The 72,089-nt window shown below is 37.1% G+C and overlaps 4 protein-coding genes across 6 annotated transcripts; 2 read left to right on the top strand and 2 right to left on the bottom strand.

Moving 5' to 3' along the window:
* Positions 1-37,714: 37,714 nt before the first annotated feature.
* Positions 37,715-47,123, bottom strand: LOC127127481 (RNA polymerase II C-terminal domain phosphatase-like 2). 3 transcript variants are annotated; one of them, XM_051056673.1, is made up of 17 exons: positions 46,565-47,123; positions 45,999-46,466; positions 44,556-44,766; positions 44,140-44,297; positions 43,975-44,045; positions 43,791-43,896; positions 43,568-43,654; positions 42,927-43,068; positions 42,475-42,827; positions 42,319-42,376; positions 41,205-41,335; positions 41,071-41,124; positions 40,428-40,524; positions 39,591-39,751; positions 39,164-39,213; positions 38,782-38,858; positions 37,715-38,345 (listed from the first exon to the last, which is right to left on the bottom strand). In XM_051056673.1, the coding sequence occupies exons 1-16, from the start codon at positions 46,835-46,837 to the stop codon at positions 38,831-38,833; spliced, it is 2,448 nt and encodes an 815-aa protein (XP_050912630.1). In that variant the 5' UTR covers positions 46,838-47,123; the 3' UTR covers positions 37,715-38,345; positions 38,782-38,830. The 3 variants fall into 3 exon arrangements, 2 of the variants coding, with proteins under 2 accessions (XP_050912630.1, XP_050912629.1); XM_051056672.1 differs by lacking the exon at positions 39,164-39,213; XR_007805355.1 differs by lacking the exons at positions 37,715-38,345; positions 39,164-39,213 and having other exon boundaries at positions 39,372-39,751.
* A 10,969-nt stretch (positions 47,124-58,092) lies between these two features.
* LOC127127480 (uncharacterized) lies at positions 58,093-60,197 on the bottom strand. Its single transcript, XM_051056671.1, has 2 exons — positions 59,317-60,197; positions 58,093-59,160 (listed from the first exon to the last, which is right to left on the bottom strand). The coding sequence occupies exons 1-2, from the start codon at positions 60,130-60,132 to the stop codon at positions 58,315-58,317; spliced, it is 1,662 nt and encodes a 553-aa protein (XP_050912628.1). The 5' UTR covers positions 60,133-60,197; the 3' UTR covers positions 58,093-58,314.
* Positions 60,198-67,228: 7,031 nt separating this feature from the next.
* On the top strand, positions 67,229-68,033 carry LOC127131130 (NADP-dependent malic enzyme). Its single transcript, XM_051060066.1, has one exon. The coding sequence runs from the start codon at positions 67,272-67,274 to the stop codon at positions 68,031-68,033; it is 762 nt and encodes a 253-aa protein (XP_050916023.1). The 5' UTR covers positions 67,229-67,271.
* Positions 68,034-68,810: 777 nt separating this feature from the next.
* Positions 68,811-70,175, top strand: LOC127131129 (probable LRR receptor-like serine/threonine-protein kinase At4g36180). The gene has a single exon (XM_051060064.1). It carries the CDS (start codon positions 68,811-68,813, stop codon positions 70,173-70,175), a length of 1,365 nt encoding a protein of 454 aa, XP_050916021.1.
* The last annotated feature ends 1,914 nt before the right edge of the window (positions 70,176-72,089 follow it).

Below are 72,089 nucleotides of genomic sequence, written 5' to 3'. Positions count from 1 at the left end.
CTCCCTCAATCAGTCTTGAAGAATGATCAAAATCTGAAATGGTCTCAAAGGGTAATGACACTCTCCCATTCAGACATCCGGTGGTGTTCTAACCTCAGAGAAAATGTTATCATCATCGACCGTTGTGGAGAATTCCCTAATGTACCCCTCATGGGGATAAGAGGAGGTATTACTTATAATCCTGCCTTAGCCCTACGTCAGTTTGGGTATGCCCGAAAAGATGGTCCACATGAAATGATTATTCAAGGTACAGTGTTCGACTATGACAATGACCCTCAAAATCTCCGTCAAAAGTTTGTACGAGCTTGGGGCATGGTGAAAAGAAGCAATTTAGGCAAGAAAAATTCTATTCCTATGGAGCCTTATCTCAGATGGGTCCGCGCCAGAGCTCGTGAACTTGTCATGCCATATCTTGCAGTCGGACCATTGATTGTTGAATCGGAGGTCGAAGGAGGTACTTCCCAGATCATTTCTTACCCAGATATGCCTACTGATGCTGAGGAATTGAAAAGATCCTGGACCCAGTTGAGAGAGGAGAGAGATACTTTCGAAGCTCAGTTCAATGCAGAAAGGAAGAAAGTATTAGAGCTCACCAGTCAGCTTAATGAGGAACGAAGACTCAATGCATATCTTCGCCCAAAAAGAAGTCGCCCCTGGGAGATTTGAGATGTCATTGTATTTTACTATTATTCCTTTTGTAATGAACATTGATTAAAAAAGTAGCAATAAACATTTCTCTCTTGTTGGTGATTTATGCAAAGTTAAATTCCAAAAGTCCTTGAAAACATTTCATGCATTGCATCACATAACATAACATGGCATAACAGGTATTCTAAAGGACCATATTCTCACGGTCTGCCTCTTAAACAGAAAAATGGATCTCGAGCAAACTGTCAAAGATCTCCAGACTCAGAATGCTCAGTTCAAGGAGATGATGCTAAGCTTATCCAAGGGGCAGGAGGAACTGAAGGCTCTTTTGGCCGAAAAGAAGAAGGACAAGAAAGTTGTGAGCTTCATTAACCCGGGCAGAAGGCGTAAAGGACAGGCTACGGGAATCAAATTTGGAATCCCGAATGGTCCAGAAGAGGGGGCGGAAATTGATTCAGAGGAGGAGAATCCTGATTTCTCTAACCCTGAGGATGAAGATGAAGAGTATGAAAATGAACAGTACTCTCCAAGAGATGATAAGTACAAACTGCTGGAAGAACGCATGCTAGCCATGGAGGGTCAGAAGACACCTGGTCTGGATTTCGAAAGTCTGGGTCTGGTCTCCGATGTGACCATTCCCCGCAAATTCAAAATCCCCACTTTCACTAAGTATGATGGTGCGTCTTGTCCTCAGATGCATCTAAGGGCCTATGTGAGAAAGATTCAGCCGCATACCACTGATAAGAAACTGTGGATCCACTTCTTCCAAGAAAGTCTGTCTGGCACTCAGTTGGAATGGTATTATCAGCTCGAGAGCTCTGACATCCGCACCTGGACTGATTTAGCAACGGCTTTCTATAAGCAGTATCAGTACAATTCTGAATTAGCACCTACTCGGCTACAGTTGCAGAACATGGCCATGGGATCTAAAGAAAGCTTCAAAGAGTATGCTCAGAAATGGAGAGATTTGGCTGGCAGAGTCAAGCCCCCTATGACTGACCGAGAATTAGTAGACCTGTTCATGGGTACCCTGACTGGCCCATTCTACAGCCACCTACTGGGGAGTTCTTCATCAGGTTTCACTGAACTTATACTGACAGGCGAACGGGTGGAGAGCGGCATTCGGAGTGGGAAGTTACAGGCAGCTACTTCTACAAGCAGCAAAAAGTCCTACCATGGGAAGAATGAATCGAATGCGGTGTATGGTCAGAAGAATCCTAATAAGAAAAATGGTGACCACGCCGTTGGAGCAGTGACGATCGCAGCACCGCCATCTCAGAACTTCCAACAAAGACAAGACAGACCAAGAAGGCAGTTCACCAGGATCAATATGACCTTGGCACAGGCACTGCAGGGAATGCTAAAGGCAAATTTGATCACCCTCAGAGATCCTCCTACAAATCCCAACACTTCCTCTTCTCGTTATAATCCCAATGCCAGGTGTGCGTATCACTCCGATAGCCCCGGGCACGATACAAACGATTGCTGGCCATTGAAGAATAAGATTCAGGATATGATCGAAGCTGGAGAAATTGAGTTCGAGCCTCCGGAAACTCCTAATGTCATCACCGCTCCTATGCCTAATCATGACAAAGCTGTTAATGCTCTCGATGACGGTTCTCTCATCACTACTGTAGCGGACTTAACATCTCCTCTCCCGATCATAAAGAGGAATTTATTGCAAGCTGGTTTATTTCCAGGTTGTACTGAAGATTGCAATCTCTGCATACTCCGGCCCAAGGACTGTCTGAAGTTGAAGAATGGTATCCAACGACTGATGGACGATCGTATAATCCTCTTTGAAAGGGTTTCTAAGGCAGAAAACCCTATTGAAGAGATATCTGTGATTGCGAGGTCCAAAATTCCAGTGAAGATTACTGCTCCCAGAATACCTGTAAAGATTATTGCTGAGCCCAGAATAGCTCCCCTGATCATTACTGCACCTGGCCCGATCCCGTATTCCTCAAGCAAAGCTATTCCGTGGAATTATGGAGGTGATGTTTACATCCATGGTGTAAAGCAAGTTGGCAATTCTGCTAATCCTAATGACATTGTTGGGACTAGTAAAGTTACTCGAAGCGGAAGGATCTTCTCTCCAGAGATCTCACCTCCGGTTCCCGAAAACCGAGGAAAAGGACCAGTCAACCCTTCTCAGTCAGAGACACCGATCGAAGCTACTACTGAAGATGTTGCCAAACGAGAAATGGAAGAAATGCTGAAAATCATCCGCAAGAGTGATTTCGATGTGGTAGAACAGTTGGGGCATACTCCTTCCAAAATCTCGATGTTGTCCTTGTTGTTATCCTCTGAATCTCATGCCCATGCTTTGATGAAATTCCTGAAGACTGCCCATGTACCTCAAGAGACCTCCGCCGATCAGTTCGAAAACTATGTTGCTAACCTGACTGTTGACGACGGCCTAGGTTTTTCCAATGCTGACCTGACACCAGCAGGAAAAGACCACAACAAGGCCCTGCATATTTCTATTGAGTGTAAGGGAATCACTTTGGCTCATGTGTTGATTGATAATGGCTCTTCCTTGAATGTGCTACCGCAAGTCGTGCTCGATAAACTTGGCTGTAAAGGCATTGAATTGAAGCCTAGTGATATTGTGGTACGTGCTTACGATGGTGCGAAGAGTGTTGTCCATGGCGAAGTAGTCCTCCCTATCAAGATAGGACCTCAAGTCTTCAATACTACCTTCCATGTAATGAACATTCGTCCTGCCTATTCCTGCTTACTGGGACGCCCTTGGATTCATGGGGCAGGTGCTGTAGCTTCGTCTCTCCATCAAAAGTTGAGATATCCGATAGAGGGTAAGATTGTCACTGTGTGTGGGGAAGAAGAATACATTGTCAATAGTGTGCATACCTTCAGATACGTTGAGATGGATGGTGAATTCTTCGAGACTCCAACTCAGTCATTTGAAGTGGTTTCTCCGCCCGATCCTGTCCTTAAGCCAACTCCCTGTGAGCCCAAGGTTATTCGTGCTCCTCCTGTTATGATTTCTCTGAAAGATGCTCAAGCTGTGGTCGAAGGTGGTGGTTGTACTGGCTGGGGTCAACTGATCAACGTACCGTACAAGTCTGACAAAGCTGGTCTGGGATTCAACTCTGAAAAGATGGTCAAAGATCAAATCAATGCTGTAGAAGATGCTGACAGTGATGGCGACCTGGATGATTGGATCTACCCAACAATTGGCGACGGACTCAATAATTGGAAGGCTGAAGACACTATCCCGATTTCCTTTAGTCAGGAGTAATTGTTATTGTCCGTTTAGTATTGCAAATCTTTATTTTTCAATTGAACCTCTTAAAGCATTGTGTCTACGCCCGGGGCACAATAGCTAATTTGTTAAGGGTTTTGTCATTTCATAAGCATATTCATATTCAATAAATCAATGGACTTTTTCGCATTCAAATTTGCGCTCTTTATTTTTTCCTGCCGTCTTTCGAACAAACTATGCTTTCTTACACACACTCACGTAACAAATTGCAGATCCGTATCCACTCTGGATCCTATTGATAATAATTCCGCTACTGTTCATTATGACTTTGAAAATCCGATCTACCAAGCCGAAGATGGAAGTGAGGAAAGGATTATACAGCCGCATGAAGAGTCCCTCGAAATCGTAAACCTGGGTACTAAGGTAGACAGAAAAGAAGTCAAAATAGGAGCAGACTTGGAAAGTGGTGTGAAAGTAAGGTTGATCCAGATGTTGCACGACTATGTGGAGGTTTTTGCTTGGTCTTATGAAGACATGCCCGGGTTGGATACTAATATAGTGGTGCATCGGCTGCCTACGAAGGAAGACTGCCGTCCTGTCAAGCAAAAGGTTCGCCGCATGCGTCCCGAAATGTCTGAGAAAATCAAAGCCGAGGTTATGAAACAATTCAATGCCGGTTTCCTAGCCGTTACTTCTTATCCTCAATGGGTTGCTAATGTGGTGCCTGTGCCAAAGAAGGATGGTAAGGTGCGAATGTGCGTAGATTACCGAGACCTGAATAAAGCAAGTCCCAAAGACGACTTTCCGCTCCCGCACATTGATGTTCTGGTAGATAACACCGCTCAACACAAAGTATTCTCATTCATGGATGGATTCTCGGGTTACAACCAGATTAAGATGGCGCCTGAGGACATGGAGAAGACTACGTTTGTGACGCAATGGGGCACGTTCTGTTATAAAGTAATGCCATTTGGTCTAAAGAACGCTGGGGCAACGTACCAGCGTGCTATGGTGGTTTTGTTCCATGATATGATTCATCATGAGATAGAAGTATATGTGGACGACATGATAGCTAGATCTCATGCTGAAGAAGAACATCTCGATCACTTATACAAACTGTTCGAGAGGTTGAAGAAGTACAAGTTGAGATTGAATCCAAACAAATGCACTTTTGGAGTGAGATCCGGTAAACTCTTGGGCTTTATTGTCAGCGGTAAAGGAATCGAGGTTGACCCGGCTAAAGTGAAGGCTATTCAAGAAATGCCAGTTCCCCGTACGGAGAAAGAAGTCAGAGGTTTCTTGGGACGCTTGAACTACATTGCTCGATTTATCTCCCACTTGACCGCTACTTGCAAACCCATCTTCAAGCTACTGAGGAAAAATCAAAAGATGATATGGAATGAGGAATGTCAAGAAGCTTTTGACAAAATCAAGAAATATCTCCAGGAACCTCCGATTCTGATACCACCAGTTGAAGGAAGACCTCTAATCATGTATTTGACCGTGTTAGAAAATTCAATGGGGTGCGTATTGGGGCAACATGACGAGTCTGGTCGAAAAGAGCATGCCATATACTACCTGAGCAAAAAGTTTACCGACTGTGAAACAAGATACTCACTGCTCGAGAGAACTTGCTGTGCTTTGGCCTGGGCTGCTCGCCGACTAAGACAGTATATGTTGAATCAGACCACTTTGTTGATTTCTAGGATGGATCCCATCAAATACATGTTCGAGAAGCCTGCCCTCTCCGGAAGAATAGCGAGATGGCAGATGATCTTAACAGAGTACGATATCCAGTACACTACCCAGAAAGCAATCAAAGGAAGCGTGCTAGCTGATCATTTGGCTCATCAAGCGGTGGACGATTACCAATCTATGAATTTTGAGTTCCCAGATGAGGATGTCATGCTTGTTACTGATAATGGAAAACCTAAACCAGATGAAGGACCCGAATGGGGATCCCGATGGACTATGGTCTTTGATGGATCTTCTAATGCATTGGGCCATGGTGTTGGGGTTGTACTCATTTCTCCCGGAGGTTACCATACACCTCTCACGGCTAGACTATGTTTCCATTGTACCAATAATATGGCTGAGTATGAAGCATGCATTTTTGGACTCAAAGCTGCTATAGATTGGCGAATCAAGTTTTTGAGTGTGTACGGAGATTCGGCCTTGGTAATCAGTCAGATCAACGGGGAATGGGATACTAAACATCCAAATCTCATCCCTTACCGAGAACGGGTGATGACATTAATCCCATACTTCGAAGAGATTACATTCGAACACATTCCACGAGAAGAGAATCAGTTGGCAGACGCACTGGCTACCATGTCATCTATGTTCAGAGTCAGATGGGACGGTGAAGCTCCTAGGATCACTATTGAACGATTGGATGAACCAGCACACTGTTATGAACTTAACACTGAGGAGGTACAGGAGAAACCTTGGTTCCACGACGTAAAAAGATATTTAGAAGCTCAGGAATACCCTGAAGGGGCATCCATCAAGGACAGAAAATTCCTGAGGAAGTTCTCCGCTAAATTCTTTCTGAGTAACGGAGTGTTATACAAACGTAATCATGATTCGACTCTGCTTCGCTGTGTGGATAAAAAGGAAGCAGAAAGGATTATGGAAGACATGCATGACGGTATTTTTGGGACTCATTCTAATGGACATACAATGGCCAAGAAGATTCTGAGATCAGGGTATTATTGGTCTACCATGGAAGCGGATTGCCACCGTCACTCCAGAACCTGTCACAAGTGTCAGATCTATGCGGACAAAGTACATGTGCCTCCTGCTCCATTGAACGTGTTGACAGCTCCTTGGCCATTTGCAATGTGGGGCATCGATATGATCGGAGAGATTAAACCTACGGCTTCCAATGGACATCGCTTCATTCTCGTCGCTATTGATTACTTCACAAAGTGGGTAGAGGCGGCCTCATTCGCTTCTGTCACCAAGAATGTGGTGGCACGGTTCATCAAGAATAGTCTTATTTGTCGATATGGCATCCCTGAAAGAATTATCACTGATAATGGTACTAATTTGAACAACAAGATGATTACTGAACTCTGCACGCAGTTCAAAATTAAGCATCACAACTCTTCCCCGTACCGGCCAAAGATGAATGGCGCCGTAGAAGCTGCTAATAAGAATATCAAGAAGATCATATAAAAGATGACGGTAACATACAAAGACTGGCATGAGATGTTACCGTTTGCCCTTCACGGTTATCGCACTTCAGTACGCACTTCGACAGGGGCAACTCCTTTCTCTTTAGTCTATGGAATGGAAGCCGTTTTACCAGTGGAAGTTCAGATTCCCTCCCTAAGGATCATGAAAGAGGCGGGCTTAGATGAAGATGAATGGATTCAGACACGACTCGATCAGATAAACTTGATCGATGAGAAGAGACTTGCGGCTGTTTGTCATGGACAGATATATCAGAAGCGCATGACCCAGGCATTTAACAAAAGAGTCAAGAGACAGGTGTATCAAACTGGCGACTTGGTGATCAAGCGTATCATTCTACCCCAAGGTGATCCCAGAGGCAAATGGACTCCCACATACGAAGGGCCATTTGTAGTTAAGAAGGTATTCTCTGGTGGAGCCATGATACTTGCTACAATGGATGGTGAAGACTTCCCACATCCCGTGAACGCGGACATAGTTAAAAAATACTACGCATAAAAGAGACCCGCTAGATCGACGTATCTAGGCAAAAGTAAGGGCATCCCGGCGAACCAAAAGGGTTCGGGCAAAAATTAGGGATATATAAAAAAAAATGTACACCCGGCAAGTCGAAAACCTGAAAAGGCGGCTTGGGCAAAAAAGGGTATCCTGGTGGACTGAAAACCTGAAAAGGCGGTCCAGGCAAAAATTAGGGATTAAAGCGTATGACTATGTCCCGTTCTCAGTCAACTTTCATCCAAGTTCGAGGGACTGACCAAGCCAATCACTTCTATCCGACAGCAAGGGATGAGATGCTCGAAGACATAATGACAGTAGTAGGCTTGAAATCAATAGGACTTCTTCCACATAGCTTTCTCTTTGTTTTCGACAATTTCCTCTTACCAGGATTTCTGTCTCCTTGTACACAAATTGCCTGTTTATAGGCCTCCTTTCAAAATCAATACAACCTTCTTGCAAAAAAGATTTTTGTTTTTTACTTTTTCCGTCTTGTTTGCGTAAACGTCCATTGATTTAATTTGAATTAATATGTGCATTTGAATATGATCAATGTTTATCAAAAATACGTACATAGAATAGCAATAGCAGTTACTACAAGACTTTGGGATCGAGGATAAGGTCTAATCATGCTCCCGATGAGCCCACTACCAATTCTCTTCCCCCAGCCAGCCTGTTCTTCCCCAGAAGAAGTGGGCAGTATTCCCCGGCACAGCCAGCTATCCCCCAACAGAGGTTGGCACCATCAGACAGATTGATCCTCTCCTCCATCCCCCGCCAGGCTCTGTTGAATATTGCCGCCATCAGACCAAATCAACAACCCCCTGCCGCGAAAGGGTCATCATTACAAGTATCTCCAATCAGTAGATGGGGATTTATTTTCCCCAGTAGAGTCTCCAAGCAGAATTTCTCATACGCATAACTCATTCCTTACATCATTTCACATCATACGCATGCATACAACATTCGCATTTATTTTCGAAAGCATAAAACATCTCATGCATCATGACATGGCATAAAGCTAACCTTTCTTTGCGGGTTAATTATCCTCCTGATATAGTCAAAGTAAAAGGCTCATCCAGGCAGACGCCTTTATCAATCACAGACAAGACTCAGATACATATTCCAGATGCAATTCACGGGAACATTCATTCAGACAGACACCTCTATCAATTATGTACAAGATCCAGATATGTATCTCAGATACAATTCCCGGGACATTCATTCTGACTACAGTTCAGTATCCTCCTAACGATGGCATCTTTAAGCCCATCCCAGACATTTATTGCAAGTACAACATGTACAGATATTATCAGATACAGCCTAACATACGGTTCGTTCTGATTCAGCCCAACATATGATTCCTTCAACTATTTCAAGACGGTCTAATGTACGACCCAATTAAGACCTTTGTCTCCTCAGATGCTACCTAGTGTACGGTACATTTCTGAAGTGTAGTCTGATGTACGACTACCCCCTTTTTATCATCAGATTCGGCCTAATGGACGGCTCATTCTGCTCTGATACGGTCTAATGTACGACCCAATTAAGACCTTTGTCTCCTCAGATGCTACCTAGTGTACGGTACATTTCTGAAGTGTAGTCTGATGTACGACTACCCCCTTTTTATCATCAGATTCGGCCTAATGGACGGCTCATTCTGCTCTGATACGGTCTAATGTACGACCCAATTAAGACCTTTGTCTCCTCAGATGCTACCTAGTGTACGGTACATTTCTGAAGTGTAGTCTGATGTACGACTACCCCCTTTTTATCATCAGATTCGGCCTAATGGACGGCTCATTCTGCTCTGATACGGTCTAATGTACGACCCAATTAAGACCTTTGTCTCCTCAGATGCTACCTAGTGTACGGTACATTTCTGAAGTGTAGTCTGATGTACGACTACCCCCTTTTTATCATCAGATTCGGCCTAATGGACGGCTCATTCTGCTCTGATACGGTCTAATGTACGACCCAATTAAGACCTTTGTCTCCTCAGATGCTACCTAGTGTACGGTACATTTCTGAAGTGTAGTCTAGTGTACGACTACCCCCTTTTATCATCAGATTCGGCCTAATGGACGGCTCATTCTGCTCTGATACGGTCTAATGTACGACCCAATTAAGACCTTTGTCTCCTCAGATGCTACCTAGTGTACGGTACATTTCTGAAGTGTAGTCTAGTGTACGACTACCCCCTTTTATCATCAGATTCGGCCTAATGGACGGCTCATTCTGCTCTGATACGGTCTAATGTACGACCCAATTAAGACCTTTGTCTCCTCAGATGCTACCTAGTGTACGGTACATTTCTGAAATGTAGTCTAGTGTACGACTACCCCCTTTTATCATCAGATTCAGCCTAATGGACGGCTCATCCTGCAACTCCAATACAGTCTATCATAAGACCCATTTGGATCTTCAACTCAGATACAATCTAGCGTACGATCCGTTCTGATTTTTCATCCTCAGCAAAGTCATCTGCCTAATGGATAGCCCACTCTGGTCTTCAGACACGGTCTAATGTACGATCCATTCTGATCCCTTATCCCCAGCAGTATAGCATACTCTGACTCCCCGACGAAGTCAACAGCATAATGGAGGGTTCACTATACGATCTAGCGTATGACCCGGTATGACACCCATGTCTTCAGATATCGTCTAACGTACGACACAGTCTGAAGCTCCCATCATCAAACTTCCTGGATGGCATCTTTAAGCCCATCTCCATCAAGACCAATTGACAAGCGCAAATTTTCGGGGCATTCTAGTGTTCAATAATCTTTCACCTCCAGACCACGAACGACACATACCATTCTACTCTCTCGGTTCAAGAATATTGAACAGGGGCAGCTGTCATACCCCAAAATTTGCCCATTAATATTTCAAGACATTTCAGGGCACTCCGACTCACTTTATGACACTTAAAGGAACAAAGACCCAGCTCGCGAATGACCCAAATTGGCCTACTCGCTACACGCTCACCTAGTGATAATATGAAAGTGGTTTATTTGGAAGCGGAGGAAAAGGGGTGCAAAAAGAAAGAAAACGAACCAAACAGCAAAGCCCAACCCAAAGTACAAGAACACGGGTGTGGCATCTGTGACGAGCGTCACAGAGGCTGTGACGAGCGTCACGCCTACCCCTGTGACGGGCGTCACACAGGGTGTGACGAACGTCACACCGTTCCCCTACTTTTTGGGCGCAGATAATGCTTCGGAGACTTGAAGGTCCGTTGGGCCCTAGATCCACGCGCGCGTTGAAGACCTTTTTTGGCAGCAGGCATGACCTAATGACAACAATATAAATAGCCACCTTGAAAACCTAAAAAGGGGGCTTTTTCCGAGATTCTTTTTCCTTTGCCGTTTTCGCCTTTGCATTTTTTTTCTTCTTTTCCAGCAGCTTAGGCATTGTGTTTTACAAGTGCTACGCTATTTCTTTTGCAATTCCGGATTCCCTTTTGGGTATTTAGTTAATTCTTTTCGTACAATAGTTTCTACAACGGAAACTATTGTGTGCCTTTTTACCGAATCTAATCTTACGGCGGCAGCAAGGTCACCTCCGCTCAATTCTATCCGATCGGCCAATTCAAGGTTGCGACTCAATCGCAAACAGGTTTGCGTTACTATTATCGCTTTATGTTCCTAATTCACATGTGATATCATAATTGAGATTCATAAATATATTTGAGGCTTTGCATGTAACTTAAGTATGCCTGGATACTTTGAATTGTTGTAATGGATGTCGCTGTTCTTCGTCCTATTGTTGTAACCATGCTTTGTTTACCCATTACTTTGGTGCAACTCTCGATTGCACCCTGATTTGGTATTCTAACCCGTTTGCTGAATTTTGCAAAGGTTCATATGTCCCGGGAAAAGATTGCTGTTTAGGTCTCCCACTTTATTTGTGGGATACCCTTGTGGAGACTCACCCTAAGTGGTCTAATTAATTTTAATGTGTTCATTTTAATGTCTTAATTTTAATGTATTAATTTTAATGTATTAACTGTAATGCATTGATTTTAGTATGGACTTAATTACTTAATTGACTTTAAAATATGACCTTTAAATAAGTGATCTTGGACCTCTCTTTGCTGCCTTACGGTATTACGGTATAACGGTCATGTCCCGCGAATATGGGGATACCCTTAGCAAAGACCCTTCGATTAAATCATCATAAAATAAATCATGGTCCCTCGGATGTTGCCTTCGAAAATACGATTTTGTCCCTCGATGTCCCTTCGGAGTAGCCTACGGTTAAATGATGATCGTCCCTTCGAATGCTAAGGTATCCTTACAACTGTTGCCTTCAATGACCTATCGATGACCCTACGATGACCCTTCTACATCCCCAGGATAAAACTACTTACTTCTCAATAGTAAGGACAGTTTTACCCTCATAAGGACGGGAAATGCCCGGAAAGACCTCGGACAGGTATAACCTTAATTGCCCATTCATAACATAAAAAAAATATACTTTTCGCACCTCACACCTTTCAAACGTCTTCTTTTGGAAAATCACCACTTAGCATACATCCGTACTAGGATCATTGCCGAGTTATATTTTTCTAAACTATTTTCTAAATTAAACGAGATAACCACTTTGTATACATTCATGCAAGAATCATTACAAAGTTAAATTCTCATTTTCAAAACATTTTTCATACATTTCCCAACCACTTTTTCAAACAAAGAAAACATAAATGATTGAGCAATTAAGAGCCCATGGATAACCATGGATACGAAGGGTGCCTAACACCTTCCCTTTGTATAAAGTACCTCCCGAACCTAAGAATCTAAATTAAGGTCTTTCCTGTTCTTTTCCGCCTTTCCTTATGGGATAAAAGAAAAGTCGGTGGCGACTCTTGCTAACCGCGACATTGCGACTACAAATACAAAAAGTCCAGTTCACCGTATGACAGGCCCATTTGATGTGAATCAGGAAAACAACATGATTTGATTCAAACAAGGTTGATTTTGTTCGGATATTGTTTTCGTCATAACTTGAGTTTTGTGACTCCGTTTGAGGCACGATTTGAAGTTTTGGGAAGCTAACGTGTAAAACTAACATATGGCAAGGTCTTGGAAGGTTAAATATGTATAGGAGAACCTAGATGAAATTTTTCCATATGGTTTTTATAAGATGAGTTAATTGTTGAGTCGTCTAACATGATTCAGAGTCGAATCGGTGAGTAGTGTTGAGTAAGGAAATGGCAATGTATTGATGAATATTGGTGAGTAATGGTGTGTCATAAATATATATATATATATATATATATATATATATATATATATATATATATATATATATATATATATATATATATATATATATATATATATATATATATATATATATATATATTATCTTGAGTTATAATTATATGTTGTGTTGAATTATGGTAAGATAGATGGTTAAGAGAGGAACTGTTGGTGATAATTTTTTACATTTACATTGTTGTGGTATTTCATGCATCGTGTATATCGAAGATATGTATGCGGACTTCGGTCCATAAGTGATGATTGGTGAGTGGATTAATCAGTAAAGAACTTTGATATCCAATATTGGTAAGGGTGTTGATCAATAATATAACTATGACATCCAAAATTTGTGAGTAGATTGGTACCCCGTGCGTTGGTGATGAGGAGATAAGTGTATTGCATACACATCTACACTTATGATTGACAATTTTTGTGAATAATGTATATGCTAATGATTGAGAGTGTTATCCTTTACTGTTTTATATACCGCTAAATTTTTTGAATGTATTCTCACCCCCTGGTTGTTTCGTTTGTGGCGTTCTGTACACTTGTGGTACATATATTCAGGTAGAGGAGCACTAGCTGATGTTGAGCTGAAAGATGGCGTAAAGGTCTTTTTCATTATTTTGCTGTTTTTTGAGTCGTTTAGTTTTTTGAGTTTCGCTCTGATATGTAACATTGGGATGGACAATTTGTTTCTGATTTTTTTTGTTATGAGTTTGAAACCTTTTACCTTAATGAAATGATGTATTACTCTGTTGCGTTAATATATGTTTGGTTTAGATAGATGTATGTCGAGAATGTATAACTCCTTATTTGAGTAATTTATTTGCGTTATTTTATAATTAAAAAGTTGGGGTTTTAGGGTTTTACATTGCTCGGCCAAATTCGAGGATTCCCAATCTTCAGCTTCCCTCATCGGCCAATAGTTCTTTCTTCATAGTTGATATATGGTTGGGGCCTACTTAATAGAGATTTTAGGTTATATGCTTCTTTGTGCACCAACTTGGTAGAACAAGATTTGGTTCTACATCTATACCTTGAGTTTTAATGATAACAATAGTGTATTTGTGTGAGAACAATTTTAATACCCTAATGGTTTGTTATTGTGTAGATTTAACAACCAGTTATGATTCTGATCATATGATGTGCAACATCATCAGTTTCTGAACTTTGCGTTCCAAATCCGCTTTTGCGCCTACTATTAGAAGTTCTGAAAGACGTCAATATTGTTGCTGCAATGTTCTTTCTGCTTCTATGTTATATCACCCATCAGAAGCTTCTGAGGAGACACGATGTTGTTGCTGCAATATTCTCTCAGTTCTTACTTCTGGACGTGACTCTGATAACCAAACTTATGAAGAATGGAAAGCTTCTGAAGTTGTGTTATGAAGCTGAAGATTCTGAAGATCTCAAGACAGACAATTGAAGTTATCAAGGTTCTGACTGAGGATTCTGAAGATTCTAAAGATACTGAAGACCTCAAGCCATACTACTGACACTATCAAGGTTCTGACCCAAGGCTCTGAAGTTTCTGAATCCAACTCACTACTTCTTCATTTCATGCTTCAATCCTCTTTCATCAGAAGCCAATGAATTTGAAGATAAGATCAAAATGGGAATATGATCAAATAATACATGGTATAAATCGAACAACCTTTCCACCACCTGATTTCATGGGCAAGGACAGTATTATACATCACACCTGTCATTGGTTTTGTGGGCGAAAGGAAAGTATGCAGTATCATTCGTTTCCCACAGTGGACAGGAACTCAAGAAGCTTTCCCTATTTTTCCCTCCAACGGTCACATGCTTATGCTATATAAGCATGCATTAGAGACTTGAAGAAAACGCTGGAAATACACACACTTTTGACAAGCTACATTTATTTGTGAAAAGTTATCGTTCTTTGTATTCAATTTCCTTTAAGTGTTTGATTTTTCATTTGTGTAAATCTGCTTATATAGAGACATCTTGTAACACACAAAAAATATTCTTCAAACTATTTATTTGATTCCTTAAGGAGGTTATCCTTGAGAAGACAAAGAAAGTTGTTCTTTGTGAGTCCTTGAGGATACTAAGGTTTAATTGGATCCTTGAGAAGACAAAGAAGGTTATTCTTTGTGTTTATTGTAATTTGTTAATTATAATGGATTAATTCCTTGTGTATAAGGCGAAATCACCTTGGCGGGTGGACTGGATTAGCTTTGAGTTCAAGCGAACCAGAATAAAAATCATTGTGTTTTTATCTCTTTATTATTAACTTGTTAGTGGTGTTTTTATTTTGGAAAAAGTTTTTTTCTTGTAAAACCCAATTCAGACCCCCATTTATTGTGTTTTTCACACCTTCACAACTTCTCTCAAAAGGTGTTGTCAGGTCTGGGTCCCTTCTCAAAAATCTAGCACTTTAGACTTTCATTCGTTCCCTCTACGGTTATTACCACTTTGGTGAATCGTTCGATGTATGTGCATAGAGTTTCATTCTTAGCTTGGCTCACTTTGCTAAGGGAGATCATACATTATTACAAATAACACATGTCATGTCAAACACAAAATAAATTTCACCTCAGTTACAATGCCGAGGTAATAAAGGGTGACATAAAAAGTGGGAGTTTTACCCCTCGGTTTAAAAATAACCGAGGGGTTTATTTAAATGGTCATAGGTTCGAACCCTAACGATAACTTATTTATATTTTCCAAACTAGCAACATATACCTCTCGGTTTATTAACATTGTTTACACATTACATTGTTTACACAGAATATTAATAAATTAATTTATTTACAAACTACATTGTTTACACAGAATATTAATAAATTAATTTATTTACAAACTACATTGTTTACACAGAATATTAAAGTAAAAATATTGTTCTTCATCGTCATTTTTGTCGATGAAGAATAAATGTTCGATCTCTTGAGGAAGAGAAACTGTTGGGATCATCCTTTCATTGATCTTGAGAAAGATCAAATGTTGAATGCAATATATTCTCTATGCCTTTTTCATTCATTTGTTTCTGATATAAAATAAAAAGAAGGTTAGATAAATAAAATAAATATTCAGTTATATGATTATATAAGAACACAAACCTTGAACCCCAAATAATTTTCTACACTTGCAATCTCTCATTTACAAAGTAAATACAATACTCTCACCAACCACATATTAAAAACCTAATTTTGTTTATCTTGCAATCTATCACATTGATACAATGCTCTGATTAAACATAGAGGGTTTCACAATGTTTGGATTTCTTGTGGATTCACTAATATTCATAATATTTTTATAATGAGGCTTTTAGGTTTCCTGAGGATCAATAATAGCAGTGTCTTGAGCGTTGATACTCATTAAATTGACGAAAAATATTTGTTTAAGGACGGTGAAGAAACACACTTATATTTTAACTCAATAAAATATGTTTCAACCCAAACGCCAAATACCTCTTAGTTTCTGTTAAAAATCGAGGGGAAAAAGCTTTATTTTTCAATATTTTCATTTTTACACAGAATAATAAAATAAATTATTCAAACAAATCAACCACATACCTCTTGGTTTCTGTTAAGAACCGAGGATTTTTTTTTAATATTACATTGTTTACATAGGATAATAAAATAAATTGTATAAACAAATCAAGAGTTTGACAAAGGATTCTTGGAGAATGACATATCTTTCCAAATTTTTGATAAGTTATTTGTTCCAAATAAGAAAAAAAAAATTGTACTTGTAATCCATCCCATAGAGATTTCATTATCTTGAGCAAATGTTTTTCATGGCAAATGCTTTCAAATGTCAGAGAACGTGAAAGAGAAATGGATAATTGTTTTTAGAAATAAATTTCTCAATATTGTCAATAAAGGAAAACAATAAATTTCTCAATGTTTTCTTTGATTGACAACATATGAAGTTTATTACAAAAATACAACAACAACATCAACATCATTATGTGAGATACTACAAGGGCAGAAAAATCTTATGGTAAAATCTGTTTAACGAGTGTTTTTATAGTAAAATATGATGATTAAACACCTCGGTTTTGTTATAAAACCGATATTTTTTATCTTCTCCTTTTAACTATCACCTCGGTGATAACGAAAACTGAGATGAATAATTTTTTTTAAATTAGATTATTTACACAAAATATTAAAATAAATTATTTACAACAAATATTTACTCTTATTACTGAATATCTTCGCTGGTATCTTTGCTATTATGTTCTAACCCTTTGGTTAAATAGAAAACTCAAGGGTTAGAACATTTTGTTTACACTTATAAACAAATAAAGTCATAAATTGCATTAGCTGAGAATCGAAGCTTGTACTGAGTTGTTTTTTTCACTTCGGTGTTATGAAAAATTAAGGGAATGTATGGTTTTTTATTTATTTTTAAATAATAAAAAATAACATGCCTTGGCTTTATACCTCGGTTTTCTATTGTTCGATGTGAAAGCTCGATCATGAAAAGTGTTATTTTTTGTAGTGATAGTTGTTGGTTGTTGTTTCTTAGTAGTAAAGTAGGCGGTAAAAGTTTCACAAAACTCAGACCACAAGTCTATGCTCCCGTCAGAGAGGGATTTGAACAAGGCGCAAGTTGACTCTGTTAATGTAAGTGTGAAGAGTTTGCCCTTTATGTCTTCGTCCGTGTAGTAATAATGTAGCCCACCATCCATGTGTTCGACGTGCTATCCTGGATCTCCATTTCCATTGTAATCTTACATTTTTTGAGGTTTTTCTATGGATCATGGATCCTTGTTGTCTAAGATATGCGCAATCAGAGATTATTTTCTTAGGTTGAGTTGAAGTAACTTCTCCATTCCCTTATCTTTATCGCCAATCGATGGGCTTTTGAAGGGGTGCGGATGCCTCTTCTCCCATCAAGGCCAAGTAAAGGTGTATGTTGCATGTGTTCTCGACAATCTAGAGATTTCTGGACTTCCTCCTAGTCTTTTCATGGTCTTATGACTTTCTGTAAGGTTGCTTATTAGGTTGTGTTGTTCTTTGGGGGGCATTCTGCATGCTCTCCTATATCCTGGTGAGTATGTCTGCAATAGCTTATGAGTTTTATTGTTGAATCATTATAAATATTTTGTTCAATAGCTCATGATCTTCTTCAAGACCTAGATTGGCCTATAGAAGTTAGAAATCAATAAGTGATTCATGCCCAACAACCATGGGAGGTATCTCTGGCCTGACAGATGGTCTGCCTATGTGAAACCCTAGGGTTATCACTATGAGTGGGGGGTTGAGAAGTTCCTTGGACCATGTCTGGTTGTGTAGGGTTTGGTTGCAAAGCAGAAGTAGTAGATGTACGATTAGTTCTTGTTGCATCAACGGCTACAGCGGTTTGCCGTTGGGAGGAGGAACAGATGGCTTTCAATGGTTCCATTACTTGATGATTCTTGTGATAAGAATTTAGTTTCAAATTTGGTTAGATTGACTTGGAAATGTAGATCTAAGCTTTGGTTAAGGGAGGTTTGAATCTAAGATCAGTAGATCGTGATAATCGTAGGAATTCAAGACAACTTCCCACATACGGCGCCATTGTTCAGCATGGTGGAGCTAAATTGTTATGCGATGGACGAGACAAACATGCAAGGTTAGCACTCTAACACTCAAGTTAGTGAGAAAAATAAATAATGAACTTTCAAATGGGAGTGAATCGTACCAAAAATGGAGCGCTAACTCTGCTTTTTATAGGAGATTGTATTGGTAACTAAAATATGAATGTGAGCGTTAAACGGAGATAATCCTAGGATAAATTTGGTGATGCAGAATAGGTTCCTAGATGGGGCAGTGTGAGACAGCTTAACGGTATCCTTTTCATTTTCATCTTGCTTCACATTCTTCTAATATTGGGTCTTGCTTTTTATTAGACCTTGGAGACCAACTCATAAGAAATAGGTATAAATAATTCTCATGAAGATTAGAATAAAATTAAATTATTCATATATTATACTTTTACAAATATTTTTAAGAATATAATAAAAATTAATCAAATATAATTTATAAAAAAAATTAGAAAATGAGTTTTTAATTCTTAAAACAAACACCCATTGATCTAATATGTATAAAAAATGTTAATTAGTATATTTATGTCTTTTGAGAAAAAATTTAGCGGGGAGAGAGAGAGAGAATATTTTTAGTAGAAAATAATAGGGTGTTTTCATATTTTAAATTATTTGTACTATGGATAAAAAGTTGTCTCACAATTTAATGAGGAACAAAAATTTCAATTTTTTTTTTGTTCCTAGTCCTAATTTTTCTCCTATCACGTGAACATTTTGGAAATCAAACGCAAGACAAACAGAGTTGTGATGTCCGGTCCCTATTTTTTTAGCAGATCAAACTTCCCCATATAATTTGACCTAACATCCCCCTTTATTAGTCCTTTTACCATAATACTCCCCCTTTTAAAAAAAACCACATTTCATTTGTCATTTTTCAGAAGTTTCTGAAAATTTATTGGATTTTTTGAATCATCTACCGAATATTTACAAGTAAGTCCGTTGTTTGTTTAAAAAAAATTTTTTTACCTGTAATCTAATATTTATATCGAATTTTTAGGAAAAACATGCATTTTCACTGGCATTATTTAAATGTCTGGTAAAATCTCATATTACACATGCATTTATAGAAACATTTCTTAAAAAAGCGGTAACCAACATGTACTTTTACTAGTATTTTGAAATGTCCAGTAAAAATGCATACATGCATACCAACAAGTTTCAAAAATTCCAGTAAAGGAGCATGGTTGTTACCGCAATTTTCAAAAAATGTCGATAAAACGATGTTAATTTCTAGATTTTAAAAAAATTCAATAGTTTTTATTATAGTGAGGACTTAGAGGAAAAGCCAGAAAGATTGCTTTTAGATTGACTAGCAGATCAGAGAGAGTTGTTACGTGGAGCTTTGATGCAGGCGCAGATGACAAAGTGTGGTCGTATGTCCGGAAGCTAGAGTAGTCCCCACTAATTCTCATATGAGGAGGATTGAGCAGTCTCACGCATCTCGTATTCTTCAGCGTAGAGGAGGTAGAGTTGGACTAGGTAGAGATTTAATGCAAGACCTGGTGCTACTATTGTTGGCAATGTAGAAACTGCAACTCAAAATGATATAGAGACTGACACATATGTGGTGGATCAAGCTGACACAGAGGTGATAACTCAAACTGACACAGAGATGGCAACTCAGGATGACACAAAGGTGACGACTCAAGTTGATATGGTGTCTCCTGTACGCACAGGTGGGGGTCCTCTATATGTCACATTGAACCTACCTTGCTCATCGTGTATGTTGATCATGTGGAATTTAGATTATGGCAGGGAGAGGTATAAATATTTTATTTTAAGTGTTTTATTTATTATTGATTAATTTAAAATAATTGATGGTTTATAATTTAATTGTTATAGGACGACACCCCTTTAAAGTTACCCATTCATGGGGGAAAGTTAAAAAAAAAATCATGTGTCCGGATGCCAAATAAGGATAGTCAGATTGTCACTAATGTCGACCTGCTTCTGTTGGATAAGTGTTTGCTAATGATGCTCGACACTCTATTGTTGTCCGCTTTTGTTGAGCGATGGCATAAGAAGACATCTTTCTTTCATCTTCCATTTGATGAGTCATATTCAAATATTTCACCATTAATGTGAGTGTTGATCAGTATCATGGTGAAGGAGCCATTTTTTGTGAAATGCAGTGTATTTTAGTGTATTGGTGGTGATAATGCAACATGAGTTGGTTCTAAAACGAATACGCATGCACTTAAATAGGATTCAAACATCATGGAAAAAATGAACCCATGCGACAGTTGATACACACCCGATTAAATTCTAACCAATTCATACCCAAAATTACATCAAGTTGCTCTAAAGGAAGACAAACTAAATCAATTCCAAAATCCCTACCAAATATACTCAACGGACAATTCAGACACACATAGGAAGTAGAAACAGAACCCATAGCAGGTGTATCAATAACCATACTTCTACGCATATCAGATAATATAAGATTCAATCTCTTAGCACAATCCAAAGAAATGAAAGAATGTGTTGCACCGGTATCAATAATGGCAGTCAAAGGTGTACTATTAATAAAGCATGTACCTTGGATTAGTCTATCATCGGTAGTGGCCTCCGCACCAGACAATGCAAACACCTTTCCCTTCGCTTGCTCCTTCTTTGGCTTATCACATTTGGTACTAATGTGACCTTTCTCACCACAATTGAAACAAGTCACGCTCGAACCAACTCCACAATTGTTTGCTCTGTGACCACTCTTGCCACACTTGAAACACGTCACAGAATCCTTACTACAATCAACAGCACGATGACCTTCAACGCCACAGTTGAAACACTTAAGTGGAGTAGAAGATCCTCCCTCACTTGGCTTCTTGCCAAAACCAACTTGTCTCCTCTTGTCATCATACGGTTTCCCATGATCCTGGTTTTTCCCCTTCAAACTCTTGTAGAAAGAAGCACTTTCCCTACTATCCTCATCATAAATCCGACTCTTGTTAACCAACTCCGCAAAACGAGTAATCTGTTGGTAACCAATGGCCTTCTTGATATCATGTCTCAAGCCATTCACAAACTTCAAGCATTTAGATCTCTCAGCATTAACAGTATTGTAATGAGGACAATACTTGATAAGCTCCTGAAATCTAGCAGCATATTCAGCAGCAGTACCATTCCCTTGCTTCAATTCAAGGAACTCCACCTCTTTCTTCCCACGACAATCTTCTGGAAAATAGTTCTCCAAGAAGACATCACGGAAAAGAGCCCAAGTAACCTCAATGTTGTCTTCTTCAAACCTCTGAAGAGTGTCATTCCACCAATCTTCAGCTTCCTTCTCAAGCATATGAGTACCAAACTGCACTTTCTGAGCATCAGTACAGTTCATGACTCTGAAGATCTTCTCAATTGCCTTCAGCCAAGCTTGAGCTTTATCAGGTTCATTCTCACCCTCAAAGACAGGAGGATTGCTCCGCTGGAATCTCCCTAAAGCACGGAACTCATCATCATCTCCATTTCGGTTACCAGCATTCGCTTGAGGGATCTGACCAATGGATTCAGCCAACATCCTCAGCGCCTCAGCAATGGCATCATCATTCCTGCCTGCAACCATCGTCCTGAACAGCCCGAACAACCAGACAAACAGTATCGATCGTGACAGATACACGAATTAAATACAACAGGATTGGAAAACATTAACGACTATTGACCAACTGGTCGACCATGCTCTGATACCACTAATGTAACACCCCTTTTTCTACCTCAAAATACTTAACATATAATCAGAGTAAATAAGCACGCATATAAACAAAGGGCGTCACATCAACGTTTTTTAAAAACTAAAAGCTTTCAAAACCAACACCATTCATCATCAATCTATAATACACCTGGTCATTTAAAGTAACACATTTAAATTATAATGAATACTCATGCATTTCATAAAATGATCCATGTCCCCTACCACGATCATCTCGCAATAATCTCCTCAAGATAAAATAAACCATAACCAGAATATTTGGCACTATGGCCTCTCAAACAGCAATTGCAATTAAGCATGTTCACAAGTAATAACATAATACTTATCAAAATCAGATATGAGTTCAATACTACTAATCTACCCAGTGTTACATGACCAGGGCATTGACTCATTACCTAGTCTTCAAACTAAAATGCGGAAACTCTCCGGCTAATCTCGAGCGAGCTACCGTCCACTTACTTCCGCAATACTACTCTGGAGTATCTGCACGATGCCATGTAAAGCATCGTTCCAACAGAAGGGTGAGAATTCAAATCATTATGAAGAAGTATAATAAGGCACAATGATTAAATCAACAATTAACGGAATTTATCACACCTTGTATAACCATGTAAATAATACTAATCAATATTTATTTCACATGTTTCAAACATCCATCACAACTCAAAGAGTATAATATTAAAATCCAATGCTACATTCTCAAATATACACATAACTATAATTATCACATAATCACATATTTTACCAAGTTATGTATCCAAACATCACCAAATTCAATTACCATATCTCATACACACCTCACAATCACATCAATGCATACATTCCATTATCACATAACTCTAATGTGACTCAATGCAAGACATGTGACTCTATGCATGTGGTACCTCAATGTGAATCCAACGTTTCACCGCTTTCCGATTCAATATCTAGAATCCAAGCCACGCTTCCGATCCGGACAAGATCAAAGCCACTACGTCTATTTCCAATTAAGGATCAACGTCTGTTACGCCTATTTCCATTCAAGGATCAACGTCTAATATCATGTGAACCCACAGTTTCACCGCTTCCACTATGAAGCCGACCATGCCATGAATGAATGTACAAATACCAACACATATGCAATTAAGATCATCTATACCATCTTAACATTCCACATATCACCATAATTCAACTCTATGAATTATCCATAAATGATACACATACACATTCATAACAATATATCATTCACAAATATAGGCTAATTATCAAATACGCACACTAGATTCCATTCAAATGAATACAACTTTTAAAATCTCAAATTTTCATTTTTCACAGCAAGTAACGGTTAATGCTCGGTGGGTAACCGGTTAACATAAAACAGAATCAACTCCCTGCGCAGATTTTCAAGCAAGTAACCGGTTAACACTCGGTGGGTAACCGGTTAACATAAAACAGAATCAATTTCCTGCGCAGATTTTTAAGCAAGTAACCAGTTAACGCTCAGTAGGTAACCGGTTAACATAAAACAGAATCAACTTCCTGCGCAGATTTTTAAGCAAGTAACCGGTTAACACAAAACAGAATGCAGAATTTTCTGCGTTTTTCATCGTTTGAGGACTTTCGGATCTCCGATTTCGATTCCGTAAAAAGTCAACATTCAGAAAATTATAACTCATACAATACTCTAAGTATATAACGTTAATTTGTAGTTTAACATAATCAAATCACCACAATTCACGAATGCTCATCAAAACATAACAATTTCGAACAACCATACAAAATTAGGGATTTTAACCTAACATACTTCTACCCATTGACCCAATCATACTAACCCACAATAATAAGGATTCTCCCCCTTACCTCTTCAATTTTTTGGAAACCTTAGCTTCCCTCTTGTTCTTCCCCTCTTCTCCTTATTTTTCCTCTTTCTTTCTCTATTGCCGTCAATGATCAAATGAATCCTACTTCTCACTCTCCTCACCTCTTACTATTTATATTATTATATTTGGGCTTAAAGAATGATACTTCTAATTTAATTATTAGGCCCAATAAGACCTAGTATTATAATATCTCTATTTAATTCAAATAAATTAAACCAACTCAATATGCACACCAAGTTAATTAATTCAATTATTCGTTATATCTCATATCAACTAAATAATTAATTAACACACCAAATTAATTAATATAATCGATTATTATACTACCTAACAACCAATTAATTAATTAACACTCTAAATAAATAAAATAAATATAATAATAATAATAATAATAATATAAGAAATAATTACTAAAATTGGGTTGTTACAACTCTCCCCCAGTTAAAAGATTTTCGGCCTCGAAAATTTACCTCAAACGAACAACTTCGGATACAATTCCTTCATCTTATCCTCGAGTTCCCAAGTAATATTGCCATTGGCGGCTCCGCCCCATATCACTTTCACCAAAGTAATCTCCTTACCACGAAGCTTCTTCATTTCTCGACCTTCAATTCGCATCGGTGATGTATCAATTGTCAAATTATCCCTCACTTGAACATCATTTAATGGAACAACATGCGATGGATCCGCAATGTACCTCCTCAATTGAGACACATGGAACACATCATGAAGATTAGAAAGTGATGGTGGTAATGCAATTCGATATGCCACTTCACCTACCCTCTCGGAAATCTGATAAGGACCAATGAAACGCGGCGTCAACTTACGCGACTTCAAAGCTCTACCAACACCCGTTATTGGTGTAACTCGAAGAAACACATGCTCATCTTTCTCAAACTCAAGAGCTTTCCTCCTCTTATCATGATAACTCTTCTGACGACTCTGAGAAGCCTTCATCTTCTCTTTAATCATCTTAATCTTATTCGTAGTCTCTTGAATCAACTCGGGTCCAACCACAACACTCTCTCCCGATTCGTACCAACACAAAGGAGTTCTACACCTTCTACCATAAAGAGCCTCAAAAGGTACCATTCCAATACTCGAATGGAAACTGTTGTTATACGTAAACTCGATCAAAGGCAAGAAACTATCCCAATCTCCTCCTTGTTCCAAAACACAAGACCTCAAAAGATCTTCAAGTGACTGAATAGTCCTCTCCATTTGACCATCAGTTTGCGGATGATATGCCGAACTCAAACGCAACTTCGTGCCCAAAGCACTTTGTAAACCTTCCCAAAATCTCGAAGTGAACCTCGGATCTCTATCTGAAACAATGCTCGACGGAATACCATGCAAACATACAATGCTCTCGATGTACAACTTAGCAAGTCTCTCCATCGAATAATCCATCCTTATCGGAATAAAATGAGCACATTTCGTCAACCTGTCTACAACGACCCAAATCGCCTCACAATTACTCAATGTTCTCGGCAAGCCCGAAATAAAATCCATAGAGATACTATCCCACTTCCACTCGGGAATAGATAACGGTTGCATCAAACCAGACGACTTTTGATGTTCAATCTTTGACTTTTGACAAGTCAAACATGAATACACAAATTCCGCTACATCCTTCTTCATACCTTGCCACCAAAATATCTTTCTCAAGTCTTGATACATTTTAGTAGCACCAGGGTGAATACTCAGACCACTTCTATGCCCTTCCTCAAGAATCCTCTTTCTCAAATCCGCAACATCCGGAACACAAACTCGATCACGACACCTCATGATACCATTCTCATCAATCCGAAAGTCACCACCTTTGCCTTGATTAATCAATGTCATAACATCGACTAATTTCAAATCTGACTTCTGACCTTCTCTAATCTCGTCAAGAATACCACACGTAAGCTTCAACATACCAAGCTTAACACACGAAGGCGTCGCTTCACAAACCAAACTCAAATCTCTAAATTGCTTCAACAATTCAAACTCTCGAATCATCAACATAGACATGTGCAATGACTTCCTACTCAATGCATCGGCTACAACATTCGCCTTTCCATGATGATAATTCAAACCAAAATCATAATCTTTCAAGAATTCCAACCATCTCCTTTGCCTCATATTCAATTCCTTCTGATCAAACAAGCACTTCAAACTCTTGTGATCACTAAACACATCAAATCTCGATCCAAACAAATAATGTCTCTAAAGTTTTAACACAAACACAACGGCGGCCAACTCTAAATCATGTGTCGGATAATTCCTCTCATGAACTTTAAGTTGCCTTGAAGCATAAGCTACCACTTGCCCTTTTTGCATCAGAACACCTCCCAAACCCAACAAAGAAGCATCACAATACACAACGAAAGTTTCTAACGGATCCGGTAAAATCAAAATAGGAGCCGTAGTCAATCTTCTCTTAAGCTCTTGAAAATTCGCTTCACACTGCGAAGTCCAAATGAAAGCTTGACCTTTCCTAGTCAACTGCGTCAATGGTAACGACAACTTAGAAAATCCTTCAATGAACTTCCTATAATAACCAGCCAAACCAAGGAAACTTCGAATCTCAGCAACAGACTTAGGAGCTTCCCACTGAGATACAACTTCAATCTTCGTAGGATCCACAGAAATACCACCACTCGAAATCACATGTCCAAGAAAACTTACTTCACTCAACCAAAACTCACATTTAGAGAGTTTAGCAAACAACTTCCTCCCTTTCAACACCGATAACACAACCTTCAAATGCTCGGCATGATCCTCTTTACTCTTGGAATAAATCAATATATCATCGATGAACACAACAACAAACTTATCCCGATAATCGTGAAAAATTCTATTCATATACTCCATAAATACACCAGGTGCATTAGTCACACCAAAAGGCATCACGGAGTACTCGTAGTGACCGTACCTTGTCCGAAAAGCAGTCTCTTGAATATCCTCAGCCTTTACACGAATCTGATGATACCCAGACCTCAAATCAATCTTGCTAAACACACAAGCTCCAATCAGCTGATCCATCAGATCGTCAATCCTCAGAAGTGGATACTTGTTCTTAATCGTCACTTTATTCAGTTGTCTATAATCAACACATAATCTCATAGAACCTTCTTTCTTCTTGACCAACAGAACAGGTGCACCCCACGGCGACACACTAGGATGAATAAACCTCTTCTCAAGCAAGTCTTCAAGTTGACTCTTCAACTCTTTCAACTCAGAAGCAGACATTCTATAGGGAGCCATCGATACAGGACTAGTTCCAGGAACTAAATCAATCGAAAACTCAACCTCACGTTCCGGCGGTAAATTACTTATATCGTCAGGAAATACCTCCGCAAACTCACAAACTATTGGCAATTCTTCAATCGTCCTCTTCTCACGAATATCCAAAGTTGCCAACAACATAAATAACTTGGCACCATCTTGCACCGATTCATCAACTTGCTTAGCAGACACAAACCAATCTTCCTTCGCACCAACCTCAGGAAAAATATTTGTCTTCTAAAAACAGTTGATACACACACGATTAAATTCTAACCAATTCATACCCAAAATTACATCAGGTTGCTCTAAAGGAAGACAAACTAAATCAATTCCAAAATCCCTACCAAAGATACTCAACGGACAATTCAGACACACATAGGAAGTAGAAACAGAACCCATAGCAGGTGTATCAATAACCATACTTCTACGCATATCAGATAATATAAGATTCAATCTCTTAGCACAATCCAAAGAAATGAAAGAATGTGTTGCACTGGTATCAATAATGGCAGTCAAAGGTGTACTATTAATAAAGCACGTACCTTGGATTAGTCTATCATCGGTAGTGGCCTCCGCACCAGACAATGCAAACACCTTTCCCTTCGCTTGCTCCTTCTTTGGCTTATCACATTTGGTACTAATGTGACCTTTCTCACCACAATTGAAACAAGTCACGCTCGAACCAACTCCACAATTTTTTGCTCTGTGACCACTCTTGCCACACTTGAAACACGTCGCAAAATCCTTACTATAATCAACAGCACGATGACCTTCAACGCCACAGTTGAAACACTTAAGTGGAGTAGAAGATCCTCCCCCACTTGGCTTCTTGCCAAAACCAACTTGTCTCCTCTTGTCATCATACGGTTTCCCACGATCCTAGTTTTTCCCCTTCAAACTCTTGTAGAAAGAAGCACTTTCCCTACTATCCTCATCATAAATCCGACTCTTGTTAACCAACTCCGCAAAACGAGTAATCTGTTGGTAACCAATGGCCTTCTTGATATCATGTCTCAAGCCATTCACAAACTTCAAGCATTTAGATCTCTCAGCATTAACAGTATTGTAATAAGGACAATACTTGATAAGCTCCTGAAATCTAGCAGCATATTCAGCAACAGTACCATTCCCTTGCTTCAATTCAAGGAACTCCACCTCTTTCTTCCCACGACAATCTTCTGGAAAATAGTTCTCCAAGAAGACATCACGGAAAAGATCCCAAGTAACCTCAATGATGTCTTCTTCAAACCTCTGAAGAGTGTCATTCCACCAATCTTCAGCTTCCTTCTCAAGTATATGAGTACCAAACTGCACTTTCTGAGCATCGGTACAGTTCATGACTCTGAAGATCTTCTCAATTGCCTTCAGCCAAGCTTGAGCTTTATCAGGTTCATGCTCACCCTCAAAGACAGGAGGATTGTTCCGCTGGAATCTCCCCAAAGCACGGAACTCATCATCATCTCCATTTTGGTTACCAGCATTCGCTTGAGGGATCTGACCAATGGATTCAGCCAACATCCTCAGCGCCTCAGCAATGGCATCATCATTCCTGCCTGCAACCATCGTCCTGAACAGCCCGAACAACCAGACAAACAGTATTGATCGTGTCAGATACACAAATCAAATACAACAGGATTGGAAAACATTAACGACTATTGACCAACTGGTCGACCATGCTCTGATACCACTAATGTAACACCCCTTTTTCTACCCCAAAATACTTAACATATAATCAGAGTAAATAAGCACGCATATAAACAAAGGGCGTCACATCGACGTTTTTTAAAAACTAAAAGCTTTCAAAACCAACACCATTCATCATCAATCTACAATACACCTGGTCATTTAAAGTAACACATTTCAATTATCATGAATATTCAAGAATATGCGTTTGCAGCAGAAAATAATGAATACTCATGCATTTCATAAAATGATCCATGTCCCCTACCATGATCATCTCGCAATAATCTCCTCAAGATAAAATAAACCATAACCAGAATATTTGGCACTATGGCCTCTCAAACAGCAATTGCAATTAAGCATGTTAACAAGTAATATTATAATACTTATCCAAATCAGATATGAGTTCAATACTACTAATCTACCCAGTGTTACATGACCAGAGCATTGACTCATTACCTAGTCTTCATACTAAAATACGGAAACTCTCCGGCTAATCTCGAGCGAGCTACCGTCCACTTACTTCCGCAATACTACTCTGGAGTACCTGCACGATGCCATGTAAAGCATCATTCCAACAGAAGGGTGAGAATTCAAATCATTATGAAGAAGTATAATAAGGCACAATGATTAAATCAACAATTAACGAAATTCATTACACCTTGTATAACCATGTAAATAATACTAATCAATATTTATTTCACATGTTTCAAACATCCATCACAACTCAAGGAGTATAATATTAAAATCCAATGCTACATTCTCAAATATACACATAACTATAATTATCACATAATCACATATTTTACCAAGTTATGTATCCAAACATCACCAAATTCAATTACCATATCTCATACACACCTCACAATCACATCAATGCATACATTCCATTATCACATAACTCTAATGTGACTCAATGCAAGACATGTGACTCTATGCATGTGGTACCTCAATGTGAATCCAACGTTTCACCGCTTTCCGATTCAATATCTAGAATCCAAGCCACGCTTCCGATCCGGACAAGATCAAAGCCACTACGTCTATTTCCAATTAAGGATCAACGTCTGCTACACCTATTTCCATTCAAGGATCAACGTCTAATACCATGTGAACCCACAGTTTCACCGCTTCCACTATGAAGCCGACCATGCCATGAATGAATATACAAATACCAACACATATGCAATTAAGATCATCTCTACCATCTTAACATTCCACATATCACCATAATTCAACTCTATGAATTATCCATCAATGGTACACATACACATTCATAACAATATATCATTCACAAATATAGGCTAATTATCAAATACGCACACTAGATTCCATTCAAATGAATACAACTTTTAAAATCTCAATTTTTCATTTTTCACAGCAAGTAACCGGTTAACACTCGGTGGGTAACCGGTTAACATAAAACAGAATCAACTCCCTGCGCAGATTTTCAAGCAAGTAACCAGTTAACGCTCGGTGGGTAACCGGTTAACATAAAACAGAATCAATTTCCTACGCAGATTTTTAAGCAAGTAACCGGTTAACGCTCGGTGGGTAACCGGTTAACATAAAACAGAATCAACTTCCTGCGCAGATTTTTAAGTAAGTAACCGGTTAACGCTCGGTGGGTAACCGGTTAACACAAAACAGAATGCAGAATTTTTTGCGTTTTTCATCGTTGGAGGACTTTCAGACCTCCGATTTCGATTCCGTAAAAAGTCAAACGTTCAGAAAATTATAACTCATACAATACTCTAAGTATATAACGTTAATTTGCAGTTTAACACAATCAAATCACCACAATTCACGAATGCTCATCAAAACCTAACAATTTCAAACAACCATACAAAATTAGGGATTTTAACCTAACATACTTCTACCCATTGACCCAATCATACTAACCCATAATAATAAGGATTCTCCCCCTTACCTCTTCAATTTTCTGGAAACCTTAGCTTCCCTCTTGTTCTTCCCCTCTTCTCCTTATTTTTCCTCTTTCTTTCTCTATTGCCGTCAATGATCAAATGAATCCTACTTCTCACTCTCCTCACCTCTTACTATTTATATTATTATATTTGGGCTTAAGGAATCATATTTCTAATTTAATTATTAGGCCCAATAAGACCTAGTATTATAATATCTCTATTTAATTCAAATAAATTAAACCAACTCAATATGCACACCAAGTTAATTAATTCAATTATTCATTATATCTCATATCAACTAAATAATTAATTAACACGCCAAATTAATTAATATAATCGATTATTATACTACCTAACAACCAATTAATTAATTAACACTCTAAATAAATAAAATAAATATAATAATAATAATATAAGAAATAATTACTAAAATTGGGTTGTTACAGCTTACTTTATACTACAACTAACTGTAAGTAATTTATTTTCAATCTTTTCGGTTTAGGTGGTATGTTATAGGGATGAACTAGAACAAATGTCCCAAACATGCTATAATGGTCTATCGAAATCTTATAGATCACCTTGGACCAGATGATGCATTACAACTAAACAACTCATTATAACCTAAATTTAGTTTTAATATTACCAATTTATAAATCTTCTAATCATGTAATTTTCCTATACAGTTTATTTGGAGGCCGTATATGGGTGAGCATGAGGTTAACCCAAAGGAAGTTGCAGTTTGGACTGCAAAAAACAACAATCATCAGGTTCACTACTATGGAGATGCATCAGAGTGACTGTGTCAAAATGCAGTTCGACATGCAACAACAAATCCCAGACCCTCAGACGTGTTTGGGACAATGACATCAACTAAGAGTCGATGCCCAATGAAATTATTCTTATTGAAGAGAGTTTGCTAGGGAGATGTGTCGTCAATGGAAGTAGTGACATCAACAAATCAATATGTAACCTATCATGCATGATGCTAGACCAACTCAAAGTTATATGAGTTGGTATAGGTCGGTTACAACGACATAGTTTGTGTCTGATCCGAGGTATTTGATCGACCCACGCCAATGAGCTTCGTCATCATACGCTCAACAAACAACCCTCGCCTAACAACAAACTCCACACCATTACCAAACCCAAGAACAATGTCAACCCACCCATATCCAACAAATAACCTCACAATATTATCATACCAGATACACCCAACAACCAATCGAACATGATTACGAACCCAGATACACCCAACCCCGTAACCAATTCATACCACACACCCAAACACAAAACCAAGAGCATAACCCATACCACCAACAATCATATGCCTCCACCACATCTTACTATAGCCACGATGATGCATATGATTCCACCCCATCCCACCATAGCCCCAACCATGTACACCCAAATATCACACCACCAAAGCACCCAAACATCACATCACTAAAACACCTAACCAAAGCATGCCTTTCAAACACCACAAGAATCATTGCTTTATTTCAAAAACAATTTAATGTCCCAATTCAACCAACTAGCTTGTCCACACGTAACCCAACCAACACGATCCAACTACGACAACATGGGCACCGAACTCAATTATGACAGCGCCGATAACTTGGGAGATATGATGAAAGATTTTTTATATGACACTAATATCCCAGGAACCTCGCACCAACCACTGTTGGCTCAAGTGAATATTAGGAGACCCCAAACACCTCTGAGAAATTGTGGGAGACCTCGAAGGCAAGCGAATGCGTCAGGATGTTAAAACGATGGTGTTACGATCGAGCGGTTCATTAAATTTTTATCCAGTCGTTGTGTACTTCTATTTGATAGAATAATATTATAATTTGTTTTTTATTAAAAAAATTATTTTATATTATTTTGTTATTAAATTAAAAAAAAAAAACAAGACAACATAGTAGCCACTGTCTATGGCGCATGCTCCTATAGGATGCATGCAAGTGCCACATGTAATGGCATGACATGAATGCATGCGTCATACCATATGGCGCCTTGGTTCAAATTTTGAATGCATGTGCCACTACCCGTGACACCTCCTCATGTGGGCGAAATGGTTTGTTGTGGGCGAAATGGTTTGTTTGAAACATGGTTACTTTAGTATTTGTGTCTAAAAATATGGTTATTTTGGATTTTTTTTTATTTAAAATATGGTTATTTTCAAAAGCAAACCGCACTTACACAAAAAATTAAGATGAACAGCGAAAACGCTAGCTTGAGTACAAAGCTTCTAGTGTTTGATGGAAGGAATTGGAATCAGTGGTCAATTCAGATGCATGTGTTGTTTTATGCTCAAAACGTTCTTGATCTCGTCAATGGCGGTTATGTTCTGGTTGTTGTGGATGCAACAGAAGCATAGAGAAACACACAAAGATAAATGAGGAAGAAAGATCAAAAGGCATTGTTCTACGTCCATCAGTGTGTGTGTGTGTGTGAACGTGTTTGAGAAAATCGTTGATTTGACGGCAGTGAAGGCTGAGTGGGACATAATAGTACGGTGCTACGCGGTGATGCATTAGTGAAGAAGGCGAAGCTTCAGTCTCTATGTAAATAGTATGAGAATCTCAACATGAAGGACAATGAGAATATACCTGATTACATATCTAGAGTGATTTTGATCACTAATGAGATGAAATCTTGTGGAGAAACTTTGTCAGAACAAGTAATCATTTAGAAGGTACTGAGATCTCTTACTCTTAAATTTTATTACATTATTTTAGCAATTTAACATTCTAAAAACATAAGTACCTTGAGGATTGAAGAGTTGCATAGAAGTCTGGAGGCACAAGAGTTGCGTTTGATTGAGAGAACCTCTGAAAGAGAGGTAGAGTAGACTCTGAAGGCGTCTTTTGGGAAGAAGAGTCAGAAGCAGTCTTGGTCATAAGCCAAGAAGAGTCATGGTGGTGGTTTTCAGAAGTCAGAAGCCTCAAACTTTGATGAGAAGAAACATCAGAATGGAAAGGAGAAATTTGACAAAAAGAAGGTTTAATGCTATTGTTGTAAGAAGTTTGGCCAATTTGCTCCTGATTGTTGGTCAAACAAGGAAAGGAAATCAGAAGAAGCAAACATAGTCAGAGGAGATTTTGATGATGAACCCATGTTATTGATGGCTTATGAATCTGATGGTGCACATTTGGTAGAATGGTGGTATATTGATAATGGCGACTCAAATCACCTAATTGGAAACAAATAATGGTTGGTTGATTTTGACTCTAGAAAGAGGACCAAGATCAGATGCACTGATGATAAATACCTTAACGTTGAAGGTAAGGGAAATGTCAAAATCAAGGTGAAAAATGGTAAAATTGTTCTGATCAAGGATGTTTGGTATGTTCCAGGCATGAAGAGTGATCTGATGAGTGTAGGTCAGCTCATTGAGAAAGGTTTCTCAGTTACTATGAAGAACAATCTCTTGAAGTTGCATGATTTTGATCAGAAGCTTATTATGCAATCTGAGCAGGGAAGCAACATAACATTCAAGGTGAATATGGACAAAACTGAAACTAAATGTCTTAGTGTAGAAGACGTTGAAGGTGACAGTGAGTTGTGGTACAAAAGATTGAGGCATCTTAATTTCAGAAGCTTAGGGCATCTAAATTCTAAGAAGCTGGTATATGGAATTCCCAAGATTATGAAGCCTGAGAAGTCATGTGAGATATGCATGAAAGGAAAGAAACCTAGATTTCCATTTGCATCAGAAGTAGCCCCAATAGCAAAGCATGCTTTGGGAGTAGTACATTCAGATGGTTGTGGACCATTTGAAGTACCTTCACTTGGAGGAAACAAATATTTTGTTTCGTTTGTGGATGAGTTCACAAGAATGGTCTGGGTAGCACTCATCAAGTTTAAGCATGAGGTGTTTGCTGAGTTTCAGAAGTTCAAGGTGAAGGCTGAAAAACAAAGTGGTCAGAAGCTGAAAGTTCTCAGAACTGATGGTGGAGGTGAGTATAACTCTACATAGTTCATAAAGTTCTGTGAGGAGAATGAAATTGAGAATGAGGTGACTGCTCCATACACTCCTCAACACAATGGTCTTGCTGAAAGAAGAAACAAAAGTTTGCTTGATATGACAAGGAGCATGCTGAAAGAGAAGAAGTTGTCTCACACCTTGTGAGGAGAAGTTGTTTCCACCGCATCATATGTGCTCAACAGGTCTCCAACAAAGAAGTTGAAGAAAATTATTCCTTTTGAGAAGTGGACTGGTGATAAGCAAAATGTGAGTCATTTCAGAGTATTTGGTTATGTTTGTTACAAACATGTTCTAGGTGCTACTAGAAAGAAGTTGGATGATAGAAGTAAAGTAATGTTACTGATTGGGTACCACAGTACAGGTGCGTATAAGCTTTATTGTCTCGTCACTAGTAAGGTGGGATTCAACAAATATGTTGTTGTGAAAGAATCAGAAGCATGGGATTGGAACGAGTCTCAATCCAACTTTGGTGCAGTGTTAGCACCTGAGTTAACTTCTGAAGAGATTTCTGACTCTGAAGGGGATTCTACCTCTAAAGATGAGTTAGAGTCTAATGATGATTCTGAGTTCGAAGATGAGTCAGAGTCTGATAGTAACTCTGAAGCTGAAGAAGACTCAAAAGGTGGATGTGATGATGATTCAGATTCTGATGGTACTCCTGAATCTGGTGGTAATCCAACCTCTGACAATGGTCATACCTCTGAAGGTGGACCTTATGAAGGTGAAACTTCTTAAGGTGATCCAGCCTCTGAAACCATACCATAGAGAATTCGTCAGATACCACGTAGATTTGCAGAGTTTTACATGTTGCAAGATACTAAGATAGACTCTGAAAGGGAAGTTATTCATTGTGTCATGTTATTAGACTCTGAACCAATTAGTGGTGAAGAAGCACTCAATAAGAAAGTTTGGTTAAAGTCCATGAAAGAAGAACTTGAGGCTATAGAAAGAAATAAGACTTGGGAGTTGACTGCGCTTCCAAAGAACAAGAAAACCATCAGCATCATATGGGTTTTCAAGGTGAAACTGAAGTCAGATGGATCAATTGAAAAACACAAAGCAAGGTTAGTAGCAAGAGGATTTCTACGAAAAATTTGGGTTAGATTACTTTGAAGTGTTTGAGCCTGTAGTTAGACCTGAAACGGTCAGGTGTGTGATTGTTATAACTGCAAAAAGGAATTGGTCTCTGATACATCTGGATGTGAAATCTACCTTTCTGAATGGTCCATTGCAAGAAGAGATATACGTGTCAAAACCTCTGGAATTTATGAAAAAGAATCAGGAAGGGATGGTGTACAAGTTACATAAAGTGTTGTATGGATTGAAACAAGCTCCTAGAGCTTGGAATCTGAAAATTGGTTCATTTTTCAAGCTCCAATGATTCAGAAAGTGTGAGATGAAGTGTGGAGTTTATGTTCAGCATACTTCTGAAGGCAATATGATTATGGCGTGTCTCTATGTTGATGATATATTACGGACATGAAGTTGTTCATATGAGATAATGAAGTTCAAGAAGGTGCTGATGAATGAGTTTAGGATGACTGGTCTGGAAAATATGTTATATTTTTTAGGGATGAAGATTTTGTACTCTGAGAATGATATCATTTTGCATCAGTTGAAGTATGAACTTGAACTTCTGAAGAGATTTGAGTTGACAAATTGCAAGACTGCAATCACACATGCTGAAACGAATCATAAGTTGGATTCTGACAATGAGGGTGGTGATGTAGATGCTACAACTTTTAAACAGTTGGTTGGCTCATTGAGATATCTCTATAACACCAGACCTGACATTTGTTATGCAGTTTGAATGATAAGTAGGTTATTAACTAACCAAAGTGATCACATTACCAAACTATTGTGAAGATTTTGAGTTATATTAAGGAAATTCTTAAGTATGGAGTGTTATTCCCTTATGATGTTAACTATGAATCAGAACTGATGTGTTATTCAGATTCTGATTGGTATGGATAGAGTTAACAGAAGAAGTACTTTAGGATATTTTTTCAAGTAGCACCCAAAAGCAACTTACAGATGTTTTGATTAAAGTCATAAAAACTAGACATTTTATTCACTTGAAGGATGATATTAGAAATAATTCATTATTCATAATCTTGTATTAGTCAGAAGCAGTAGTCAAAAACTATTTCAGAAGGTGTAGTGTTCAAAAGCTACATGTTTTAGAAACCCTATTCATCGTAGTTTAGAAATTGCCTACTCAGAACCTAACTTAATATTTCTGAATTTTAGCATTTGTTGTTTTGCTTACGTGAAAGTTTGTTTAGTTTATTACACCTACATGACAATTTGATTTGTGTATTTAAACAACTCTTGTATCATTTTTACATAAAATATAGCAACAAAATTTTCTCCCACCATTTTTGGAAGTTTGTTATAACCATTTTCTCTCTCTTCTTTCATCTTCATCTTGTGCTCCAACAATATGAACTACATGCAATCTCTTCGATTCTTGTTCTACTTTCTAATTCATGTTTCAACAATTTTACTTTTTCAAAATCAACATGAAATCTCTTAAATGCTTGTTCCCCTTTCTAATTCATGTTCCAACTATTTTACTTTTCAAAACTTTTCAAAATGGGAACAAGGGGGGCTTGTTAATGTTTTCATCTCTTCAATGCTCCTACTACATTGATGATATTTTAAAGCTCGTATTTAAAGTTAGAACATGCAGAGTCATCAATCTACTGATATTTGTAGATATAATAGAAGATAACAAAATGGTGTAGAGAACGGAATGAAATATAAATTTCCCTCTATTATTTGGGTATATAAATTTCCCTCTATTATTTGGGTATTTCATTAATAATGTTTCATTCTATTGCATACACTCCAAATCAAATGAAATTTTAAAAAAAATGGAGAATGCAAATCTAAACAATATTTATTTACCACTTCATTTCATCACATACCACCGATCCAAACAACCCTAAATGAATAATGTCAGAATTTGACAACAATAATCCCGTTGAAATTTTTCCCAATGTCAGTATATTCCTAACAACTGACTCAGAGGAAACTGATTAATAACATGTTGGTTTGGCTGGTTTCACAGTGGATGACCTGTGACTGCAAAAGCTACAATACAATATGGAGCTTCAGCCTAGAAGCAAGACAAATTCAACCATCGTTGTAGATCAGTAATGGATCAACTACAAAGAAAAAGAAAAGCAACACAGTCGATCTAATACAACATTGAAAATGTGGCTAGCCAGACAACATTGAAAATGTGGCTAGCCTGACAACATGGAAAAATGGTCGGGCAAAAAACAATGCCCTTCTCTATGATATAACATAAATTAGCAGGGGGGAAATCCCCTCAGTATATCTAAAACCACTAGGCTAGAGGTTTTACATGAACAAAGGACATGGATTAAAACATTTTGCCCCCAAAATGTCGTCTCACGAATATCACATTTTTCGGTTGCTGCAATGATGGTTGTTCTTGTTCATCTAGCTGCATTTTCATTCCTTCATTCGTTTGCTATGAACAGACTGATGCGTTCTGAAATTAAAATTAAGAAAACTAAGCACAGACCCCTTGTATATGTAATACTCACATTCACTCCTATAGTTAAAGTTAGTGGTCTAACAAAACGGGAAAAATTGAACAATGGTTTTCCTTTTGGATGGAGGCAAGGACTCAAACTGTTGTAGTAGCATTTGTCTAACAGATCATAATGAACCATTCTAGAAAAAAATATAGATCAAGATTTAGGAAATATAAAATTTTAAAGTCATGCTACCTATGGCAAGAAGAAAATAACCATGAATGTAGAGAGATAAAACGTGAGGCCAAAAATATGGACAAAAAGTCAATCCTAGATAGATCAAACCTAAGCTAAAAGCAAGTGTGCTCCCTTTATTACCCTATACAAGAAAAAAAAATACCCTCTTTTTTCCCTAAAGAAAACAAGATAAATAAATGTAGCTTATGTTACCTTGGGAAGCTAGCACGTTTATCCATTTGCTGAGTGATGGGATTGGGATTTAATGGCCGGGTCTCGGCATCTGGAGCCTGAAAATCAGTGAATTGTCACAAGGTAGATCAACCTTTTACCAAAGATAGAATATACAACAATAATACTAGGAACACTCTCTAACACACATCTAAATATACTTTCTTCTATTTATTGAAATTAATTCGGATCCTACCAAATTATGTGGGTCCCATGTAAATTCAGTGGGACCCATATGATTTTTAACTAATGGAAGAGAGTATGTTGGAATATGTGTTACATAGTATGTCCCTAGTAGTCCTCTATGCAGCAGACCACAATGAAATATTCCAAAACCGACCAATATAAGTGAGTCTTGCAGTACCAATTATTTGATTCTGTAAAAATTCCAAGACTAGCCCCTCCCTCAAACCACTGTTATGAGAATAATTAAACCCAGAGCATAAACTCAGTAAAAAAAAGGTTCCTAAGCAACAATGATTAAGAAGTATGCAACAGCATTATGGCTGAAATGACTGCAAGGGAGTACTTGGATAACGGGTAAATTATCAGGACTGACACCAAGCCCATACCTTTTAAGTAGGAATTTAAGAAGCCTGTCTAAGACAGCAGTAGCAGACGTGAAGCGAGTTCACTCCTCATTCAGTAATTTAGTCTTCACATTGATGCTACACAATTCCATAAACGATCTGGAATATCTAGTCCACATTACCCCTTATCCAAGCATCACCTATTCCCTTAATCAAAACAGGTCACACAAATCAACTACCAAAAGCATAAAAAGTCCCCACCTCAGAAGCACTTTCTCTTGGTAATCCATCTTCTCTTTGCAGTTCACTGGACTCCGCATCGACCACATCCCACAAGAAACCATTTTCATGTTCAAGAGAAAGCTTGTCAAATTCTTTATCAACAGCTTTACATTGAGGCTCCATATGTGTTACATACTTCTCTGTATTTCATACACCGAAAATGCATTTAGCAGTTTAATATAGGTTCAGTAAAGAACAGGCTAAAAAGAAGATTAATGTAGCACAATAAATTGAATTAAAACAAACTAATTTCATCAAGCAAGCAACATGCACATATCCACTAGTCATCTGAACCATGTAGAGAAATGTTTCCTCAAGCCCACACAACAAATTACAAAAACAATATTTACCTCCACATACACAATAACATTGGGTTTACTCACGGAGAAAGATTTAGTGCATAAATAAATAACAAACTGAAATACAGTTAACCACGGCTATTCTTCAATTTGAACTCGCTATAAAATGTTTATTTGTTAAGCTTAAAATGCTTCAATAGGTACAACTTCATAGAATCCCGACACAGAAACTAGGATAATAATCTACATGTATACAAAGTGCTGCAAGGGCATATTCAGATGCATGTCACCATGGAAATGCTATCTCCCACCAAAAATGAAAAAGAAAATTCTATGCATGAAAAAATTATAAATAACAAGAAATAATGTCCCAACACCAAATGCAGCAACAGTTAATAAATACATAATTGTTTGAAAGAATTATAAATATAACCTAAGTTCCATTAATTTTATCTTCATTACTACAAAACAATATCACAAACACAATTTTAGAACAGCTTAAAATAATTTGCCATACCTGCTAAGCTGCGAAGGGCATTCTCGGCAGCTTGTTGTTGAGCATCCTTCCTTGTCCTACCCATACCAAAGCCTATTTTCTCACCAGTGAATAGTACCTAAAACAAAGCATCAGACAATTTACAGCACAGGTTATAAGTATAAAACAGAAGACCAGACCTAAGGCTAAGGTTATTTCAGACTCGAGTAAAATGTGACAACAACTTTGCCCACAAAGGTTAAACACATAAACATGCAAATATGAATAGCAATGGCAACCAAAAGTGGCAGCGCAAACTATTAGGCCACAATAACATCTTCACAGGAAATTGAGTGCAAAGCCAATAGCATTTAAGATGATGATAGATGATAGAAGAACTGGGAAATGACATTGAACAATAAATAGCCAGGCAGTTCATGATAAGTTTCTTTAAGTACAAAACCAAGAAAGCATCTAAACTAAATTATGTGAGATAAAGCCAAATAGAAAACAGACCTTGATATCAGTAATCTACAAATTACAACATAAAAATTTCTTACAGTTTAAAAAATCACCAATCAGTAATGCATCTTAGATAACACATCACATACTACATAATCCAAGATAGTTAACAATGACATGTAAAAACTCATATATAATATTTAATAGAACAACTTTCACTTACCTCCACTGAAAACTGCAAATCTTTGCTGGTGCTTACAATTGACTTAAATTCAACCTAATAAAAGGAATACATAAAAATGCACTTCAGTAGAAACAGAGGAAATAAATGCTCACTTGAGGAGAAACCATGAATACCTTAGAGCAACACCGCCTCCCAATTTCTTGCAGCACTCCAATAGACAGAGATGGTACAAAGTTCAATTTTCCAACTTCATTTTGAAAATCTTTGCTATTAGAAGATGCATGATTCAGAGATATTGTACTCTCTGTAAAGATTTTGGCCCATAACAAAACACAATACATCAATGATTCTAGAAAGTAGATGAAAATAAAATACTAATGAGAATTTTAAAAACAAGCTTGTACAAAATTGTGTACACTTCTCCAGCTCTTCAAAACCAGATAGAGAAATTTTTGGAAAATTCAGTAAGACAACTTTCAAATTCTAAAATCACATGAAATTAAGAACGGGAACAGGGTAAGATCGCATATAAATGAGTAAAATTCATGCCTCCTCAGTTATTTATGTTCTGTCCATAACAAAACACAAAACATCAAAGATTATAGCCAGTAGATTAAAATAAAATGCTAATGAGAAATTTAAAAACAAGTTTGTACAAAACTATCTACACTTCTCCAGCTCTTCAAACTAGATAGCGAAATGATTGGAAAGTTCAGTAAGACAACTTTAAAATTCTAAAATTACATGAAATTAAGAATGGGAGCGGGGGTAAATCTCGTACAAATGAACAAAATCCGTGCCTCCTCGGTTATTTATGTTCTGTTCTATTCTAACCCTGTTAGCAAAATGGTGCCTTTGAGGTCTCAACCTCATTGAAAAAAAGTGTATACAGTTCAGGTGACTGCATAAAATATAGTCAAAACAAAGCAAACAAAAAGTAAAGGGTGTTGCTCCTGCATCATTTACATTACAAAAGATGAAATAAGAATACGGGAAAGATCAAAAAGGTGAAATAGAGCAAAAGACCAGAAAAATATTAAACTAAATGCTGTTTCAGATTTAGCACTTGAGTTTTTTTAAAAATACATCTAAACTTCACTAATTCCTAGGCCAAACCCATTAAATAATCATGTAAATCTATCTTAAAGCCAAAGTAAACCACCCATGACCCATTACTCTATTAACATTCACTTAGTTTGTCGTTGCTAATAACAGTATTATATAAGATTCAAGACTTAGTATATGTTAATAACAGTATATGTTACGAAAATAAGTATTAAGTTATACCTGATAAATGCAACTTAGTTGGAATATTCTGCCTCCGAAAATCAGATACAGAAGTTGCCTGCATATAAACAACATTTTCAGAACAGGAAAGTTCAGGACTCAAAACAACACTTTCATTGTCAGAAATGGGAAGCCACGTATCATTCATCTACAAACCTCTTCAGCCTTAAGTTGTGGTGTTTGTGAGAGTGGCACATTGGAAACTGGAACTTCCATTTTATGAGAAAATTGTTTTTGTTGAGCCTGATGCTTTTCAGACTTTACCACATTAGATTCTTTAGCAGGTGCAAAAGGCCAATTATTTGTCTGAGTTCTGTTGCTTATATCATCTTCTACCAACCAGCTTCCGTATGCAGGAACAGGTGGCCTCGATATCAGAGGGGGTTCAGCTGAACTTTGACCTCTTATATCAGGACTATGCCTCATATTTAATATTCCTTTTTTCATGTCATAATCACGATCAATAAAACTTCCGTCGTGTTTGACTGGAGGTCCCAGCAGACCTGGTTCTGAAACAAGGTTGGGAAAGGTAACAAACATTAAAAGATAGCTTAAACTTTCAAAACTGCAATATGGAAATCCAAACAACATAAAATATTGTCCAGTACTCTGAGAAGGAATCAAGGGCCTTGATGATCCAGGACCAGTGACATTTGGAACTATGCCAGCAGTTGACTGAGAGGTTTCATGCCTGAACTCAACACTATTTGCCATGGGCCGACTGACTAAATCAGCAGAAAGCTTATCATCCTGAAAAGAATAACATATAAAAAATGCTAGGACTATTTTACTATCTACAAATGTTCCACGCACATAAAATAGTATGGGCTTGAACACTCATCACATACACACAACATAAGAAATACCCCACCAAGATTTGCTAGAAAGTTTGAGAAAATGTTCCTATAAAAGAGATTGCAAGTAACACTTCAAAAAACATGGAAACTTTGAGTCTGTTTCAATTGAAGTTGCAAACTTAAGCTTAATTACACCAAATTTTGCAAAAAAGTGGTTTTGCTATGGCATGAGTATGTCTGGGTACTTTTTAAAAACATATTGTAAAAATGAAATTTGATTGGACAATGCTAATTAACAAGCCTGTTACTACCATGTCAACCAAACTTTGGAGCCAGCCCTAGTTTGGCTAAAAGAAACAATAAACCAAACAAAAAATTAAATTCCATTTTGCGAGAAAACATAATTTGTTCATAAATGTCCATTGTCAACGTTGAATCAGACGTGCACTTACAGGTTGGTTTAACCTACGCTCAACCTCTGTGCCGCCAATTCCTTCACTGATGGGGGCATTAGCTTGTCCATTACCATTTGGCACCTCCTGTCATCCAGTAGATAAGCCAGTATTAAACCAGCAGATAAACAAGAATCTACAGTGTCAAAACGATAACACATAACTACAGATGAGTTAATGATCATCAGTGAATTTAAGAATCACGTCTATTCCAATCCAATACCTCAGACATCAAGTAGCTGCTCACATCCGGAGGGTGAGGCAAACTTCCAACCTCATCTTCAAAGAAGACTTCAGCAATTCTTTGTAAAAAGTTCTCATCAAACTCTCTGAGCACATGGACAATAAATTAAAGGCATAAAGAGAAGAATATTTGAGCCAATAAAATACTTGATTGCTAAACTTACTTGAAAAAACAACCCCTGACATTGCATGCAACATTTCTCGCTACACATAGGACTGGGACAGCATTGGCTGTCTAATGGAAGAAAAAAAAAAACAATACTGAATTATCAATCAATAATAGTTAGAGAAGATGTATTTTTTTGCAAATAATATATGTAAGCCAGTACCTCTGCTTGAGGAGCATAGTAAGGAGTAAATGCAGGAACCACATGAACCCTTGGCTGGTCCTTGTCCTCCCAAACCTTTGAACGGTCATCAATCACCATTGCCATTTTTGGATGGCACATACCATCGTGAAAAACATTTAGTAAAGATTTTCGAGAACCTGCAAATTACTCTATAAGGACACGAACAACAACAAGAATAAACTAAACCATTATGAGAATAACAACATTACATAATAAAACATGGTAGCTAGACCAACAAACTTACACAGCTTGTATTTGTTACAAAAACCAACAATACCCTATAGAAAAAATTGTATTCAAAATGTTGATAAGATTTCAATTTAAGTTCAATTCAACTTCAAATCATCTAAAAAACATCAAAGTTACAAACACTAAGGAAATAATATGAATTGTACCTGATTTAACACAAATAACCCGATCAAAGACTTGCTTTGAACCTATAAGATGTGCCCCTGGGTCAAGAAGCCTCCACATTTCCAAGGCATAATCCCTTTCAGCCATAGTACAAACATACACTTCAAACCGCTTGCGTCCTCTTGCAGTTAAATAGCATCGTAAATCCTCCCAAGCAGGCCGCAACCTCACTAGTACACTAGTATCACGAATCTATGTGAAGAAACAATAATTGGGAATCAATCATAGGCACAGCAAAACTATTCCAAACACAACTTCACCAATTAAATGCATAATACATTGCATTAAACAATTTCATAGAAAATTGGTCAATTTTACCATTTTATTCTATTAACTCTCAAGAGATGGGGGAGGGAGGGGAAGAACTATGCTAAGCAACTGGAAAAATAAATAAAATGAATATGATTTGAAAAATGGCCACCCAAGTAAATATGTTCGCATATACATTCATTAAGAACTAATGCCGTAGATCCCACCCACAACATAAATACTAACTTTCTGACATTTATCATTCCAAAAAATACTAACATTAGTCCTTTTATCTTGCAGCAATGGCATTAATAATTTTGAGCACATATGAAGATACTACATGTCAAAACGTCGTACAAGCAAATATTACAATAGTAAATAAACAAGTCAAAGCTCTTAAATGCCCAATCATCCTAAAGACAAGATGCCGAAAAGAGGACTATATTGATATTGATCTTATTGGTATTGTTAAATAGCCGCTATAGCGTCGCAGATTTTGAACAAATCACTATTGTTCCGCGATGTTATTTAGTACAAAATATTATAGCCGCTATATAGTGGCGCTATAAAACTATTGCATAGTGGAATTTTAACAATATGCTATTGCAATTGACAGCATTGGGTCTTGGACCCTAAAACAAGTGCAAGAGGAGCCTTAAAAGAACAGGGTTTTTCTTCTTGTGTTTGGGGTGGGGGAAGAAAGACTTAGTCTCAAGTTCGAAATCTGGCCATTTGGATCAAATATAACCATTTGTAAGTATGAATTAACATTAAAGAAAGGGGGTATTTGCGGGGAAAAAAATGTATTCTAGATAATTTGACTCAAGTACCTAGTTCTATTTTCATTTCTTGTCATTAAACATTACCTATTTAGTACTCACGCTTACTTCGGATCAAAGACGTGTCTAGTGTCTGAAACCAATACAACATCGACACGTGTGGTTACATTAAATTACTTGCATTTTCTCAAATTATTAGTGTTGATGGGTTGGTGTCAATATTCTAAGTCCTAACAATCTATCAGACGAACCGATACTAAGTTTTAATAATTTATCTACTCCCAATCTTAAATAGTTAACAAGCAATCTCCAATTACCACCACTCACACTCCATCCATCAATCAAAACCATTAACCAGAATACACAATTTTCTTTAGAGAGACTAGAAATATAAACCTCGGGATTGATTCGAGTAAGGACAATATTCCTATCTTGAACCCTAACAACAGGGCGAAGGACTTTCTGTTCAGTCAAAGATGGCACTTCCTCCATCTGAACCTGATACAGCTTTCCATTACTATCAACTACGGAATTAGTCTCAATGAATTGCTTCAACAGCAACCTATCCTCCAAGTAACGCTTGAGCTCAGCAGACATACCCTGCACCCTTGATGGATCACTCTCCCTGGAAAGCCAACTCCGCAAAGCCTCAATCCTATCTTCAAACGACTTCATCGTGTTTGCAACAATCAAAGTCTCATCTAAATCGAACACAATCGCAAGACACCTCAAATTCAACATCCCCATGCACGCATCATAAAGTCTCACCGGAACAGCATAACACCAAAAACACGGAAACTTCTTCCGCTTACTCGGCATCGCCACTAGATGAAGCTCTTCGTCCCCAACCACAGCCACAGCAGTCTAAAACGCACCGTTTAATAACAAATTTTCAAAATTAGAACAATTCAGCTAAAAATAATGATAAGTTGAAATGATATTTTTCAGCTGATTGTGTTCACCTTCATTTCATGGAAACACGAAGCGTGGAGGTTGATTAACGCCGGTTGTTCAACGGGAAACGATGAATCGAGTTTACATCGAACATTGAATGCGGAAACCGCTTGAAGAATCGATAACGGAGGACAACGCTCGCTTCTGAAGGTTCTATGGTGGATGCGAATCTCGTTGTTCGGGAATCGGAAATTCTGAAAAGCCGTTACCGGAGTAACATCAAGTTCGCCTAAACGCGCGTCGCCTTCGAACACTTCGATTTTAAACCCTAAACGATTCATGTCGTACACGGTAGTTTACAACTGAAAACGACGTAAGAAAGGGGGAAGAAAAAAAAACGCGGCGATGAGAATTATTTTGAAACTGTTGAGAAAAAGAGAGGTTCGTTTCTGTTTAGATTTGTGTACGCCATTTTTTCGAGTTTTGTTTTTGCTTTTCAAGTTTTCATCATAGACACTGACACAGTCTCACTCGCTATTGAATTGAAGTCTCTCGTAGCTCTCTCTTTCTCTCTGTTGCAGTTTCTCGGGAATTTCTCTCTCCTGAGCCTGCGGTTTTTAAAAATTGCTACAGCGATTTGGTATTTATAGGTGAGATGTGGTTAGATTGAACAGCCAACGTGGATGATGTGTGAGATTACTTTTCTGCCCTGAATGTGTTGACATGGGAGATGTTAAGGTTACATGTTTGTGAGATGGAATGTGAAAGTTTGGACACGTTGCTGAAGAATCTACCGTTTGTTTTCTGCTTCTGTGTGGTTTTGATTATTGAGTTACTAGGATAAAAGTATGACTTTGAGGGAATGCTGATAATTCAAGCAATAGAGGGTAGAGTTCTAAAAAGAAAAGTTAAATAATAGAAAAACTAAATGGACATTTTTATGAATACAAAACTCAAAAATATCCTTTTTATGAGTACAAAATTCAAGAATATCCTAAAATATGTGTTTTTAAAGTTTATTTGAGAAGTCACCGAAATAAGATATTCATATTTAATAAAATACTAAAATTAGCAAATTAATCAACACGAATATTCATATTTAATAAAATACTAAAATTAGCAAATTAACTAATTTGGACTGTCATCTTAAATTTAAAATTTGGCAAATCAAAATAAAGATAATTTTGATAAATTTTGTAATTTTCGACAATCATTTTTAATAAAAAATTTAAGTCACATTTTTAAGATGAGATATGTATTTTCATTTTTTGCTTAATCAATGTTGTTTTTTCTAATTTTATTTTTATTTAATTCAAATTATAATTTATAAATAACATGTAAATATAAATTTGTTGAATTCTTACAAGATTTTTATTTTAGAATTAACATGTTCTCTGTTTTATTATTTTTATCTTTAGATGAAGTGATTAATACAACGTAAATTTTACATATAATTGTAAAAATTTGAATTCAAATTCGAATAAAAGTATATTGTCTCTTGTGTTAGATCTTACATACAATAACAGCAACACAATGAAATTTATCATTACTTGATTTGAGATTTTTCAACGTAGGTTAATGAAATGTAACTGGTTAGATATATATAATCAATGAGGTGTTATTAAAGATTAAAAAAAAAAAGTAGACATGGCAATGGGTGGGACAGGGTGGCGGGCGGGTTTATACGTATATGTCTGTTGAATTGTAATTCTTTATGTCGAAGCGGGTTGTTCGACAGAAGTAAGGAAGTGTCGAACCACCTAATGTGTTGAGTTGTGTTAGTGTGTTGAAGTGTCGAATCATGTTGCTTCACACAGGATTTAGACTTATGTCTATTTTAGTAGTGTTAGTTATTTTTGACTTTTATAATTTTGGGTTTTTGCATGAAGTCCAAGTTAACCTAAATCTATAAATAAAGGAAGTAACTCTTATTTTTGTAATGAAGTGAATAGAGTATTCATAACATTGTATTCACAGTATTTTGCAGTTGCAAAGTGAATAAAAAGTTTTTCACAGTTTGTGGACAGAGAGAAATTCTGCAGAATTTAATTCTTCTTCTCCTTCATCGTTCTTTACTTTACTTTCTTTCTCCATTGTTCTTCTTTTTCATTGTTATTGTATGGGTGATAACAATCTTGTTAATCAAGATTGATTAAAATTCTCCATAGGTTTTGGTGGATTTCCAACATCTAGTATCAGAGCTCCGGTTTAATCGATTCGTGGGAAGAAAATCACCATGACAACGAATCATCCAAACGGGCATTTTCCAGAAAATCTTCTGATTCTCAAGAACAACAATTATGAGAATTGGTGCAAGCAGATAAAGGTTATGTTCTGTTATCAAGATCTTTGGGATCTTGTGAAGGAAGGAGTAACAACGCTTGCAGAAAACGCAACAGATCAAGAAAAGGTTGCACATAAAAAATTGAAGAAGAAAGATTATAAAGCTCTCTTTATAATCCATCAATGTGTTCATACAGATAACTTTGAAAAGATTAGTGGTGTAGAGTCAACGAAAGAAGCATGGGAAATTCTGGAGAAATCGTTTGGAGGCGCGGAGAAGGTGAAATAGGTGGGGTTAAAAACTCATAAAAGAACGTATGAATTTCTTCAAATGGAAGACAATGAAAGCATGACTGATTTCTTCACAAAGGTTACGAAACTGGTGAATCAAATGAAGGTATGTGGAGAAGTGTTGATATCAAGATCTGTTGTTGGAAAGATCTTGAGGTCGTTGGCTCCAAAGTTCGACCACGTGGTAGTAGCCATAGAAGAGTCGAAAGATTTGTCAAAACTGACAAAGGAAGAGCTTTAAGGGACACTTGAATCTCATGAACAAAGAATGGCTGAAAGAGCTGCAGGAAAGTCAAAGAGAATCAGCAAAGGAAAGAAAAGAAAAAGAAAGTTGGAATGGCAACAAAGGCAGAGGAGACTACAATAATTCGACTGGTCGAAATCAGCAAGAAGGAAACTGGTCAAATCAGAGAAAACCCAGGAACCAAGGCAACCAAAAAGGTGGTATTGTAGGTAGAGGAAGAGGTGATGATCAAAAGCCAGACAATAGTCACATTAATTGTTACAATTGTCAGAAGTATGGTCATTATTCTAGTGATTGTCCATAAAAGCATAAGAATCAAGAAACTTATGCAAAGTTGGCAAAACATGAAGAAGAATAGACGTTGCTGATGGTTACAACAAGAGATGAAGAGAGATTCAAGGACCAGTGGTACTTAGACTCAGGATGCTCATCACACATGTCTGGAAGGAAAGATTGGTTTGTCAACATAAATCCCTCAGTGAAGAACATGATGAAATTTGCAAATGACAACACTTTAGCAGCTGAAGGTGTTGTTGATGTTCTGATTATGAGGAAAGATGGCAAGAGGTCAATAATTTCAAATGTGTTGTATATACCAGACATGGAGAGTAATTTGCTCAGCATAGGGTAGTTAGTCTAAAAAAACTACAGAGTGTCGGTCGAAGAGAAGATGATGAGAGTTCTCGACTCAAATGGAAGGTCGATCTTGAAGGCTCCAATGTCTCATGATAGAACCTTCAAGATTGAACTAAATGTGATTGAGCATAAGTGACTTGCAACAGCAGCCAACAGAGATGAATGGATATGACATTATTGACCTGACCATCTCAATTTCAAAGACATCGGAGATTTGAAGAGAAGAAATATGGTTTCAGAATTACTAGAAATCGACATTCCAAATGAAGTGTGTGAAGAATGTGTGCAGGTGAAGTAGCATAAGAACAACTTCAGTAAGAATGCAGGAAGCAGGTCGAAGGCAATTCTTGACGTCATATACTCTGATGTGTGTGGTCCTCTCCAGGGGGATTCGATTGGAGGTAACAAATAATTTGCTACATTCATAGATGATTTCAGTCGAAAATTATGAACTTACCTGATCAAGAAGAAAAGTGAAGTGATCGAGGTATTTGCCAAGTTTAAATGTATGGTCGAAAGACATAGCGGTCGAAAGATCAAGATTTTGAGGACTGGTGTTGGTGGAGAATATGTGTTGAAAGACTTTGATGCATTATGTGTGAAAGAAGGGATTGTGCATGAGGTCGTGTCACCCCACACTCCACAATAGAATAGAAACGCAGAAAGGAAGAATAGAACCATTATTAATATGGTTAGAAGTATGTTGAAAGGCAAGTATCTACCCAAATAATTATGGGGAAAAGTTGTGTCGACTGCGACATATATCCTGAACAGATGTCCGATGAAGAAGCTAGAAGGAATCACGCCAGAAGAATGTTGGTCTGGTGTCAAGCCTAGCTTGAGTCATATGAGGGTGTTTAGATCTATAGCACACAGACATGTGCCAGATTAATTGAGAAGAAAACTTGATGACAAGTTGAGTCAGATGATCCTGATAGGATATCATTCGATCAGAGGATACAAGTTGTTCGACCCAGTGAATAAGCAAGCGGTGATCAGCAGGGACTTGATCATAGAAGAGCTTAAGGAGTGGGATTGGACTAAGAATGTCAAGAAAGATTCAGTGAGAATCTTTTATGATGAACCAACTAGTGGATTTGAAAGAGAAGTTCAACATGAAGAAGTCAGAGGTGAAGCATGCCCAAACAGACCTCAAGGAACAAGACATATACCTGCAAGGTTGTAAGAATGTGTGATTACATCAGATGATGTGGTCAATGAAGAAGGTGAGCTGGTACATTATGCTTTTTATGAAGATGTTGAACCTGTCAATGCAGCTGAGGCATTAAAAGATTCGAAGTGGATAAAAGCAATGGACGAAGAGCTGAAGTCAATCAAAGTCAACAACACTTGGTCACTTATCGAATTGCCCCAAGATAAGAAGGTAATCGATGTGAAGTGGGTATACAGGGTGAAGTTGAATCCCATAGGAGAAGTGACTCGACACAAGGTGAGACTTGTGGCTAAAGGATTTCTTCAGAAAGAAGGAATCAACTTCGATGAGGTTTTTGCACCTGTTGCTAGGATCGAAACAATCAGATTGGCTGTTGGTCTAACAAACATAAACAACTAGAAGATGTGTCAGATGGATGTGAAATATGCATTCCTGAATGGCCCCTTAGAAAAAGAAGTTTATGTTGCACAACCAGCTGGGTTTGTGAAACTTGGCGAAGAAAGAAAGGTGTATAGGTTGCATAAAGCCCTGTACGGACTTAAACAAACTCCAAGAGCTTGGAAAAAGAAGATAGATGACTTTCTAAGGGAGAAGGAATTCGTGAAGTGCAAATATGAACATGGAGTATATGTAAGAAGAAGCAAGAGTGAATTGCTTATACTATGTCTCTATGTCGATGGCTTGTTGATAACAGGTAGCTGCAAGAAGAAGATCGAAGACTTCAAAGGTGAACTCAACAAGGAATTTGAAATGTCAGATCTGGGTGATATTTCATACTTCCTTGGCATCGAATTCTACAAGAGTGGTAGAGGTTTGATGATGCATCAAAGAAGGTATGCAGGCGAAATACTCAAGAGATTTGAGATGCAAGATTGCAACCCAACTTTGACTCCAATTAAGCCCAGATTACAACTGTCGAAAGATTCAGATTCAGATGATGTCGACCCAACCCAATATAGAAGACTTATTGGGTCACTTCGATGAGTAGGTACATGTAAAAGCCAAAGGTATCACATTTAGCAATGGCGAAGAGGATACCAAGGTATCTGAAAGGAACTTTCGACTATGGCCTTATGTTTCCTACAGCTGATGACGGAAATGAATGCAAATTAGCGGGATACGCCGACTCAAGTTGGTGTAGTGATGTTGAAGATCGAAAATTCACAACGGGCTATGTGTGTATGCTAGGTGGTGCATCAGTTGCTTGGAGTTTGAAAAAGGAGCCAGTAGTGGCATTATCGTCATGCGAAGCAGAATACCTAGCTGCTTCTCTTTGAGCATGTCAAGCAACATGGATGGTGAATCAGGTCGAAGAGATGACAACAAAGAGTCATTGAGCAATTACCATGAAGATCGACAACATGTCATCTATCAATCTGGCGAAGAATCTGATAGCACATGGTCGAAGCAAGCACATCAAAATGAAGTTCCATTATCTTCAAGAGCAAGTAGCAGATGGGAAGATGAATGTGGAACACTGCAGAATTGAGAATCAGATTGCAGACATCATGACAAAAGGAGTGTAGGTCAAAGTGTTCAGAAGACTAAGAGCTATGATGAATGTAGATAACTTAGACACGAAGAATTAGATGGTGTGTTGAATTGTAATTCCTTGTGTCGAAACAGGTTGCTCGACAAAAGCAAGGAAGTGTTGAACCACCAAATGTGTTGAGTTGTGTTAGTGTGTCGAAGCATGCTGCTTTACACAGGATTTTGACTTATGCCTATTTTAGTAGTGTTAGCTATTTTGGGCTTTTATAGTTTTGGGTTTTGGCTTGAGGGCCAAGTTAACCTAAATCTATAAATAGAGGGATTAACCATTATTTTTGTAATGAAGTGAATAGAGTATTCATAACATTATATTCACAGTATTTTGCAATTCTAAAGTGAATAAGAAGTTTTCCACAATTTGTGGACAGAGAGAAATTCTGCAGAATTTAATTCTTCTTCTCCTTCATCGTTTTTTACTTTACTTTTTTTTCTCCATTGTTTTTCTTTTTCATTGTTATTGTGTGAGTGATAACAATCTTGTTAATCAAGATTGATTGAAATTCTCCATAGATTTTGGTGGATTTCATACATTGTCATGTCTCTACTCGCATAAATTGTATTTTTTAAAATTTATATATTTTTTCAATAACAATAAAAGTCAATGATTTAACTAAATAATTAATTATTTTAAAAATAACCGTTGATCATTTTTATTTAATTTATATTTCTATAAAAAAAATTAATAAATAAGATATTTAATATTAAGAAGTGTAAATGAGTAATAAAATTATTAAAAATAAAAATAAATAAATTTAATTTAATAGACAGTGCCGGGATAGGATGACTGTGGAACGGATATTAGCATCTTTTGTCTCTGAAATAAGTTTTTTTCGCCCCATATCCGTCAATTAAATCAAGTTTTTTTTCATTAATTTCGAGGCAGGTGGGCGTGATCGGGCCAAGGCGAAATTATTTGTCATGTCTTTTTGATTGGTATTCTACTTCGCACCACCTAAAACATCTTAAAATAAATTATTATTTCAAATAAACTATTATTAAAAATTGCATAGGAAAAATCTTGGAAACTAGGCCGATATCCAATGAAACAATGGTTACAAACTACTCTTACTAAAAGATAGCATAGTGTATACAAAATGAAAAATTTATTGAGATAAAATTTAATGATGAAAAAAATAGTGTACTCTACAAAATAAAAAGTTTACTGAAATCTAATTCACATTGGTTGCTGATTAAGTCCTACAAAACACAATTTGGTAAATACACCCGCCGGATAGAACCATTAACAAAAAAAAAACACTAATTAGATTACTAACATAAATATTTCCTTTCTTTTATATATATATATATATATATATATATATATATATATATATATATATATATATATATATATATATATATATATATATTAATGTTCGGAAGGACACGATCTGTCTATTTTTCTTAACGTATAAGTGGTCAAAATATAAATGATATTTTTTATTTTAATTTAAAATATTTATAAAATAATAAAAAATGATAGAGTGAAAGAGTTATGTAAACCGTTGATAAAAAAAAGTTGAAAATAAAAATAAAAATTGAAAAGAGTATAATTTGAACAAAAATAAGTTACGCCAAAATCAAATTTTCATTATATATATATATATATATATATATATATATATATATATATATATATATATATATATATATATATTCATAATCAAATGACATTAAGGTGTCAAACTTAGTAACATGACACATCCGATAACTTTTCATTTTATATTTGTATAACAAAATTCATTGTTGGGTTGAAAGCTATTGTCGCACAGATTAGGTCTATAAAATTTAACATCAATCAGAAATCATTTGACATGTACATATCTGCCGGATGTCGATACTTTCCATCTATAATTCTTTCATCTGCATGCCAGGTCAAGTGTCATGAATCGGTTTCACTACGAAACATGCGTCTAAATCTCGGAATAACAGGAAAATACCACAAGACCTTTGCTGGAGACAACTTGTTCTTATATCGCGAGACACCGCATTTAGGACACTCATTTAACGATGCATACTCATTTCGAAACAAAACGCAATCGTTTGGACATGCATGTATCTTATCATAGCTCATGCCAATAGAGCACAACATCTTTTTGGTCTCATATGTTCGATTGGGAAGAAGATTATCCTCAGGAAGCATATCTTTCAAAAGGGCTAATAACTCTGTGAAACTTTTATCCGACCACCCATTGCCCGCCTTTAAGTTGTACAACTTTAATACCGCAGACAATCTTGTGAATTTAGTGCAACCATCATACAAAGGTTTCTCTGCATCACTTACCAACCTCTCAAACATTTCGGGACAATCCTTAAGATCTCCTTCAAGTGCTTCTGCAATCTCTTCAACTCGATCACAATCGTATGTATCTGCGCCACTATAGTTTGAGGCATAGGTCGTACTATCCCCCCGTTCAACATTCTCGTTACTTTTCTCACCATGCAAATTCCAACATGTATAACTTCGATCAATTCCATGCCTCATTAGATGCGATGTCAACTGAACTGCGTCAACCCGTTTCCCATAACAACAACCCAAGCAAGGACATATCATTCTACTGGGGTCTTCGGCGTGCGCAACGGCAAACTTAACGAATTCTAATACCCCATTCTCGTACTCTCTCGACAATCGATTGGAAGACATCCATGTATTATCCATTACTAATTAGAATAAACAAAAAACAATTTCAGAAGAGTTCAAACACATTCGGACCTAGGTTTCTAATGATACTGGTGTTGACACAAAATCAGATATTCATAGGGCTTGAAATTGCCTAATAAACCCAAACAAACGTAGGGCTTGAAATTTAACGCATGCGCTATCAAATTTAAAATGACTATGAATATTGAAACTTTACAGGTTGAAACAAACGTAGCATAGACAATAATAACATAAAACTGAAATGGGGCAAAGCTAAAAAAAAGCAAGAAATAGGGCAAAGCTAAAACGAAACAAACGTACCTTTGGTGCCAGAAGGAGGAAACGTCGTAGATCTAACAGAGGTGGAAGGAGAACGCCTTAGAACCCTAACGTGAAAAAGAACGAAAATAACATAGAGTGAAATAACAAAACGCGCAGTATGTTATAATTTTAATGTTTACTAAAGGGGACCTTAGAGGGCGCTTGTGGAAAAAAAGCGCCCTCTAAGGTGCGCTGTCTATTGCTCCTTATTTTTTCGCTTCACTTTAGACAGCGCTTTTGTAATAAAGCGCCCTCTAAAGTGCGCTGTTGTACATGGACTTAGAGAGCGCTTTCTTAGAAGCGCCCTCTAAGGGTATCCTTAGAGGGCGCTTTCATAAACGCGCCCTCTATTGTTGTCCCTCCATTTCCTCATTATTTTTTCGCTTCACTTTAGAGGGCGCTTTGTTACACAAGCGCTCTCTAAAGTGCGCTGTTGTACATGGACTTAGAGAGCGCTTTTTTAAAAGCGCCCTCTAAGGGTACCCTTAGAGGGCGCTTTCATAAACGCGCCCTCTATTGGTGTCCCTCCATTTCCTCATTATTTTTTTGCTTCACTTTAGAGGGCGCTTTGTTTCAAAAGCGCCCTCTAAAGTGCGCTGTCTATTCCTCCTTATTTTTCTCTTCACTTTAGAGTGCGCTTCTTTAAGAAAGCGCCCTCTAAGGTGCGCTGTCTATTCCAGTTTTTGGCGTAGTGTGTCAACGAGATGCATAAAAACTACTAACGTTTTATAAAACTTAATGAAAATCATTAAATTTTATCATTCTCTTTAACATATCAATTAATTTTGTATTCATGTAAAATTTTATATGTGTTATCTATATGATAATACCTTTCAATCCAACAATAGATTTTATCATATGGACATTGAGTGAAGAGTTATCGGAGGTATCATATTACTAAATTTGACACACACACACACACACACACATATATATATATATATATATATATATATATATATATATATATAAAGACAAGAAAGAGATCTGAAAGTTTATAATTAAGTAAAGACGGTTAAATCATCTAATTTGAAGCTTCTAATGAATTTTTAAGTTTAAAAAAATGAATAAATATGCATAGAGTCGCATGTTAGAACAAAATTTATTCAAGCTACTAAAAGGTTTTGATGATAATAAAGTATTTAAAGAACAACAGGGTTTACTAATGGTTATTCTAGTGTGCATAGTCAAAAGGTATTAACCTTTATATTAATCAGGTTAATCACTCAGAAGAATCATTAAAGGGAAGCAAAGTTGTTCTGAATCTGAAGTATCAAAACCAAGCTTCTAGACTTTTATGAGTTTATCCAAGTCTTCCAGATGTTGAACCTGAGCTTATCATGGAATCAAAAAATCAACAAACGCTGGAATCTTTTAAAACAAGCAGTCACTATTGTAACACCCGAGGTCAAATAGGGCGGAGAGTGGTTACATGTGACACCCGAGGGCAAGGGAGTGGTTGTCGGTGCATGAGACATGGCAATGAGACACTCCTTGTGACACCCGAGGGTGAAGGAGTGATTGTCGGTATATGAGACATGACAATGAGACACTCCTAGCAACTTCTAGAGAAAAACCAAATTCACATCGGAATGAGAGGAATCTTGAGGTTGTGCAAGTATTAGTATGAGACTGCATGATTGAAGAAAACCTTATAATTATTAATTGGTACTACCTATACCAATAAAATGCATCTTATTTTTGGTAGTCTAATAGATAAAAACTTCATAGTTAAGCGTGCTTGACTTAGAGTAGTATTTGGATGGGTGATATTTTAGGAAGTTTTCTGGAAAGTGTGTGAGTGAGGACAAAACATGCTGAAAAGACCCGTGTTGGTTTGTGGGGTCAGTCGATAATTTTGAAAGCAGTCTGGGGCATTACAAATGGTATCAGAACCACTTTTAATGAGATAAGAACATAAACTGAAGCTGTTGGGATTCGAAGCATGTACACTTAATAAATTTATCCCTCGATTTTCCAAATTACCGATGAAATATATTGTATTTTTTTAACAAAAAAAATAGGGCGCGTACGTGAATTATTCCTCGGTTCTTTGATACGTGAGGTGAAATCGTTGTCATGAAATGTATTATTTATTGTAATGGAAATAAAACATTGCAGTCTCTTTTTTTATCTTCTCTATAAGCTTTCTTCTATGCTAGAGTTGCATCTGCATGTAGAGCTTTGAGTTTTGTTTCCACCGTGTCACTAATATCTTGTGTCTCAAATTTAACTTTCATTTGAGTCACCCTTTTGTCCCCGTTCTTGCCATCAAGAACACGTTGCCATCAATAACAGGTAGGTGTGCTACAAAGTTTTCATGATCCACCATAATTGATATCTTTTATAATCACACGAGTTTCCTAGAATCGACACAACTATAAAACCAATTTATTGGGGTAAAACAGATTTTGTAGAAAGAGAGAAAATAGTAGTTGACAAAGAGATATGGAAATGAAAGAGAAGAATTGAATTGTATTGCATTTGATAGTTGTTTATATACAATCCATGTATTACTTTTTCAGCAAGTAACTACTCATAACAAACTAAAAACAGAGACAACTAACTCCTCTTGGCATAACAATCTAGTACTGTGATAATTTGGATTACACTCAACACTAATGAAACGCAAATAGCTGAAAATCAAAATGGGTCCTCTTCAAGCAATGGAGATAAATTATTGTTTAGGAAAATAATAAGTTAAGATTGCAAAAACAGTCTGTACTAGAGTGAGAACACAGAGCACCGTGGCAACGAAGTTGTAATTTCGGTTCATAAATCTTAAAAGCCAATCGTGACGATGATAAATGATTGAATTCCACAATATTTTCCAGATTCTCTTAATAAAAAATGCTTCAGAGTAATTGTTCATGTCATCAACCATTTGAATATAGTTACTTGACTCAACTACCTTATGATCAACTCCAAATTCAATTGTTCGAAAAAAGTCCATCAACTCTTGGTTGCTCATCTTCAAATGATCCACAACGATTTTCTTGTCCTTAAGAAGTTGAACATCATCTGCACAACAGATCAGACCGTTGAAAATCAAAGCAGCCCTAGTGAATTTCCCGCCGCCGGAAAAAATTGTGGTTCTGCTCTCATCCATGTTGTCGTAGCTTGGGGCAAAACGGGAAAAATCTTTAATCTTTTTATGATGTTCCCAAGCAATAAGATTGCACCACTTAGATTTTGTTGTTTTTGTGACATGTAGTTGTTCAATTTCAAGTTTCCCTTTTTCAAACTTAAAGTGAAAATCTAAACCTTTCAGTTCTACCTCTTCAGGAATATGATCCAAATCCAAGTGCTTAGAGTTTACAAGGACATTGACAAGCCTAAAAAACATATCACATAAAGTTTTCCACGTCAAATTGAAACAAGAAAGCTCAAGCTGTTTATCTTTATCATCGGAAAGTGCTTTTATGGTAACTCCTGAAATTAGGAGTCTAAAAGCACAGCGCTTCAGTTTATGATTTAGGACATGTTGCTGCTGAGTATCGATAATGTCCTCGACGTGATGCTCCTGGTATTACAGTTCCATGTATTGGGATCAAAACACAGGCATATGAAATCACAACATTTGAAATTGATTTCAAAAAAACAAAAAATAATTGCAAGATTAAAACAAAAAAAATATACCATTTGCATATTTAAATCAATAATTTAACATTTTTATTACCTGGTTACTGTGAGTCTCTGTCTTACTCTGCCTCCCACCGTTGGCGAAAAAATGAACAACATCTAGAATGTGAGGGGATTCAATGCTCTGAACCTGAAGCTGAGAGTATCCTAAAACAGACAAGGCAAGATTATTAATCACGGTCACCCTCTCCTTGAGATCCAATTCAAAAAACTTGCGGAAAAGCTTTCGAGAAAGCTCGTGGAGGACGAAAACCGGGATCTGGTTTTCGAACAGAGTAAGATCCGACAAGACATCTTCGTCTCTCAGGAGTTGAGGTCCAGGAGAAGGAGATTTCAATTGGCATGGTAGTTCATGATCTAACTCTTTTGATATGAGAAGCTCTAACAAAAAACAAGCATCTACTAACATGATTTTAGCGAGTTCGTGTTGTTCTAGGTTAATATCAGCAACGTAACTTGTTCGAATCTGATTGTTTAAATTCCAAATTATTTGGCAGCAAGCACTCAACTTTTCATGAGGGGACATATGGTGTTGTTCCCTATGAAAAAGACGCGTCATGCACTGTATTTTGATATCTTCCATGAGAAGTAAGTGTTCTCTACTTCCCTTGAATCTGGGGCCGATTGAGACTACCCTTGGTGCGTAAGCATCTTCATTTGATTTTTTAAGTACTTCTGGAATAATTGAAATGCTATGTGATTGAATATAACCATCACAGTAGACAGAACTAAGTGAAACTTCCATAGAATCACACCACTCACTAAACTCCATGCCCTGTATACTCGACTTTTTCTTTTTTGCCTTGAAAGATGGATAAATAATTACCAACCAGGCAACCTCCCAAAACCGCATTACCCTCGCTACTTTGAGGAAATATTAGTCAACTCAGAGTTATTCAATTACTCAAAGATAAATATAGAGTATTTACTTAGTCAAACTCAAAGTTTATCTAAATAGATATTTATTCTAGGCCACTCATGCATAAAGGTCAACTGCAAGCACTACGAGGAAAGAAGCACCAAACATGTGCTTTCAAGCATAAAACACGTAATTCCAATCTACTGCCAACTTTTTACATTTAAATTTAATTAAACGGAAGTTCTTATAACCACCTAAATTATATGAAGCTTTACACGTGTGCCAGATCCTGATATTATATTCATTCTCACCCGTTCAAATTAGTGTTCAAAATACTGATCAAAGTTGGGAAAACTAACAACATCGAAAGCTACTAAATCAACCATTCAACGCAATGCTCATTACTATAAAAACTAAAAACGCCTTCTATGTTTAAAAAAACAACTTATTTTAATTTTACGAATAACTTTATGAAAAATACATATTTTACTTTTCGATTTAAAAAAAAAAATTGACGGACATAGGTAAAGGTCATAAGTTTGATTTAAAAAAAAAATTGACGGACATAGGTAAAGGTCATAAGTTTGATTTAAAAAAAAAAATTGACGGACATAGGTAAAGGTCATAAGTTTGATCTATAGGGAGACCTTTGTAAAATTATGAAATGGCAAAAACACATGTCCTCTCGATTTATTATTTTATCGACAGATATACTATATTTTCACTTCAATTATCTCATAAAACCAAGGGTTAAAACAATTTTGAGTTTATTAAATTTAATGTGGATTAATTATTTCACCAAACTCTATACTAAACATGTAACTTCTCAAAATTGGTTAGGAAAATAATTATATAAACAAATGTGTTATATTTGAAGAACAACTTACATTGATTAAAATTTTTGAAGCATTTTGCAACTCATCATCCATACCATGTTCTTCTATGGTTAAAATCTCTCTAATATTTCAAGTTCTTTAATCAATACTTTCTTTTTTACTAATTCATTCTTGAAAGCATAAAATTTGATGTTTTGAAAAATAAACAAATATGGAAGAAAGTTGAACGAAAACTACAAGTATTGGAAACAATTTAACGATAAAACAACATGAGATGAATGATAAGTTACAGAATGTTAGAAAAATCATTAATCAGTGTAAGAAAATGTTCAAATATAACATAAATTTTTATTAATTATTTTCAAAATTATTTTAATATATTATATGTTCAAAGAGAGGTTACTGAATCAAGCAATCCACATTAAATATAATAAACTCAATTCGATAGAACAAGATGATAGCTGCACAAACAACAATATCAACAACAACGTCAATAAACAACTTCTAGGATTTAAGGTCTCAACAATAAGAACAATAACATCGACAAAGACAACATCAATAACAAAAATAAAAACAACAAGAGTAGTGATGTTTGATGTACCAGATCTCTGAAGAAGAAGTAAAAGAAAATGACTTTGGATCTCTGAAGAAGAAACGAGAGAATTAAACACATTAACATCTTTGTATTGAAGATGATATGTTTTTATGACTCTCGTTGTTTAGGGCTCTTTTGTTAAGGGTCTTCGTTAGGGTTCTTCTTGTGTTGTTTAGACAAGTAAAACTGAATGCTACAAGTTAATGTTATATATATATATATATATATATATATATATATATATATATATATATATATATATATATATATATATATATATATATATATATATATATATACAGTTGAAAAGAAAACCGAGGTGAAAAATGTCGTATTTTTATACTCAAAAATAAAATATTCAAGAAAACGTCACTTTTAATGAGATAAGAACATAAATTGAAGCTGCTGGGATTCGACGCATGTACACTGAATAAGTTTAGTCTTTGAATTTCCAAATAACCGACATAATATATTGAATATTTTTTAACAAAAAAAAATTGGCCGCGTCCATGAATTATACGTCGATTTTTCGATACGTGAAGTGAAATCGTTGTCATGAAATGTATTATTTGTAGTAGTGACTGCCATTGCGGCTGCTACAACAACCAATGCTCTTAATCTCACAAAGGAGACTATAATTCCTCCTATGGCCGAGGATGATTATGTTCTAGTGACTTCTCCTTTCGCTCCTCCAACACAAAATCCAGTTACTCCGACAATCGGCCAAGGCACATTTCAAGTCCTTCTGACTTTTTAGTCTTTTCAAATACTCCAATGTCAGACCTCGAATCAACCTCTATTGAAATATTTGATTCCGAAACAAGAGATGTTTCAAATCCTCCAATAATTGCGAGTCAATATAGGGAACATTGTGTGCGCAAAGTAGTCTTGTGCACTGATTGGGGATTTGATCTAGGAACGGTCCTCGTTGACTCCATCTCTCCATGTAGAACAGTCCTTGGATTCCCGAATCCCACCCACATCAAGAACATTATACTACACACACGATTTCAAAGGAAGATGAGGCAATTACACTCAACAAGAGATCCGTCATCCCCACCACTCGCCGCACGCTACTCTCGAAGAAATCAAAGAAACAACGTCGAAGATCAGACTTCCTAGAGGAAGAGGAACATGTTCTCGATGCGCATCCTCAATGGTAGCATCCCAAAAACTATAGAGAAACCTCCAAAGTTGGATAATTATGAAGGCTCAGAACCCATGTGGATCTATGTGCTTACAGGTATAACTGTCTGCAACAGTTAGATGATCTTATTTGTTTTGATGATGACATTACCTTGTTTGTGTTTCATGATATCTTTGGTGACAACTATCCATCAATCTTTAATGATGTCATCCGATCAAAAATATATCTCGAGCCTCATTGTCGCGGCGCGAAAAATGACTACGGACATTCGCACGCTCGAGATAACAAAGTTGCCACTGAACTTTACTTATTCCAAGAAGGAACGGGAAAATATCGATAAAACCCTTAAAGATGATAAAGATATGGTCGTCCCAACCAAATCGGGTTCGGGAGTCGATTATGTGAGGGGAAGGTATTAGCACCCCTCACATCCTTTGTACTCAACGAGATCCTGTTAGTTAAACTTGCGATTAAATGTTAGCTACCGTCATTTGTTTTCTTTGAGTGGTCAAAAGTGTAAAGAGAAAAGAAAAAGGGTCGTAAAAAGTTTTTTATTAGTGTGTCTGACAAGATTGCGGTGCGGGTCTTACCCCTACGTATCTCCGGGTACAATGGAGAACTCAAGGCTACGTAGTTCTACATAGAAAATATTTGTTTGTTGGTCGATTTTAGCCAAATTTATTTTGTCGCAATCGAACGAAAAACATTACTTACCCAAAATAGTTAGAGGAACAGGCATTTGCATCACATTGAATGGATTTCTAGCTATCAACATTCACAAGAAAATGCAACTTATCTCACTCACACATATGTTAATGAGGCATTGCTTTGCATCGTCTCGAGATGAAAAATCTTTTGTTTGTGAAAAGGGTTTTACGATCTCACGACGACGAGAAAAATAGGTTTGATGTGTTGAGTATATTTTTAGGCGAATGAAAAATGCTCGGTGACAACGAGACGTGAGCCTCGTGACCAATTATATAGGGTTCCACTGAAATTCTAGATTCAAATGGTCCTTTTTCATTCAAGATATTTAAGAAATTTGTTTGATGGACAACAAATGCTTGATAAGAACAAGACGTGTGCCTCGAAATCAATTGTTCAAGGGTTCCACTGGGGTGCTAGACTCCAATAGTCCTTTTTTGCCCAAGTTTATATCAAGTTTTTTAGAAACAAAAGAAAGAACAAGTTGTTAGCCTAAGATGTAACACCCCGTTTTTTATTAGATATTTTATTATATTTTAATTATTTGAATTATGGATTTTGATGATTTATTTTATGCCTAGGTGTTAGAGGAGTGTGTATCCTTGAGTTAGGGGTATAGAGGGATGATAAAAGTAAGTAGAATAATTTAGAATTGTTTTGATAATTAAAAATAATGTTTTATTTATTTTTATTATATTAATTAGGGAAGATAGAATAATTGGGCCAAATATGAGAAATTAAGAAAGTCAGTGGGAAGAAGGAATATGAGATAATTAAGTTTGGACCAAGTTGGTGATTTGGAAAAGTTTACCCTAAAAATAAAAAGTTAAGAGGAACCTAGGTTTAGGGAGATTTTCACAATACGTGACATTTGAGAAAAATGAGCAAAGAGGCAATAGGTGATCAAGGGAAGAGAGTGAATTTTTCAATTCAGAATTTTTGCAAGGAATTCAGGTAAGGGCGAGAACTTGTTCCAATAGTAATGGGTATGATAAAAGGGTAGAATGGAGGAACCTTTAACCTCCTTAAGGTTTGGTGTTTTGATTCATAATTTTGAATTTGGATGTTATGATGGTTGTTATATGATGATTATATGATGAATTTTGTGTCCCTTATGTGCGTGTATTTTTCTGTTTTTATGATTGAACATATTTCCACCATTATTGCAATTTTGAAGTTTTAGGCATAATCTTAAAATTGTGATTAAATGATTTAGTTGTGTTAAAACTGTAAATTAACTTTATATAATTAGAGTATTGCATAGGTTGTAATTTTATAAGCGCTTGGCTTTTTACGGAATCGAAATCGGAGGTCCGGAAGACCTCCAACGATGAAAATCACAGAAAATTCTGCATTCTGTCCGTCACGATCGCGCTCAGCAGAGAGCTTTTTATGTGTTTTTCGGTCAAAATCGTTTTGGCCATAACTTTTGATCTGTAAGTCCAAATCGAGTTCCCTTTAAAGTGTTGGATATATAAAATAGAGGGCTATAACTTTGTTTCATGGATAAATAATTTTGGTGATTATTTCATAGACGTTTTTGGGGTTGAAGAAGATGAAAATTGTGTTGGAAGTTTTAGAAAATAATAATTTTTAGTAACGCCTTTGTGCACAGTTTTGATCATAACTTTCAACTCGTGAATCATTTTGGGTTGGGGTTTAAAGCATTAGAAAGATGACTCTAAGAGATATAATGTGATGGTGATAAGTGAATTGATTAAGTATTATTCCTATGCCTGTTGTGTTTGTGAAGTAATTGTTCATACGTTAGGTTAAGGAATTGTTGACACATCCCGACGATTTTGGTCATAACTTTCATTTCGTAAGTCTGATTTTGATGGAGTTTGAAGCGTTAGAAAGCTAACACTCAGACCTAAAACATGGTAGTGACTGTTGAGATGTGTTAATAATATTCACATGCCTAGTGTGTTAATAAATGTATTGGTTTATATGTTTGGTTAATGAATCATTGCATTGTTGTAATATTATTGTGTGATAATTATGTTATTATGTCGATGATGTTAAGATGTTGACGAGTTGCTGTTGTTTGTTGATATTATTCATGTGGTAACATGAATTGGTTATTTCATGATGAATGGTATGATGCATAAATGATGAGATGTGTGTGGGGATCCTTTAGGTGAACCTTGTGGTGTTAATGCATGTTATTTGAGAGTCATGCATCTTGGTGTACGGGCTTCGGTCCAATTTTGGTGAGCCTGGTGATGGGTCGGGTGCGAGTAGTTAATTCCTATTATGGGGGATTAGTGAAGCGTTACCTGTGGTGATGGTAGCAATTTGGGTGTGCTCTGGTTCCAAGAGGGAATCGATCCTATGGCAGGGATCATGGAGTGAGATGAACCTGAGTGTTCATATTTGGTACCACGTGCATGTCAAGTTGGTGTTGAGTACATTGCATAAGTGTTGCATTTGTATTGGTTGTTATTGATATGTTGTTGGATGAGATGTTGTTGCATATGATGTTAATGATAATTGAGATGTGGTTTTGTATGATGTTGATGATAATTGAGAAGTTGTCATGTATGATGTTGATTATGATTTGGATGTAAGAATGTGATATATTGTTGTGCATGATTGTGTAGATGTTGTACTTTATTCTTCATTCTATATCGTTATTATTGAAATGAATTCTCACCCCTTCTGTTTGAATGATGCATTTACATGGGCATCGTGCAGATACTCAAGAGTAGTATTGTTGAAGTAAGTGTGTCATACCCCGATTTTAGTCCTGAATTTTTTATGTTTGTTTAGCATGCTTGGCCTAACCTTACTTTGGTTTTATATGAGGATTGGTCTTGATCCAAAGTCATGGTGTTGTTCATGTAATTGTTAATGCACATATGGTCTTGGTCATCTGAACAACCAAGCTTCTTGTGTTTCAAGCCACTTGCTAGTCATGTTATTGGTTCATGGATACTATGCCAAAACCCTAACCTTATGGTCTCATTTCATGACCTTGTTCATGTACATTATCAGTCAAGTTATTTTTCAAAAGTCGAACATTCAAGTCATAAGACAAAACAATTTGGAAACCAACTTCAAACCATTTGTTAATCCATTTCAATTTATTTCATGTCATTTTAAACCATTACATTTGATTCTACATAAGAAAATACAAAATTTGACATTTTTGACCAATTGTTGACTTTGGTCAACAGTTGACTTTTTGGTCAACTTTGACCAAAGTCAACCCGAATTCCCCAAAGCCCTAAATTCCATCATAACCATTGAGTCATTGTCCATTTACAAAGAAACTACAAAGACATTTGAATTTTGACTATTTGTTGACTTTGGTCAACAATTGACTTTTTGGTCAACGTTGACCAAAGTCAACCCTAGGTCCTTGTTCATCCCTAATCACCAAAGGACTGACCCTAACCCTTATTCCATGCTCCGTGCCCATGTTGACTTGGTTTTTTCCATGTCAATTTGTTTTCTTCACTTTAATGCTAACTTGGTCATGTCTTGAACTTTGGAGTTTCTTACTTTGTCCTGCTGCATTTGTCAAGTCTCAACTAACATGTTGCCAATAGCTCTTGAATCGACATGTTGCTAACAAGTCTTGAGTCAAAACCACAAGTGTGTCGAAGGCCAAGTCAGCAAGACCTAATGCCAAGCAGTCTACCTACACTCAAATTTGCCTTGCATACATTGATAAACCAGCCTGCACAACAGAGTAGCAATAGCTGGTGTGCAAGCACACTCTATCTTTTCCATCGCAACAAAGGTACAACCCTGTCACACTTGCATCTGCATCAAACAGCAGGGGGAAAAACTACAACCTGCAACATCACCACACAAACAATTAAAAAGATTAATCTGAGACAATATGGCTTACGTGAACGGTTCTGTCGGTGGTGGTGTTAAGGATCTCTATGGTGAAGATAGTGCTACAGAAGATAAACTCATCACACCATGGAGTTTCTCTGTGGCTAGTGGATGCACTTTGCTCAGAGATCCACGTTACAACAAAGGTCTTGCTTTCACTGAGAAAGAAAGAGATGCTCATTACGTTCGTGGCCTTTTGCCTCCCGCTGTTTACACTCAAGATCTTCAGGAAAAGAGATTAATGCATAATCTTCACCAATATGATGTTCCTCTTCATAGGTATATAGCCTTGATGGATCTTCAGGAGAGGAATGAGAGGCTGTTTTACAAGCTTCTCATCGACAATGTCGAGGAATTGTTACCGTTTGTTTACACTCCAATTGTTGGAGAAGCATGTCAGAAATATGGAAGCATTTATAGGCGTCCTCAGGGTTTATATATCAGTTTGAAGGAGAAAGGCAAGATCCTTGAAGTTCTTAAGAACTGGCCGGAGAAAACTATTCAAGTTATTGTTGTGACAGATGGTGAACGTATATTAGGACTAGGAGATCTCGGTGCCCAGGGAATGGGAATTCCTGTTGGGAAGCTTTCTCTATATACTGCATTAGGAGACAGAACCATTACCTTAGGGAAAGCCACAAACCCGCCAAGACAATGCCGAGGACAAATGGTAATCCATATCCATTGTAAAATGGCTGCTACCGACATTGTGCCAGATCTGTTACCGTACTACTACCACAAGCTCAACATGGAATGGCATTGAATCAACACACCATCAGCCTGCAAGTAAACCCAACCAAAAAACTAGTTAGCTGCATGTGAAGGTTGAAGCCAAACCATGATCATAGGATTTTCCTGCAGCAAAATCAGTGTGAACATAATCCAACACCATACAACATGTAACAAATAAAGTTGGTATACATGCAGTTGCTGCAACCTACAATTTGCAAGGTCTGCCATAGGTTGTTCTTTGTGCCAAACAAGACTACATCATGTTAATCACACCAAATATAGCCGGTAACCGCTTGGGCGTAAACCAAGAAGTTGCAGGAGTCATGGTAGGGACTTGGGTGGTTGGCTACCAAGCTGCTTAGTGATGATTGTCATGTCAGAGATGCGCATATCACCGTCATCATATCCTCTTCCATAGAAATCCTTTGAAGCCACATCCAGAGTTGATAGACTAGAGGCAGCAAATGAATATTTGTTTGATGGATTCAAGTGATCTGAAATCCAGAACCGTGGAAACCGTTCTACTGCTACAAGAAAAGATAAATGATGAAGATGATACGCCGGCATATCCGACTTTTTAATTATATCTAAAGTGATAAGGTGTATTATAAGGAGAGAGTGACTCACATTATGTTGACGATTTTCAAGGACATGAACATTTTAAATCTGCTCTTGCTTACATAGGGATTCATGCACTTATGACGTTGCTGCTGGTGGACAACTTCATTCATGCAGATATGCCTCCAGGGAATTCCTTGTTAGCATTGTTTTGTCAGAAAGAGAGGATCAAATATCATCATGGAGATCAATGATTAAAGACATACCTGGCATCTCATGTTTTGAGGACATGCCTGCTAAATTTGCAGCTTTACCGAAAGAGGCACTTTATAGCACACAGAAGGAGGGTGAAGGCACTAGTCGCTTAAAACAACTGGAGGTGGCTTTGGATGCTGCTGAGATTGGTAAACAAAATGCCGAAACTGAGGCTGTGTTGGCCAAAGAGAAAGCCGAAGTATTAAAACCAGAGATCAAACAGATTGAATTAACGCTTGCAGTTGTTACAGAAGAAAGAAATCAAGATAGAGCTTCTCTTCTCACCTTTAAAGCAAGCATTTTCAAGGACACAACAGATACCTTATCGTCGTGGATAAGCCGCGACTGCTGCGACGGAGGATGGGAAGGAGTTCAATGTGATGCATCCACTGGTAGAGTTAATATGTTGCAGATACAAAGTCCTGATGTTAAAGATAGTGGGAGTTTTATGAAGAGTACTCTTTCTCCAGCACTTGGAAACATTCCGGATCAAATAGGAAACCTGAAATCATTGACAAGTCTTCAACTTAGTGGCAATCAGCTAACAAGACACTTTCCACTATCCATATCGAAATTGCAGAAACTTTGGTACCTTAATGTATCGAGAAATGGACTCTCGGATCCCTTACCTGCGATTCCTGTCAAGGGCATTCCTTCCCTTTTGTCCATAGACCTGTCTTATAATATTCTCAGCCTTGGAAGTGTTCCTGATTGGATCAGAAGCAAGGAACTTAGAGATGTACACCTAGCCAGGTGTAAATTGAAGGGTGATCTTCCGCATTTTGTCAGACCCGACACTTTGAGCTCTATAGACCTATCAGACAACTTTCTGGTTGATGGTATCTCAAACTTCTTCACAAATATGTCCAGTTTGCAAGATGTCAAGCTCTCAAACAACCAGTTGAGGTTTGACATTTCTAAGATAAAATTGCCATTTGGGTTGGCTTCAATAGATTTGCATGCAAATCATTTGATGGGTTCGCTGTCGTCATCCATAAATAACATGACAAGCAGCTCTTTGGAGGTAATTGATGTCTCAAACAATTTCATTTCTGGTCACATTCCAGAATTTGTAGAAGGTTCAAGTTTGAAGGTGCTAAACTTGGGAAGCAACAATCTATCAGGTTCAATCCCAGTTTCTATTTCAAATTTGGTAGAACTCGAAAGATTGGACATCTCAAGGAATAACATACTGGGAAACATCCCTTCAAGTCTAGGTCAGTTGCAGAACCTACAATGGCTTGATGTATCTATAAATGGAATAACAGGACAAATACCAGGTAGCTTTTCACAGATCACTAGTCTCAAGCATGCAAATTTCAGGACAAACAGGCTGTGTGGAGAAATCCCCACAGAGTAGACCTTTCAAACCTTGACCATGAACATTACTTTGCCCTGCATATGCCAAGTCGACTTGCAGCCTTGTTTGATCATCATCATCAATTCATGTCCTGCACTCTTGACCATGAAAACATACTGCAATAACATAACCTGCAGTAAAAAACACTAAACACTCAGTAAAGCAGTAAAATCTCAGGAAACTTCCCAAATTAGAATTAAGACAAAAAGGAAAAAGAAAGCGAAGGTTCAGATTACCATTTTCAAACCTAGCATCAAAGAGGTCAATCCAATTTCTGAGCATCCAAAGTGCTTTGCAGAGTTACCTTTCTGGAACGTCAAGGACCCTTTTGAAACCCTAATTCACAGAATATAAAGAGGAAAGGCAAATCAGTGGAGGAAAAAAACAACAGAAACCTGGAGGCGGAATTGAATCAAAACCCTAAAAATTTTCAATACAAAGAAAACCTAAAACCCCAAAATCGTACCTGGAGGCCAGCTTCGCATCCTTCACCACCACCGCGGTGACACTTTGTAAGGACCTCTTTTTCTTTCTCTTTATGCTTGTTGATTGAAAATATTGTGAGAGCTGAGAGTGATTGAGAGGGGTTCGTTGAGAACGAGAGTGGGATTGAGAGAAATGTGAAGTTTGGTGTGAGTGAGATTGTGAGTGTTGATGAACGTTACCGAGAGAAGAGAGAGCGAAGGATTGAGTTTGGGAAGGTTGAGTTCGTGAGGTGGGGAGGACGATGGCGATGAAGACGAACTTCTGTGTTTCCATTTTCTTTTTTTTCTTTTTTTAATTTTTCTTTTATTATTTAATTTAATTTGTTTTTTAACACAAAAACCATAAAAATGTTTATTTTGTTTTTTTATTTTAAATCTTTTTATTTTTTTAGCCCGGTTCATATATTTAACCTAGTATCACAGTAGCAGATGATCATAAGTGGTCTGGTGGAGAAGGGCAGTGTTCATATTCTTGAGTGGGGTGGGTTCAATACTCATGTGTAGCATTTTTAGTATTTTTCTTTTAGCATTTTATTTCCTTTTAGTATTTTATTTCTTTTAACATTTTTTTTTGTTATGTTTATGCTTTATTATTTTTCATAGTTTCATTATCATAGATTTGTTGTCTATTAAGTTCATCATGCATGCAAAACCATTTTTAAAACTATAAAAATCATATTTTTCTCGATTTAATATCGAGCCCATTTTCACACCCTTGTAAGTCGATTGCTTTTTAAGCATCGCCATCAACCTCACATGGCTTACTCTTGGGCCTTCTTACAATGAGACAGTTCTCTTGCACTTACACTCATACATTTGCATTATTTGTTATTTGGGCCCGATTTAATTATTCTAATACTTTGAATCCCCATTTGACAAAATGTACCCCACTCCCCGATGTGTAATAATTTTACTGTTTTATTTCTTTACTGCTTGACTGTGTAGTTAGCTACTAACACAAGAATAAAATCAACAATTTCAAAATATCAAAAAAATAAGACTCGATCCAACGTCGAGTATTTTCTCAATAAACAAATCAATTCATTTTGCCCTCCTATTCCATTCCAGTTCTTCCGAACTTTCATCAAATGCTTGATCCAACGTCAAGCCGTTTTCTCTAATAAAAAAACTCAAAAAATATTAATTCATATTCAAGACCTTTTCAATAAAGATGGAAGTGGAACGTGGTGTATACCACGCACTCCTGAGACTAGGATTCGAGATGTATATCTCGCCAATCCTAGCTTTCGCCATCATCCAATTTACCCACTTTGTTTTCTCAAACACTCATCCAAATCTTTCTCAAACATCCATCAATACTTGATCTAGGTCAAGTCTTTTTCACAACAAAAACTCAAAATACCTAACTCTCATTTAACATTTTTTTTCAATAAAGGTGGAAATGGAACATGGTGTATACCATGCACTC

This window comes from Lathyrus oleraceus, chromosome 3 (genome assembly GCF_024323335.1).
Source record: "Lathyrus oleraceus cultivar Zhongwan6 chromosome 3, CAAS_Psat_ZW6_1.0, whole genome shotgun sequence".
NCBI classification, from domain to species: Eukaryota; Viridiplantae; Streptophyta; class Magnoliopsida; order Fabales; family Fabaceae; genus Lathyrus; species Lathyrus oleraceus.
The sequence above is the reverse complement of the archived record's forward strand: the minus strand, read 5'-3'. Positions and strand labels throughout refer to the sequence as shown.

Bases quoted from the DNA above. Each gene is read 5' to 3' on its own strand.
- LOC127131129 (XM_051060064.1), top strand. From the start codon at position 68,811: ATGATTAAAGACATACCTGGCATCTCATGTTTTGAGGACATGCCTGCT.
- LOC127127480 (XM_051056671.1), bottom strand. From the start codon at position 60,132: ATGCGGTTTTGGGAGGTTGCCTGGTTGGTAATTATTTATCCATCTTTC. The intron at 59,161-59,316 runs GTAATAAAAATG...CTGTAATACCAG, and splicing joins CAGAGACTCACAGTAACCAG to GAGCATCACGTCGAGGACAT.
- LOC127131130 (XM_051060066.1), top strand. From the start codon at position 67,272: ATGGCTTACGTGAACGGTTCTGTCGGTGGTGGTGTTAAGGATCTCTAT.
- LOC127127481 (XM_051056672.1), bottom strand. From the start codon at position 46,837: ATGAATCGTTTAGGGTTTAAAATCGAAGTGTTCGAAGGCGACGCGCGT. The intron at 43,897-43,974 runs GTAAGTTTAGCA...CCATGTGCTCAG, and splicing joins GTCAGGGGTTGTTTTTTCAA to AGAGTTTGATGAGAACTTTT. The intron at 38,859-39,590 runs GTGGGGACTTTT...ACTGATTTTCAG, and splicing joins CAAGAGAAAGTGCTTCTGAG to GCTCCAGATGCCGAGACCCG.